Below are 72089 nucleotides of genomic sequence, written 5' to 3'. Positions count from 1 at the left end.
TCTGGCATTATTCCATTGTTTGTATTCAGACTAGCTCTATTGTTCAATGTTGAAGTAAGGACTCCTGCTGATGGGAACCTGCCTGGACAATGGGAAGAAAATACACAAGGAGTTTGAACGGGAAACTCAATTTGGGTTGAGTCTTGGACAGGATGGAAGCTAGAACCTGGGATGACCGAGGTGGACAAACCGTGAAAGACATCTCTGAGCTCAAGTGAGAGTGGCACTGGGCTGAGAGAAAGATTTGTGCAAGGAGATGTAAGAAGCTTCAGCTAAAGCTTGAGGATCTGCAAAGCTGAGACTTCAGGTGTTTGGCCACCTACTGACAAGATATTGTTTGTAGATTTAGTTCAGGAGTTTTAGAAATAATTGTAACATGGTTATTATTAGTCCTACTATTGCAAATTAGTTTAATTTGATCTTTTTGTTTTAATTAGTTATAGTAGTTTACAGCTGTCATGATGTGCACAAATTTAATTTGTAATTTTCTGGATTGGCTTATATCGTGGGTATAGTAATGACGGTTTTATTTTATTAAATCATTTTTGTTCATCAAAAGGTGGTTGTGTGTGCTTTTTTTGTCACTATCCTCAACTCGAGTTCAAAGATCACTTTGAAACTTAACAGTATCGTTATGTCTACTTTGTCCCTCAGTCTCCTATTTATTAATTTTTTGCAATTGTCATCCATTGCCTCTGTAAAAAGAATGTTATTTTAAATTTGAAAAACATTGATCCATTTCATTTTCAATGTTCTTGAAAAAGTTTGCAATGACATAAGCAAAAGTACTACAAGCCTGATTAAATTTCTTCATTTGCATGTTTGTGTAATTTTTAACACCCAATTTCTAATAATTGCAATTGTTATCTACTAATTGATATGTATGCCTCCACTAATTTTCATAAACTATGGCAGTTACACATAATTTACTACATTTTATTAAATTTCCTGAGATGATATAACAAGATAAATTGATTTTTTAACTGTTATTTACAGAAAGAAAAAACAAATATTGGATATTATATATTAAATTATTGCATATTACCTGTGACAAACTCAATTTTGTATACTTATTCACATATGAATAGATTTCAATATTTCTTGTTTGTTTAATATTTGCTCAGTTTACTGATATATTCATTCTAAAGTTATCATCATGATATATTGTATTATTATACTAGCTGCAAGTACCTGCTTCGCTGGGTTTTTTTTTGTTTGTACATTTATATGTAATATAGTTTTTTTTAATATATAAAAGACATGTGTTAAAAGACTTTTCTTTTCCTACCAGATAAGTCCAGCATTGCTCGGGCAAAAAGTAACAATAGCAAAGATTAAGATTATTATGTTACAGCCAACCTTACCCGTTTTCACAGAATGCAAGGATTAGGTCCCCCTGTTTCCAGAGACTAATTAGAGAATTTTTAGATGGGTCTAAAAATATGTTCGATTTCCTGCAAAAACGCATAAAACCGCATCTGCGCCTGTAAATCTTGTACGTCGCTTTCTCTTAACACTTCCATTGTTAACACTTTCAACCCACATATCGCCCAACTGTTATCTGCGACTGCATTCGCGCAGATTTTGCAAGCAAACCCTATTTACATTCAATATTTCAACAACCATAGTAAATTGTTATATAATACCTACCGCTGAGAATGATGAGAATTGCTGAGAATCAAATGAATTGTTTTCAATTTGATTAATTTTCTGGAACATTTACAATTATTCTATAATTCAACCAACATAAAAAAACAAATTCGAATTTAAAACAGTTCGAACATTTGGTTAAAAAATCAAAATATATAAAAATATTTATAACAATGTCTGAAATGTTATCAATTTAATACCCCTAAGTACTCAATGAAAACTAAACGTAGTTAAATACGAAAAATCACATCTAAAATAGTACAGTAGAAGCCGTTCTTCAGATTAAGACTTAATGCTTTCCCTCTCTCCCCACGAGGGAATTTCGAAAAATCCTTTCTTAGTGTGCGTTTTCATGGCGTACCCTAACTGTGTACCAAATTTCACCTCTTTAGGTGGTCGCGTCAGTTAATCTGTTATCAGAAACGTCCAAAAGTCTTTCTGAAATAATATAGAATATTATGGAACATTCTTGAAAGATCTAAAAATTATTAAAGTAATCCAAAACTTTCCAGACTATTTGTTGTTTGTTTTTATCATTTAATTTTTTTTAATTATTTGATTATTTAAAAAATGTACTATATTGTAATATTAATTTAAAAACAAATGAGAGGGGGTAGGTTGTAGGGGTGAAGAATGAGGGTGAGGACAGAGAATGTGTGTGAGAAGTCTACAATATTCCAAAAAATTCTGGAACTTTCTAGAAAAAACTGGGACATTCTCATTGAAGCGTCACACGTTTTCAATGTCAACTACTTTCAACCCCCATATCTCCCACACCTTATAGCTATCGAGACGCAACCACCATAGAGCACGATGGGAGACTTGGGGCTACTACCACACACAAACACCATTCGTGTGCGATGTGTAGTTTTGGCTGCAGAGTGAGATATAGGCACACACACGTCCATTTTTATATATATATATAGATAAATATTTATTTTATAATGCTGTAATATTTAATGATTATTTTATAATTTATAATTTTCTTTACATTGTAACATCATTTTTTTTCCTTTTATTTTCTCTTTTGCTATAAATTGCATTATTTTGTATTCTTTAAGCAAATAAAAGCACAAAAATAATGTCAGCTGTAAGGAAATATAAAACAGCTTATTTTATATTGTATTATTTTCTATATTATATATAATATAAACTTAAGAATTCAAAATAATCTAAAACTTGTTACTTTAAAGAGAGAAATTACAATGCCTGTCTACAAGAAGTGCCATATAGACGAAGACCTGAAAGATGTTACGAACATCATAGTAAGGTATTGTATATAGCATAAGTGTAATAAATAATTTACTTTTATAAAATATAATATTTAATATCTACTTTTATAATTTTCAATGTATTAAAATATATTTTGATTTATACTAAGGATGATAAGACATATGTAGTGTTAAACCATCCTATATTATGTAGTGTAATTTGTTGATATCATACCAAAGAATTCACATTGGCGTTGTTGCTCTCTTCAGACCAATATGTATACTTTAAGAACACATGTTAGTCTGAAGAGAGTGACGATGCCAAAACATGTTACTTCTAGTTTAAAAGATGAATAAAGGAGTCTTAAGAGTTACGAATTCTTTTGTTATGATATAACTTTGTGGCTAGTATAACACTACATAATATAAAATGTATTTTAAATTAATAAATACAGTACAGTAAGGCCCCGCTTAACACTGCCTCGCTTAACGCTGATTCGACATAATGCGGTCTGCTCAAAGCCTAAAAAAAGCTCAAAATTTACGCCAATTTAAATTATCGCAGCATTTCATTGATTCGTGTATAATATGATTATTTACAAACACTAACCAACCAGAAAAAGGTTAAAGAAAGTACACCTTTTTTTCCACCTTTTTCTTGCACCAAACATAATCTATGTTTGGTGCAATTTTGGAAAAAATATAACATCATGGATGCCATAGGAAATATCGTCTTCGCTTGGCAAGAATTAACTGATAAATGCACGAACGAAGTATGGAAGAGTTATGGCTGAAGGTATCCAAGAATTCTCAATGAGAAGAGCCTATTGCTGTATTGTTAGGTTTACCAAACTTAACCTAATCAATACAGCAGGACTAGGAGATGTAGACGAGCAGGATATTGAGGAGTTACAGCTGGTTTCTGGTGAGAGCCTTACCAATGACAACCTTCAAGAACTGGCAGAACAAGGAATTCATGTAGAACTGGAAAATAGAGATTCTGAAGATGAAGAACCCAAAAAATTTCTCTACAGATTTCCTTAGTAAAAGTTCGGTAACAATAACCGAAATCGTCGATCAAATTGTAGTGAATGATCCAGATTTGGAAAGGAGCGCAAATGCAAGATGATGTGTTTTGGATGTGAACTTCTGCTACCGACATTTGCTTAAGGAGAGAAAAAAGCGACAAATGAAACTTCACAACTTTATTGCAAAAAAAAAAAAAAACAAGAATTTCAGAAAAGTCAGGGCCTTTGTCACAAAAAATGAACTTTACATTTCTGTGTGCATATGTTTATGTGTTATTTAACATATATTATTATACAAATTAATATGAAAATAACTTAAAATTAAGGTAAAATTTGTTTATTTTTGGTCGCATGTTCCCTTATCCCTATTTACTCTGTTAAAATGACCTCATTTAACGCTGTTTCGTTTAGTGCTTTGTCGTCTAGGAACGCATCCCCCACATTAAGCAGGGTCTTACTGTATTTGAAAATTTGCAACATGTTTGATATTTATTAACTTCTTTATATCAGTTGATCAGTAACTGGATCACAGATTTTCTTCTTTCAAAATTCACTTATTTATTTTGAATGTATCATTAAGAGCTACTGTTTTTATATGAAAAATCTCAATTTCAAATCCATAATTGTTTAGTTTTGAAGGACATCTTTATATAGCAAGAGCTTTCTTAATAGAGCTGCAATCGATTTATTGTTGTTCACTTCAGAAACTGGAAACAAAACTTCCTGAAGAAAGTCTTGTTTCTGAGTTTTGCTTTTCCTGTTTGTATTTATTTAGTTAACAATCCCTAATTAATAACATCTGATGTTGTGAAGTAGAGCAGTGGTTTTCAAACAGCTGTGCAATGGCACACTATTATATCACAAAGCCATTCTAGATGTGCTGCAAAGTGAATTAAAAAAATAAGGCAGCAAATTAAAGAAAAAAAAGGGTTCCATATGCTATGTATAGGTGATCCGGTGCTTTATTATTCACTTATTTGTGGATCTATATAAGTTTTTGCATTGATGCCAGTGATTCTTTTGATACGTTTCTGATTACATCTCTTGATATATTATTGATACAATTGTATCAATAATATATGTAGAGTAAATGTAGTTGATGAAAAGATGATAAATTTGAGCCATCACTATGAACTTTAAGAAAGTAGAAGTGAAGACATAGTGCCATGTTTAAAAAAATGTCTAATGGATAGCCAAAGCATAAATCTGGAGCATTACCTGCCAGCACAGCCAGGGCCATTGCTAGAGCATTTGGTACTAGAGGCAAACTTAAATATGTTGTCTTTTGAATAAGCATTTCGTTACTCTGTTACAAATTTTAAAATCATAAAAAAAAACATTTTATTAATATAATGCATATTATATATCATAAAATTTTTCATACTCGTATGTAACTTGTGTTCTATGAATTTATTACTTCATCCATGAAACAGTTTTGGAATTTTGGTGCCCGATTATCTTGGCACTGTGGACACAAGTCCCTGAACACAACTACCATTAGTTAGTGTTGTTAGTTATGTGAAGATGATATCGATATTTTGACTTTGCAACTGGCATCACGGCATTATTTTCGATCTTTACATGATTGTAAAAGGGTTGAGAACCACTGAAATAGAGAAATATGATAAAAGTTTGAAACAATTTTATTAAATTATATAAAATAAATTTTTTCATCAAAAACTCAATATTATAATCATTTAGAATAGTTAAGAAAACTATTTTTTTAATGGCATACAACATAGATTTTTGTGTAAAACATTAAATTATACAAAGAGAATATAAAGAATTAATGATTTAATGTTTGTCGCAAGATTAGATACAATTACAGTAGAGCATCGATTATCCGACCCCCGATCAACCGTCGCATCGGTTAACCGACCGCGTTCTAGTTGGCAAATTCAAATTCCGCTAGTGATGTGATGCTACAATATTTGGCTACGTCTTGGCTACTTTAATATTATTTTTGTTAAATCTTTGCGTGTTTTAGCTGGCAGCACTGGCTCGACCACAAAAGGGAGGCCAGTATTTAAACCAGGCTTAATTTTCTATTTTCTTTATTTTTGTATTTATTTTATGCAAAATAAAGAAATAATTTTTAACGATACAATAGCGATGATTATTATTTTAAAAAAAGCTTTTGTTAGGCTTAACATCGATGAAAATTCAATGCGAAGTAGGTTAACAGCGATATACTAATTACATGGGATATACTAATATACTATACTAATAATGTTTTTTTCATACTTTTCAGTTATCTGTTTTTTCAGTTATCCGACCAACCCCAGTCCCCAATTGAGTCAGATAATCGATGCTCTACTGAATTCCACGTTGTGTGTTAAATACGTCTACTAAAGAGTCTTAATTAATTCCAGCAAAGTTTTTGTTTGCAAATGAAGATCTTCTTTGGGTCTGTATATTCAATGATGGAATGCATGAATTGAACAATGATATTTTTTGAAAAATTAAATGAAGTAACTTTTGAATTTTAAAAAAATCATTATTTGATTCATAAAAACAGCAACAAACAAACACACCTACCGAAGTTAATTGATTCCAATCATTTAAGGCTTTTGGTAGATGCATTTGTGGGAACGCCGGGAGGTAGGATGGAGTCGTACCTCCTTTTTTTCGGCAAACAGGTCGGCAAGACCCACCCCACTGTCGCGGATGGCTAAATTTTTTTGATATCCCGACTTGTCGGGATTGGGTAATTATTTGTCAGGTCGATAAGTTTAAGGCGATATTCAAATAAACGGAACCATGGTGAAAACAAATAACGATTTATTTAAACAGACAAACTAACTACAGAGAATAGCTCTACTCTAACGCGTCTGGTTCCTAACCGCGGGAGAGAGAGAGAGTTTACAATTTTCGGGGTCATACCTCTTCTTAGAATGGATGTTTCGTTGTTATAGCTTGCTCGGGTCTTCGGATCGGACTTTCTCTGGTCATTGAGGTCGGCAGGAGGATTGGTCGATGGCGGCATGTCGGCGGGCTTTGGCGTCCTCAGGGATCAGCTCCGGATTCTCTATCGGGATCAGACGGGCCGTGCGTCTTATTCGGACCTTCGGCGACCTCATTATCAGCTTTTCTCCCCCTTATATACTACAGGTCACGTTATCTTCGATCACCAATCGCGATAGTTGGTGAATTGCCGGTGATTCGATCTCCGTGACTAAGAGTTTGGATCCGGAGAGAAAGGAAGTGCTTTCCGGCGGCGGAAGTCTGAACATCCTTTTAATTTCGAATTTTTGTAAAATTTCCCACGAGAGGGTTAATAACAAAAAGGGTTTTGGGCCGGGCTTAACCAGGTCCTCACACATTTATTGCTGTTTTGAGTTATTCCAGTCTCCCATTTAGTGTTTAATTCTATTAAGTTATGAGTTTGATACAATTTTTCAAATACAATATAAAAATTAATTTATTTCAGGCTATGTTAGAGATATAATTTACTGAATTTCCTATAAGAACAAATTAGTCTAGAACAACACTTGCCTTGTCATGGTTCATGCTACAGCTATTTAATGGAAATTTATGAAATAAAGGTGTTTGATAAGAAACTCAGTAAATTAAGATACAAAAAATAAAAAAAATTCATACTTTAGTAGTGAGCATCTGCATTTCAAAATAGAAATTATTACAAATTTATAGTTGCAATTAATAAGATAACATTATGGTAATTGAATAAAATAAAAAAAAGGAATCCATCATAGAAAATTGGAAAAAAAATTGCAAAAATATTAAATTATAATTAGTGACTGAATATCCCATAACAGAACTAAATTAATGTTGCTCATACAGTGATGTGCATTTTCATATTATAGCATTTATCGATTAAAATTAGTTTTATTAGTTAAAATTTAATATGCTTTTCTTTAATTCAAATGTCAATTAGTAATTATATCAACACACCTGAATTTTTTGCCGAGCATAAATTATTTTATTACTCTGTTTTCAACCTACTTATTATAGGCCATCTTCGGGCTTACGATTACCATTCCAAAATGGAATGCAACGTTTTGCAAATATGTTTCATTTTAAATTTAAAAGATTTACAATAATTGTGTATATTAAATAAATAACAGTAAAAATAAAAATAGCATAAATAAGTAAACATAGTAAGCAAGGCTAAGTATAACTACTACAAGTTTTAAGGGTTTTTAATCCCCATGCTTTTTTCTATCACATACTTCCATGCGGTTGTAAGCGCATTAGCATCCTTGGCATTTAGGCAACGGTTTTTCATTTTACTTTTATATATTTCCATTTCTAATGCAATGAATGGAGAGTGGGCCGTTTTAATGAATTTTTCCTCATTCCGTTTTACATTCGCTCCTGTCTGCACCATAATTGCTAATACGGTGTTGTTGTGCCCTTTATTAACGTCGTATTTGTGTTCTCGCAGACATACTGCCAAGTTTCTTCTGGTTACACCCACGTAATCCTTTGCTACTCCTAATTGTTGATTTTCAAATGGTATTTTATAAACTCCAGCCTTCTCTTGCATTTTTACGCTGTCTTTATCGTTCCTTAGTAAGCTATAGATGTTGGGTTCTCTTTTATATACCATTCTTGAGTTTCTATAAGTACTCAATTCATCCATCACTCCTCCTATATGCTTATTGTATGTGAATTTGTTAATTGCATCTACTTTAGTATCTTTTTTGCCTTTATGTTTTCTGTAACTTTTGACCAGGCCTTCAGTTGTGGTAGTTTTGTAGCTTAAATTTGTTACAATTCTTTTAATTCCACTAATCTCCTTGAGACAATCCTGAATGTTGGTGCAATATAAAAATGCTCTTCTGATGAGTGTCTTAAATACTGATAGTTTGTCAGCTTGATAGCTTATCAGCATTTAAGACACTCGTCAGAAGAGCGTTTTTATATTGCATCAAGGTTCAGGATTGTCTCAAGGAGATTAGTGGAATTAAAAGAATTGTAACAAATTTAAGCTACAAAACTACCACAATTGAAGGCCTGGTCAAAAGTTACAGAAAACATAAAGGCAAAAAAGATACTAAAGTAGATGCAATTAACAAATTCACATACAATAAGCATATAGGAGAAGTGATGGATGAATTGAGTACTTATAGAAACTCAAGAATGGTATATAAAAGAGAACCCAACATCTATAGCTTACTAAGGAATGATAAAGACAGCGTAAAAATGCAAGAGAAGGCTGGAGTTTATAAAATACCATTTGAAAATCAACAATTAGGAGTAGCAAAGGATTACGTGGGTGTAACCAGAAGAAACTTGGCAGTATGTCTGCGAGAACACAAATACGACGTTAATAAAGGGCACAACAACACCGTATTAGCAATTATGGTGCAGACAGAAGGAGTGGATGTAAAATGGGATAAGGCAAAATTCATTAAAACGATCCACTCTCCATCCATTGCATTAGAAATGGAAATATATAAAAGTAAAATGAAAAACCGTTGCCTAAATGCCAAGGATGCTAATGCGCTTACAACCGCATGGAAGTATGTGATAGAAAAAAGCATGGGGATTAAAAACCCTTAAAACTTGATAGTAGTTATACTTAGCCTTGCTTACTATGTTTACTTATTTATGCTATTTTTATTTTTACTGTTATTTATTTAATATACACAATTATTGTAAATCTTTTAAATTTAAAATGAAACATATTTGCAAAACGTTGCATTCCATTTTGGAATGGTAATCGTAAGCCCGAAGATGGCCTGTAATAAGTAGGTTGAAAACAGAGTAATAAAATAATTTATGCTGGGCAAAACTTCGGGTGTGTTGATATAATTAGTTGCAGTTGCCGAGAAAAAGGTGGATAGTCAATTAGTGAATTATCCCAAATTTCATAAAATAGTTTTGATTTTTAATATTCATTATTTTTTATTATTAATTATTTCAGGAAGATACAACAGATTGCAGTTCCACTTCGTCGATCTCTCTTCCTCATTTTTCACTCTTAGTGGAAATCGTTGGACTATTTCTGTTAAAACTGACTTCTCCATTCTTCACATTTCTTTTTAATGGGTAACGAAGGTATATTTTCCAGATTTGGTGATATGCTTAAATCACTTGTGCCATATAGAATGTTAATAAGAAAAGAAAACAGATGTTATTTAGAAAAAATTATTCTAAATGTTTTGCACAGTATCCGTTATAGATAAGAAACAATTCTCGACTAAAATACTTAATCTTTAAGATAATATATAATAGTTATTCTTTTTACAATAAATGGTAAATCTGTTGTTCATTAACATCGTAAATGTATTAATACATTTGCTTATATTACACGTCCCAAACAACAGAAGTGAAGAATTTATTTATAAGAACAAACAAGAAATTTAATACAGTGAAACTTTTATATTCTATCTCCCTTAAGGACGATATTTTGAACATTTATGCAATTTTTGTACAGTATTAATGTATATGAATATTATTCCTGTAAAGATGGAAAGGTTTAACGTTAATAATAATTGAAATTAAAAATATATTTATGCAAAAGATGCAAATACTTTAAACATTCGACGATTTATTAATAGCATTATGTTAAATAAATAATTAGAACGTTAAACATTTTAATTTAATTTATTAAAATATTTCCAAATTGTTATCGGTAAGATAATGCCGCATCAAATAATTAAGATTATATTAATTTCTTATTATACTATATTATTTATATATATTTATTGTATATAAGTACATGATTGGTAATGTTTACAATAATTTTCTTATTTTTATATTCTTTTAATGTTAAGTTTTATATTTTGTGTTTTTAATTTATATAAAAAAATTTATATAATGAAGGAATTATTTAACTATAAAACTATGAAATATATACACAACAATAAAATAACTGTAAATGATTACAAATAACGTAATTTATTTTATAAAGTGTATAACTTAAGGCAATAAAATATAAAAAATTGTTTACTTACATATATATTTTCTGATTTAATATTATTCGGATCCATAATAAATTGAAAATTGAAGGTAATGTCGATATACTTTTTCGTATTGTTTTAAAGTAGCGAGATAATTTCTTAATATAAAGGCAGGTCGAATATTTAGTCATTAAAATTTGTCAGGTGCTTCAGATGTATTTTTCTTTTCCTTTATTCCAGTTTAATACAGAAACATGTGTTAGTTTGTCATTCAAAAATTACATTTGACACGTCACGTATCCCGTTTCCCATTTACTCGACTTTCGTTCCCGAGTATGGTATTGCCAGTCGGCGTACCGTATTGTTTGCCGCACGCCTCCAAAAGGATCGGTACCAAAGGATGATGGATCGCATTCAATCGTTGCCTCTAGGCCTATGCACTCTCGGCAACTCTCTGTAAAGGAACGGCCAGATCGGCAAAAGTCTAGTGCAGGGATTACCGAGCCTTTTTGTGTCCGCATGCCGTATAGTAAGCATACTTGTCTTTAAAAACATTTATGCGAGCCAAAGTTTTAGACTTCGAATAACAATATTTGAATAAATGAAATGAATATGTTTTAAAATAAATTAGAATAAATGTAAAGAGGCCAATTCAAAAAAAAAAAAAAAGACGATCGGCCGATAAACTGAAATCACACGATGCATTACGTGCTAGTTGACGTTTCCTGACGTGCCACTTCAAGCAAGTGTTCCATAGGTTCACCACTCTTTGTCTAGTTTTTTTATCTATTCCAGATCAAATTTAGTCTAAAAGAAATACCTATCATGGTATATTTCCAGTAATTATGATTTTTTATACAGAATTCTGAAATAAAACTCTTATATTTGATTTTTTTTTCACTAGTTCATATTCTTTATTTTTATTAATATTTGATTGGGATTCAAAGAACTTTTTTTATATTATGTTACAGTGTATTTAAGAAATGGAAAACTATATTTTAACAGTCTCTAGATGAGAAATTAAACTTTTGTTATGGCAGTCTTACAATTTAAAAGATATTTATTTTTAAATCCAATGTTAAATTTATAAATCATAAGTAGTCAGTTTAAATTATTTGTAATTAACAATTATTTAATGTTTGCAGATTGTCTAATATATTACTGGGTGCACGGATTTATTACGAAGCATCTCAACTAAAAATCAGGAAGTAATTAATTGTTAATAACTATAGAAGCATTACCGAGTCTACCATTAGTTCTAGAGTTGTTTACTATTTATTTGATTTTAAAGAGAGAATCAAAAGAAATATAAATTCAGATAATTGGCATATTTTACACTGTATCAAAGAACAAGTACAGATGATTCTTTGATATTTCGTGACGCGGAGATGTTTCCACTATCTTCGACTACATATTATCCTTCTGTCTATGTCTGTCGTGTGTGATCTGTTTTTTTCGGAATCAGAACTAAAAACCAACTTTATTCTGAATTTTTTTTCTCGTTTTTCTTCTGTAGTATTGTGCATTGAGAAATTTTTTGCACGCATAATGATATTTCGATATACAATTTAAACCATAGAATATAATTATAGATTTTCCGAGACTAAATTTAAATAATATAAATAAACAAAATATTAAATTAACTATTTTATGTGATATATTTATTTCCTCTTAGGGCCATCCATAAATTATGTAACACAGATGTGGGTGGGTATGCTGGTAATTGTTACGATGCATTACAAGAGCGTAGGGGTGTTTACACGATGCTAAGGTCTCAATCCTCGGGTAACCTCATTTGTTTCCGAAGTGTCGTATAGATGTTGACGTCACCGCTCGTACATTACACGTGCAATTAATAAAATGCACACATAATATACGAGCACATAAAAGAATAATACACAGAATGTGGTAACGTTCGGTATCACATTCCATGTATTATTCTTTAGTCCAATTAATTGAGTCAATCGAGGATATGCGTAGGATTACCATACCTACCACTTTGAATGGTTGAGAACTTTTTTTATTTGCTCTATCCCAGCCATCCCATCATTTTAGTAAAATTTTCACTTTGGTTCCCATTTTTTGAAAATTAAAGATCTCAGTTCTCTTGTTGGGCTGCAATTTGAAAAAATTATAGACCTATAAATTCTCGCCGTCATTCGTCCTTAATCTCGAGAATGGAGTTAGATATAGTAAGAATATTTTTACTCACGAATTTCCCGGGCGGCAAAATTTCACAATAAATAATAATAATAATAATAAATACCTAAATAAGGGGGCGGCGAAATTTTACTCCGTCCCGGGCCGACACCCACGCTACGCCACTGTTTTCATTAGATTTTTGAAAATGAAATTGTTAATAATGCCCATCTGAATTTTTGACGAGAGAACTCGAATTTATCAGCTGCAGCTCTTCCAACCTGTTTTGGTACCGAGAAATTAGTCGGCCTAGATATGCATTATATAATTTTGGGAAAGGTTTGTGCGACAGCATTACAGAGAATTAGGGGTCGGGTTGGTAGTTAGAAAAGTATAAAAATAGCATTACAGGATTTACGGACAATCTCTCAAACTTACTTATTTTTATAATTGTATGCAAATTTTTCAATAATCATTGCATTTAACACATTGCCAAGTAATGGAATTTTGTGGTCAGGATCGTTATTATTATTGTTTAAGCACGAAAATACTTTATATTTTATTTTTTTGTCGGAGTTATGTAAATTTTATCGCGAAAATGCATTTTGATCTATAATTACAGATCCTCTTCAATTTGTGTGTGTTGTTAATGTTACATAAGAAGTTAGCAGTGATAGAAAAGTTCACAACAGTAACGAATGTAAATTTTGACATCCGATGTTTGTTTTTTTTTTACATTTATTAATTTCTTTGAAAATTTAATTACATATTTGTGATTATCTTGTGCAGTAATTATTTTAAAAAATGTATATATCGTATATCATTATTGTGTTATACTTGTGCATTGTTTCATCATTAATTATTCTTTAAAAACTTTATTTTATATATTATGTTGTAAGTTATTAACATATTTAATGGCAAATTAGTATATATTTATTATACATAATATATTCATGGAGGACTGAGATAGCAGTTGGACACTGAACTTCTTTGGCTATGTAGATGTGGCATATTCATTTTGATAGATATAGATGCCTTCCTCTGCTTAGCTCCAAGTCCATTCGGTCTCCTCTCCGACGAATACCAGCGATTTCAGATAAATGCAATTGGATGTAGTGTTATCTGTATCGTTCTTTCTTTCTCTTGTGTCGACGATCGACATCTAATCAGATTTGCACGTCTTTTGATTCTAGTGTGGTACATCAAAGAGATATCATACACTGGATAAAGATAAAGGCATTTATACGTAACTTAAGATAATATGGACTAACTGCTATTCCAAATAGTCATATTTTTCTTAATATTAATTTAAAAAAATCATTATTGTTAATTTTCTTATTTTGTTATGTTGCTTAAAATTGGACTTCCCAAAACAAAATCTTAGAGGTTTGTATTTATAAATACATAATTCTGTATGTAAAAGGGGTAATTTGTTTCATATTATTTTACTCTAATTTTATTTATAAATATCTCGACATATTCACAGGGCCGTATCTAGATACTTTTCGTCGGAGGAAAACGGAGGCCGATTTTTCCAACTATTGACCGATACCCATAGGTATCGGTCAAGAATGCTGGCTCTCCTCCTCATGCCTCCTCTTTATACTTTTGTGTAGTTTTCGTCGAGACGACTTCCCAAATTCCCCGGTAGCTTCATCCACACGTGTCAGAAATATTATTGATAATTATAAGTATTTTAAATGTTAATTAAATTACAAATTGTTGAAGATAATGGATTTGAGTAGATTCCCAAATATAATTGATTCAAGTATTCTGGCAGCTGAGCTGATAGTTAAGTCCTCACTTCTTTTGTCCCTGATTCATCTTGTAGAAATTATATAATTATATTTTGTATATTAGCATGGTAATATTGTTAAAGATTGTTCATGACTAATAATGCAACTTTCAAAAGTTTTCAGAGACTACTTCCAATTAGAGTAAATAAAATCATTTATATAATTATGAACGATATGTACCGTACACGTGAATTTAGAATTATGAAATGGCAAAATTGAAAGAAATTAAATAGACTTGTTTCTTAATTTTAAATATTCACTAATGGAAAAAAATATCAAATTCTTATTGTGGAAGGATATGTTTGTTCTACAGAAGATGAAGATCCCTCCGAAAAGATTTCGGTTTAGTTTCTTTATTTGTTTAATAAAACAATGTACTAAACAAAATCTTGTAATGTAGAATTCCTATATAATGTGTCTATTGTGAGTCTGTGGTTATGACTAAAGCAATTATCAGAGGAATTACTATTATGTCTTGATAGTTTGAAAAATACGAATTTATGCAGGAACACAGAAAGACACTTGAAACGTTGACAGTCGCAAAGCTCCAGACGGCCTCCCGGTTCTCTTCCCCGACGTAATAAACCGTCTCGTTCCCAATAGCCATTTTAGGAAGATATAATACATTGCCTTCTGCAAGTGCTTTTCAGACACAGCCAGTCCCCCTCACACACACAAACACAACGTTAGTCTCTAATTTTTTCTAATTATAAAAAAATGAGATTATATTAAATAAATGCCTATATTTCTCCAAATTTATATTGCATTTTTTATTACTTTTATATATTTCTTATATTGTTTTATGTGTATAAAAATTTCATTTCGTTAACCGTTACGTCGAAATATATACATTATTTTATATTTTTTGATATAATGGTTCGTACTTTTTAAAAATTCCACGCCGCACGACGCATCGTAAAAGCTCTAATTACGTGTCTTATTACGTGATTATAAATAATTTCCCGTCAAAAAAATGTATTTTGAAACAACTTAAGGGAGAACGAAAGAGGTGAACATATTGAGGTTTCACTGTATTTTTATTTGCATTCACTTATTAAGTTAAAAAAATATGCAATGTTATAATTTTGTTACAGAGAAGATATCTTAGATTAGCAATTATGAATGTAAAAAAATATATTCTCTAAATAAATGAATGTAAAAAAGGAATACATTTATATATCTGTTCAGATTTAATCCCTGAAATAATACTTTTTTAATAAATGATTGTTTGAGATGTTTATGAAAAAAAATGTATAATTGTTAGACAATAAAGTTTTACAATGTGTTTCAAAATAGATTTTTGTATCTTTCTTTAAATTGCAATACATATAAAAACACAAAAGAAAACATAACTATAATATCTCTAATTTTATGCATTGCTTACAATAAATAGATCACCTGTCAAGATACATAAAAAAAATTATCAGAATATCACTAAAAATATGTTAAAAAAAGTGTGAGAAGCCTGAATTAACTTTCCTTTTTTATCAGGTATGTCTATGTACAGTGTCCATTTAAACATTATCTAGGGACAAAAGAGATCTTTCCGGAATAGGTTATGGACTGCACCAGACACAAATACACTTGATATGTTGCCATGACGTGCATCTATTCGGCTACCATCTGCAACCGGCACAATAAGCAGACGATGTTGCAGAGTAATTTGAATGGTGCAACGTGATGTTAAATTTAACATCGCGACGAGCCACGACTCCTTCGGCACGTTTAACAGACTGACGAGGCACTGTTTTCCTGGAACGGAGTATATAACTGCCACAATGTGCACCAGACCGAGGGCACCCGTATATTGGAGCATATGCTCCCCCTTTTCGTCTCGGTCACCCTTTTCCTGATCCCTAATGATCCCCAAAATTTCATTAGCGACAAACAACTGAAAATTCACGACTTCTAGCCTATTCCGAAAGTATAAAAGAAACTAACGAACGGTATTTCAAATACTTGCCGACGTGAAATTCTGGACTTAATTTTTTGATTATCACGAGGGAAAAATTCACAAGACACTTTCCTTTACGTCGGTTCTATTTTGTGTTCGTATCCCACAGGATTGATAAATATACAACACCCACTAGAATCTATTTCTCATAACAAAGGGCATATCCGACGACTAGGAAGGAACTTTTGCATGTGATCGTCGAGATGCCGAGCCCCTCGACATAAGAAAGTTGTAGATAAACGATATTAGCTCATTGTCGACGAGTGTGAACGACGAGACAAACGGTGAGACGAGAATCAAAACAACAAAAGGGAAACAAAACTTCACCCGAGTCGTCACCATCATCCCGTGACAAAATCTTATGATGGACCACCAGGTGCAACAGTGACACGAAATCACCTGATGAAATTCCTACGCCCGATAGGGATATAACGGGCTCGCGTCTTCGAGGCAATCGTCCAAAAGATCATTTCTTTGGCCATCAACCTACTAATCAACTTCCTACTGCACGAAGTTGTCTCGGCCTATACTCGAACCGTTATAAGAGGTATTATACTTGTTCATTATCCAATTTGTTAATTACAGTGGGTTTTCGGTTAATGGTTATAAATCTGTCAACATTCACAGGAAAAAACGAAGAGGACTATTGTCATTTTCCCCATTTTCAATAGTGTTAGGTGACTGATGTTTCTTTATCCATATCACATGGACACACACAAGTCATAATAGACAGAGAAGGAGAACTAAAGAATAACCAATCGTACTTATTCTTCTTTACCTAACCAATCATGATTTTATTCCAGAGCAAGAATTCAAAATATGCACAACATGTGTACAATAATTCAAAATAACAAAACCACAAGTATATATTGGCATAGATATAAATTATATGAGCCCAATCTGGGACTAGTAAACACTTCACTACACTGTTAAAAAACCCTCTTAGTGCTGTGGGGCTTGGGCCATCAAAAATCTGGGAGTTTTAAGTAGGATCCTGCCACCAGGTGTGTATTATTGGACACACCTCCGATTTAGACACTAGGGAAGTCAGATATGTAAGGTACGTGAGTAAGAGTCACCCCAAAGTCCAGAAATGAGCCTCTCGGGAAGATGAGTGCAAAATTAATTAAACCGACTCAAGAATAGAGTTTTTTCATAATAAATTTTCCTTTTTAAACATAACATTAAAATTAAGTTTTAAATTAATATTGAATACATAGGCTAACTTCTGAGGACAGACTATTTGTATAATTATATATATTATATAATATATATAATTATACAAATATTATTAGTAAAACGCGGGTATCCGAAACCTTGCAACTCGCAACATACCGGGAAAAGAGTTGTCTTCTCTTCAAAAACCTTCTGTCTTCTTTTTGGTTCCATTTGCACTACCCTTTTCCTTCCTTATCTCTTTCTTTTTTGCTGACTATATTTCGTCCAGATTTAACAATCTCCTCTGGTGCAGCTCTACAGTTGCGTTGGTCCTCTTTTCTCAAAGTTGACACACTTTCTAGATGTCACGTTCACTCTTCTCTCTCTCTTTTCTCCCTGCTCCTTACCTCTTCCTCTCCCTTTCTAATATGATTTTCGTCATTTCCTTTTGTTTTATTCTTTTTTCTGACCAATCGTGATTTTATTTTGGAGGAACAACTTCCTCCAGAATAAAATTGTAATTGGTCAGAAAAAACTTATTATTTCTTCAAAACATTATATACAGTTAATTTGCTAAGGCCTTCAGTTAAAAAAATACTCCACCACCAATTTTTTTGAGTGGTTTGCTTTATTTTCTTACATTTGTACAGCACGCTCTCTTAACGAGCCCGTTTCGAAGCCATTTTTCCGAACCGACTCGCGCACGTTCAAAAACTTTACGTGCCGCAACCGAGCACGCGTAATGATGTAATTTTCGGTGCAAAGATTTTAAAATTGTCTTTTTGAGTTCTAAAGTTATAATGCTTTAAACTCAGTCCAGATTTTTTCTCACACCCTATATATATGAGACCATTTTCCAAAGAGAGTGGAGGTGAACTACTGCAGGTAAATGTATACCTTGAATTACATAATTATAATCAATGGAGCTGTCAAAAAATAGTCTGCCTTGTGTTTAATAATTAAAACTACAAATAAAATCTCCGTAGTTTTAATTATCTCCAATATAAAAGTAATAACAATTTCGCAACTATTTTCTCCAAACCTGTGCCACATTTAAATTGGGCTACTTTACTGCTACCATTAGTAATTAAATACTAATTTGGTACTAAAGGTAGGGCATTAGGTGACGTCTCTCGTTAAATTTAATTAATTATTAATAAACTAATTTGGAATATTCTGGAAGAGATGGCACCTAATGCCTACCTCTAGTACCAAATTAATCACTAATTGATTATTAATAGTAGAAATAAAGTAACCCAATTTAAATCTGGCAATCATTTGATTTCATTATAAAATATTGGATTTTGAGATGTTTATATTTATATATATATATATAATGTATTTTTCCCTTCCAAAAATAAAATAAACTAAATCAAAAAACTAAGAAATGTATTGTAAAAACTATAAAACTTGACACAAAAAATTAATCTGTTGTTATTAGACACTTAATGCATTTTTACTTTTCCATATAGACAATATTTTTATTGACTTCACAATTAGTACATCAAATGGGAAAAGGGATTATTACACATACAAATGATTGAAAAAGTACTTGCAAACTTTTCAAGCATAAATTTGAAATTCATTTTGATATAACAGTATAAAGATTCTATTCTAATAAAATCTGTTGGAATGAAAAATTGTTTAGACAACAGATATTTGAGCAGTATTAATAATCAGCATGTTAGTTTGATGACCTAAAAGAAGATGACTTGTTTTTTTTTTGTTTTTTATGTCCACCCATTTATACCAATGTTTTGAAAAAATTTCTTTTAAACTGAATAGAAAGTATGTAAATGCAAATGCTAAACTGTACTTAGATATAATATGAAACTGTTTTTAATTACATTGTGGAAGGACAACAATATAGGAACACCTTTCTCTCAAAACTGTTTTGTAAAGTAGTATTATGCCAACGATTATTTTATAATACTTGTTTCGTATTGTGTTTGTATTTTGTATCGCCCACCCAACAATCTCGATGCTGAAAGACTGCGTGACCGATGCCGTCCGGATGACTAGACTTTTTCGACGTGGAAATAATGACCTCCGGCGTCTCCAATCCTCCTTCGGATTCTTTAATGTACAGAAAAGCGGAAGATGCAATATTGTTTCCCTTGTTCATAACGTATCCGTTAATCGGTTGCGTGAACGACAGGTCGTCGTGTAACTGCCATTGCTGTTCGTTTTCCGAGAACCTTCTTTGCAATTTGGAATTTCTTTGATTTAACATTAGTTCGTCTTCGGATTTGCACCGTGTGAGATTATACGGATAAAGATCCGACACGTGAGCACCGATCGGAGCGTTGTAATTATTATTTTCACTTTTTCTAAAGAGTCGCCCGTCTACGTGAGGAATAAAAGCCCAGTGATCACCTTCCAAGAAAGTATCTTTCCGTTCTTTAATATCGTCTACTTCGTTATCGTGATCTTCTTTACATTCTTGACAAGGCAAAGATGGAATCACAATTTCTTGGAAGCCATTTTCGTCGTGCATTTCTTTACATATTTGATCCGTGTTTTCGACGTCTTGATTCGACTGAAAAGAAGAGATTACTCAGACTGCCACATTCTTTTGCTCCCCAGCTGTCTTCTAAATTATTATGCATTGGAATATTCGTCCTAAAAGATGATTCAGATTCTTCGTCATCAAATTCGTTTAAAGATTGTTCAGAAACAGATCTAGACTTCCAACTAAGTCTCCCAGTACCAGTCAATTTTTCACCTTCTATAATTGGTGAGAGCAAAGGAGAAGGTGATGGGCATTTATGTCTTCTTAGAATACCTGCGTTAAAATAAGAAATAATAATTTACCAAAAAAAAAAAAATATGTTTATATTTCATAACCAAATTATTTAATAAAGAAAATAAATTTATTACCTGAAGAAGTTTCATTTTTACTTGAAGGTGCTTGTTCATTTTCTGAATTTTTCTCTTGCTAAATTATACATCAGAATTTTATTATTTGATTTAACAATATTTAAAAAGCACATTATACTGTAAACAGAAAATATTTAGAAACAAATTTTATCCTCTCTGCTCCAAAATAGTTATTACATTTCTTAATTTACATCAAAGAAAGGTTCGACTTTTATTCATTTGTGGTAAAATAAATCGATCGATATGCAAGCCTCGAGATTTACATTTAATGCTACTCGAGAAGTGATTTTCCCCATTAAGTTTTTCTTCATTTCAATTTTAACGTGTGGTTTCACCTTCTTTCTCCAATACGGAATGACGGTGGGTGCTTTTTTTGAAAACATCGCCTTTGACACAAATTATAATAAAATTAAAAATAAGTTATATGCATTAGATAGTTTAGTTCTATTTATTAGAAAATGAAGTTTCTATGCCAACAAGGAATAAATGATAAATGTAACAACTATTTTGGGACAGAATATTAACAACAATATGAATTTTTAATTTAAAATTAAATAATATATATAAATATATATGTGGCAACCTCAGGGCAAGAGTGATCCAAGTCCGGTTTTTGGTGTTATAGCTTTAGCATGTGGAGTTTACTTAAAAGCAACTATAATACAGATCCAAGTTGAATTTGTTGTTATACTGCTTGACGTCGACGAGATCGCTATTGCATAATCTAATTGAATGGGTTATGAAGAGCATTAGTGAATATCAAAGTAACATCAAGCATACCTGTTTTCTCTTTTTCATTTGAAATAATAGTGTTTTTAACAAAGTATGTGGAATAAAATGGAATCAAGGAGATGAAAATTTTCAGATCAGCAAATTAGTAACAAAAGTATGGATTACACTCTGCACAAAAAGCAACAATGTGAGAACATGCCTTCTGACAAAAGAGGTAAGCAGCCTGCATCAAATAAAATACCAGATGATACAGTGAACTTCATAAAAAATCATATTAAAATTTCCCAAATATGATATCACTTTTTCTTTGCCCATAATGTCTAAGTCTGGATGTAGGTATTTCCTGTCAATATCTAAAATATATGAACTATACTACGCAAGAAAGTAGAGAGGAGAATTGTCCACATGCAAAAAAATAAATGGATTTACACCAGGATATTTAAACTTGATTTCAATCCCTTTTTCTGTGCTTGGCTCTAAATTATATATATATATATATATATATATATGGCACATGACACATGAAAACTCTATGATAACTACAATGTCGTGATTAAAGCGAAAAAACAGATCCAAAGAAAAGGCAGGAAATGGAAAACAAGAGAAATCATCGCCAAGAAAACACAAACAATGTCGAAAATGAACTAAAAAAAAAAACTATGCATGTCTGACTCCACTAACACAGAAGCCTCACTAACTTTTGATTTGCAACGTATGCTTGTAAGTTAGGCCCCGTACATGTCTACCGAGGAAGCATTTTATCTTTACTAATGTGGACCTATATTTCGGAATGAATTGTTACCTACCATCACTGGATGGTAAGAGCGTGTAATAACGAATGGCACGAAACCAAAGGAGGAAGAGAGAGTGCTAAAATTAGCAGCTTGCTACATTACCAATATAAAAATACTGATTACTTTCAGCAGAAGTCAAAATCACAACTGGAATGTTGTCTTTTGTTTCATGTATATTGTTAATGCAATTCCCCAACTGCAAGAAATTAATTTCAATTTTTTGGTAAGTGAACACACTTTTTTCCCAAATGACACGGACATTGGAAATGAAGAAAAAGCCCAGAGGATGACTATGCATATACACCTCAACTGAATGGCAGAAGTTGGTATCGTGTAAAAAAACGACAATCGTTTTGAAGTTTTCAAAGCTGCAAATAATGTTTTGGACTTCAATAGATTAAAACACATTTTAATAAAAAAAGACAAAAAATACCAGTAGTGAACCTGTTAAGATTTCAAAAATGAGCGCCTTAAAGTTTCATAAGGGTTCCACCATTATGTCATATAAGGAATAGTTTTCCAAAGAAACCTTCGAGGAGGTTGATCTAGCCAAATCAGCTTGAAGCTTACAAGCCAAAAGAATCAGTGAGAACGAAACCAATAAGTTACCAAAAAAAATGGTTGATTTTAGGAAAATTCTTGCTTATATTCTGCTAGTTCACTACTATTACAAATCTCTACTATATGATCCAAAAGACTACAGCTCCTCAGTTCAGGTAAAATCTGCTTCTATTTTGCTGTGTGTGTAAATAGTATTAATGACTAAGTAAAGACTTGAGTTTTACAGAATTTTATCATTAAAGACATTAACTTTTTAGTTTATTATTTATAATTCAAATAATTAAAATAAGAATTTTGTTATCAGTTACTTTAGTTATACCAGCAAAAAACGATTGATTTTTCTAGATTTTCCAGCCATTTGTCAACAAGACATTTCAAAGCAAAAGAGCTACAAATTTCCCAAAATATGGCGGATGAGAGTTAAATTGGTATTGTAAGACATTGTCTGTTTCAGTGGAAAATATGGTTTTTGAAGCTCACAACTCGACGAAAAGATAATCAAAGTTACTTCCAAAAAATCCCAGTATGTCAGTGACAGATGTTGCAAAAAAAAAAATGTGAAACTAATCAAACAATGGTTCAAAGGGCTAAGCAAGGTAAAAGTATGAGATCATATAAAAAACAAAAAATACCTAAAGTGACAAAAATTGTAATCTTTGTTTTTCAGAGCTCTAGTTTTAATTATCTTCTTTAATTGGCAAGAAGAATACTTGTTTGGTTTTATACGACGAAATATATGGCTGACTTCTCAACATTTCCAGGGCTATTATACAGCATTTGAAGAAGAAGTTCTACCAGAATCTCAAGCATCAATTGGCGTCAAAAAGTTTGGATCAAAATATCTGACGAGGCAAGCAATTTGCCAGTGTGAATTCAAAAGTTTGTCATTTGTGACAAAAGAAAATATTAGTGAATATTTAAATAAACATAATTTTCCTTTTTAGAAATCATGGTGGCTATACTTTGTTCTGACCAAATTTGGTAACAATACATTATGCAAAATCCACAGTAGGTTAGCTGGAACAGCACAGAGTCGATTTTATACCAAGAGACTTGAATGCACCAAATGTGTCACAATGCCAACCAATAGATTTTTTAGTTAGATTTTGTAAAAAATAATCAGAACAAACAGCAAAAGACATTAATGATTTTTCTCTGAAGTGGAAAAGAGCAATCACAGTGATTGAAGGAAATACTGTCGAAAATTTTATGAAGAACATTCAAAAGAAACTTGGAATGGAATGGAACGAAACTTAAATGTTACAGTACATTTAAGACTTAAATAATCATATTTTAAAACACAAACTTTTAAATAAAAGTAAAATCTTTCTGATTACATTAGAAATAAAGAAGTTATTACCTTTTGAATTTTACATATTTCTATTGTAACAGTCCTTATGTGTACCAAAAATGCAATAAAACATTATCTTATATAGATCAGACTGAATTATTGAAACAAATATGGAGTGCAATAATGATCCATGTTAATTTGAGATTTTCCTACTTTTTTAATAAAGAAAACCTGAAAAAAATCTTCCCAATTTAATGTATAAACTTAAGCTTGTTACAGTATCCTATCATCCCGGGCCAAAAGAAGAAAATATGGGAAATAGGGTGTAAAAGTTTTTGTTAATTACAGGTACTCCTCACTTTACGACAGAGTTCCGTTCCGACGACTACGTCGTTAAGCGAATTGGTCGATAAGCGAGGAGCTTGCACCGGGAATATACGATCGTTGTAAAATTATACAAATTATGCAACAAACTTCAAATTTATTCATAAAAAGACTATTATAGTACACTATTAGCCTATTGTAGTACTATAAGACAATTATAGTACACTTAGTGCGCATGTCACCATTCGCCACTGATCGACACTCGAGCTGTAAAAGGGGATTCCCCGAATTGCAGGTCGAAACTCGATTGGTCGTTAAGCAGATAGAATTTATTGACATGGATCATTCTCTCTCTCAGGTTGTCATATACACACTGAAACAGGATTATGTGTAATATTATTTACTCTAATATAATACTATAATAATTTATAAAAACTTTTAACATAATCAATAACACAGTTCTGTTCAAACAACATTAATTAATAAAAAAAATAATCAATTTTAAGATAGTAAGATAATTAACTGAAATTTTTGCAAGTTCTTTTATTATTGTATATTAAAAATTTGTTATAAAACCTAGAACATTTCAAAACTGACAGTTGTAAATGATTGATGATTATTACTCAATTAAATATTGTAAATAGGATATATTTTAAGACCAAAATTTACAAATTTAAATGTAAATTTAAAAACACGCTGTTATATGGATCATTTATCAGTTGCGACTCAAACTTTTATATAGTTGGAGAACCCTTTTTAAATAATACACAACCTTTGACCCGGTCTCCGATACTGTGATGATTTTCAATTTACTTAATCACGAATTGTTTTCAAGACAGAAGCACATTTATGCCATAAAAATTTCAACATATTTAAAAACCATCAAGAAATTTAAGTAACATTTCTGATTTTTGAAAGTCATATTAATTCTGTTGATTAGAATTCTAAATCAAATGAAGATATCTTGAAACATTTCTATGGTCTTATTTAATAACTATTCTTTTAACCTTTTAACAACAGGAATTTTTCCCACTAAAATTTCAATTATATAGTATTAATATTGGTCCATTATCAGTAATTTATATTGAAAATATTTAACATTTTTTGATACTTTACTTTTGAAATTGTGAATTTAAATTAAACACTAATAGTAATAGCTATCATCACATAACACGACACTACAAAGTATAGCAAATTTGGCAATATAGATATATTATAATTAAGGAATCAATATTAAGTAATTAATCATATATACTGAATTTTCTTACCTTTTCTTCTACAGAAATGGTAATCTGTGGTTTACTTTTTGTGCGTTTATATATGGGTTCTAAATACTGTTGCCTTCTATGGGGACTGCCAATGTAAACATCACCCACACAATGTTCCAAGAAATAATCACCTGTATTCTCCAATACGTAGCCATTATCTAAATTTGCGGTTATGTTTGGTTTTGGGAGATATTCAGGCAAACTGAAAAAAATAATAATAATTTTATATAAATATTTCTTTCTTTAATTTATATATATGAATGGAAGGTAAACTCCAAAAAAACTAACTACAGTTCGATAAGAATTATTCTGAAACAATATATTTTAGGAGCAGATGATTATAGTAGCTGTTACAATACAAATGCAATAAAAAAAGCAGTTTAATACAGGTTAAATGCATTTTTTAGTTCCTATATTCAACTCGTTCTCAGACAGCATATAAAAACTTTACATTACAGAAAGATGTGAAATCAATGAATATCTAAGGAACAGACATGAATAGATATTGTTAAATCATTCTTGCAGTATCTCATTACATGCATGACTGAAAAAAACAATTTCTTGAATGCATTATTTCCATCAATAAGACACAACAATAACTGCTAATTACAGACAAATTAAATCTTGCCTACTGTAATTGGATATAAATTAAAATAAAAACAAAAACAGCACTTTTACTGCTTTTACTATAGGTTTCCTCAGGTATAAGTAATTTAAACAGAAACAAAGAACAAGCAATTATTTACTGTGATATCACCACAATGCCGGCTACAATTTTTTGTCATATTTTTAATTAATTTAATTTAAAATATATGCTCTCCACTTTAAATTAGTACTGCAGTGTCTTGCCCCTGTACATCATACTTTTCCTTTAACAATAGAGTCATGCCAGTCATCTATCTAACACCTTTCAGGAAAAAATTTTTGAATTGAAATAACATGACTTCCAGTTTGCATTGGAAGTTCTTATACAGTTCAGAACCTCTTATCCCTAAGGTTTCCATATCTGGTCTCATATTTCATCTAACTAACTCCATTCTCGAGATTAAGGAAAGACAGATGGACGGCGGGAATTTATAGGTCTACAATTTTTTCAAATTGTAGCCCAAAAACAGAATGACATTTGAATGACTTTCATTTCTTTTTCATTAAAGGCTTCTTCCGGTGTAATATTGGCATTATTTGATTTTTTTTCTTGTATGTTGTTATTTCATATTCTAGTGTTGATCTTTTATGGATTTATTTTATTTTCTGTATCTAAAATCTAAGACAACAGATGCTTCTTTATCATAAATCTTGTCATCATACCAAATCAATATTTGAAGATGCCTTACAGCTATCAAGAGATACTTAAATGACTCATGTCACAAGACCATACAATGCATGAAATGATCAAACTAAAGAGCATCATTCCCATCAGTGGCTATTCTTTTTATTGGGAAATGTTGCTTTCGTGATAATATGTATTTTTAATGCACTCTTACTTTTTCTATTGTAAAATACTTTTTATTATTCTATTATACAAAATTTTTAAACACAAAAAATAAAAAAAAAATGAAAAAGGACAGATTATGAAGATACACTTCAAGAACACAGCAAAGTCCCATAGCAGCATCAACCTTTTATTTCATTAAAAAAAAAAGGTATACAGAATTAACTCTAACTTCAGCACCAGAGTAAAATCTACACTTCCTTAAACCTGTTACAGCGCATAGCGTGTATAAGATATACATCCTACGAAATGAAAAAGACCCTCCAGATCACACCAGACTCCCTGATATTTATTCCATCCCAATTAGAGACAACAGGTGGGACAAGGACTTATTATACATCGGTTCTACCAAGCATTCCTTAAACACCCGTATAAGAGTACATCGAGCGGATATCCGGCATGGGCAGCTCGCTACTGCCCTTGCTACGTATGCGTCCGATCTGAATGTCGAGGCACAATTTGATAAAGCTGCAGTCGTCGTCAACACACCCCACCAGGACCATCTTAAGTGGCTAGAAACCATAGCCATCTATAAAGCCGGCCAGGTAGCCACGTGCATCAACCAAAAGGAGGAGCCGAGTTTGTCGCTGGCCTGGCAGTACCCATTAGATGCCGGCCCGTAGCTACCTCCACCAGCACACGACCACACATGTCAGGCAACACTGACTTCGTCGAAATGACATTCGATCCCATTGAATTCCATACGCTCTGTTCAGAAGCATTCCTAAGCTAGGTGACCTGAGGAAGAACTGCAAGATAGTTCGAAAACGTTTGTCACCTGCTGTTATGTGCCAGTAATAGGTTTAAGGAAGTGTATATAAAAAAGGTATATTTATATAATTACATAGAGACCAGTGTTTTACACTAATCAGCAGTTCCAACCTTTCCCATTTACAGAAAAATAGAAAATTCAAGTACCTCTAAACAGTGTAATATAAGTTTATTTTATGGTGGACTTGGAAGGTATTCAAATAATTATTAAATCACTATTGCTCTATATTGAAAAAATATAATTAAAAATCAATGATAATAAAGCACATTTTAATAATACACATGCGAGGTGAATTGATAAAGAAGAAATAAAACAACTGAACCTATTAGTTTCAGAAATCTATAAAAAATATCAAAATCCATAAAAAGTGAGTAGAAAATTTTCAATGATGTAAACATAAACTGAAAAAATTGCATTTGACCTTCACAGATTTATATATTCCTGTTAATTTTTGTCAACTTAACACAATTAGAAGAGAGAAGAAAGTCTAGTATGAAAAAAGATATAATTTGGCAAAAAGATTGGCTGTCTCATCCCTTTCATATGAATAAGAATAGTTTGATACTCATATTGCAGTCCAAAAATTCAAATAATAATTTGGGAAGATATTCACTTTACAATTTCTGAAAAATGAAGAAACTATCTCATTGCTATATGGTTACTTTTCAGCTCTCTCATTTATATTTATAAAATCTAAAGCTTTTTTTTTTTTTTTTGAGAGAGAGAGAGAGAGAGAGAGAGAGAGTTGAACGTATTTGTCTAACTACTACAAACAAATGGAGATTAAAAATGAAACACTTTCACAAAGATCTATTTTTGAGAAGATAGATAAAAATATCAAAAATGTTTTTTCAACAAGTAGTAAACAAATCTTTAAGGATGATATACAGGTCCACAGAATTTGAAAACAACAACTAACCAATTGACATCTGTCAAATTCAAAAATAAACTACATAAGAAAACAAAATGTCGTGTTATTATAGGTACTCCTCACTTTACGACCGAGTTCTGTTCCAACAACTACGTCGTTAAGCGAATTGGTCGATAAGCGATTAGCTTGCGCCGGGAATATAGGATCATTGTAAAATTATCCAAATTATGCAACAAACTTCAAATTTATTCATAAAAAGACTATTATAGTACACTTAGTGCGCATGTCACCATTTGCCGCCGACAGACACTCAAGCCGAGAAAGGGGATTCCCCGAATTGCAGGTCGAAACTCGATTGGTCGTAAGTGCGAGTGGTCGTTAAGCATATAAGTCGTAAAGTGAGGAGTACCTGTATTGAGATAAGAATAATATATATACACGTAAAATTATGCTCTCAATAAATTACAAAACATTGAATTAAATCATTCATATGAAATTGATGTCTTGTTTAATAATCAATGTTATATTTATAACTCTTTATAAATAGTTGTATTCTATTGAATTTATATTATTTAGAATGTGTTCACATTGATTTGACCATCATTAAAAAAAACATTTTTGATAATTACCTTTTATCTTTAGTATCTATATTTTGCTGCAGTTCCCATTCTTCTTTTTCAGATTTTTTTATAACACCATCCTGACGAACAGGAGATATTTGATTTGCCTGAAATTTGATTTTAAAATATTTTGAAATTATTACTTTTATTAAGTAAAATATAAAAATTTCCTTTAAATAAGTAATATTTTCATTCAAAATATTTCCATGTATTAATTTCTCATTCATTCATTATATCAAATGTAAATATACAGAGTGACCATAATTAAAGTTTCCCTATTCAGAACACTCTGTAGCTGTAACCAATTAGCGAATTTCAGAAACCAATTAGGAAAATGTTTTATAAACTCATTAGAGCAACAAGTTGTCGTTTTTTAATTAGTAAATATACAGTAGAATCTCATTATAATGAATTTGAACTTCAAAAATATTTGACTGATAGCAAACTTTCAGTATTAATAATAAATTGTTTCATAAGTGGACTTCATAATTAGGCAAATCAAAAAATGTTGTATGTTACTTATTTCATGCAAACAAAGTAGTCAATTTAATTTGCACTTCCAAATCATATTCAGCCTATACTTTTGTTTCTTACACCAGAGGAGACTGACTAGAAGGAACCTGATAACGACACCTTACTCTGAATGTTCCTTGGTGCCTTGCACCTTAAAGTGAAGAATAAGCTAAACAACATAATTAAAATGGTATAAATGACCATCTTTATACGTGTACTTATAACTCATAGCTCTTGTTGAGGTATAGCTGCAACTTGTTAGCTACTTCTGAATTCATTCTACCCAACTGGAGAAAGACAATTGTGAATAATAGGGAAAGAAATTACAGTTAAGTGAAAATTACATGAATTCTATTACTGCAGAACTGACAGAAAAGAAATGTTAACTGATAATTTGTTATAAATATATTTGTCCAGCTGAAAGATTTTATTATGGGTTCCTAAGGAGGGAGGATAAGAAAAAACAATCTAAACATTTGTTATAAAAATATTCCACCGAATTTTGTTAACTCTGAATTTTTTTTAAATGCATTGCACTTATTAACCTATACTAAAAAATATATATTAAAAAGTTTTTTAAAAAAAAGACAAATAAATAAAGTTTATTTTGAATATTTCTTGAGTTATAAATTTATATTTAAATCTGAAAAGAAATGTAATATCATTTTTAAAATATTTTTCTTATTTTAATACAAGTCCAGAATAAAATAATCAATATTCATTATATACAAAATAATCTTAAAGTTTTAGAACTATTTCATTTTTTAATACTCTCAGGATAAAGAAAAACAAATTTTATTAAATATATAATCTTTAAAAGAAAATTATAATCATATTACATTTTGTTTCTGTGACAACAAAATTAGTTTTACAGTAATTTTCTATATGATTATTATGGTCTTGAGACCATGTGGTTTAGTTCGTCGTTGACCTTTTGTACGTCCAAATGGGCTTGTGGTTAGGAAGGTCAAGCAGTAGGATCCAAGTTCCCTAGAGCTCGACGATGTTGGCGGGCCCTGAATATAGTGCAAGCCTATAGGACAGAAAGGGCATTTTTGGCTTGGCAAGTGAAAAGAAAGGATGTGGTGAGAAGTAGGTCCCAAAGAGCAGCAAGGTGTTTTTTCCCCCTCTTTGTTATCAGGTTATGCACATCACAAATAGTGGGTGAAGGAGAGAGACAGAGAATTAAGGTATGTATTGTGATAGTTGAATGTTTTGAACTGAACTTAAGAACAGTGGAATAAACTTTTGGTTCTTTTATTGGATACAATTTTCAATTTGTACATGCATGGAGAACTCTCTAAGCTATAGAGAACTTCTCCACATTATTATTAAAAAATGAAACCTATTAGAATTTGAATCTTTGTAACTATAATTAATGAAACAAACAATCACTATGATTCTAGAATAATAGGATAATGTTTGCATTTTCCCATTTAGCTATTGTATACTGTTTTTGTGAGATAGATTTAGTTAACATTCTTGGGACCAAAGAATTTATCCATTTACAGAAGTTTTTTAATACACTTAACAATTATTTAAAAAGCAGTCAGCTATTGTAAAATATACATGCTTTTTTTGAAAATAATGTGTGATAAAATCAGAAATCATAAATAGTCAAAGAATCCGTTGCATAAAAATAATTTCAATTAATTAGCATATTTAACATTTTCAGTGCCAAATTGTTATTTTGTAATAATTTAATAATTAGAAATTAATGATCAATTAATTTAAAGAAATCTAAAAAATCTGACCTGAAATAGCACTCAAAACTGCAACTACAGTACTACAAGCTACGCAAACATTACCGATTATGCTATCTAGGCTTCCCAAGTAGGATATTTGTCAATTTTCCCAACACTAGATTTATTTGATTCATTCTGCTTCTGTTAATCTTTTGTCTTCAAAACTCTGAATTTCTTAATGCTTCTCATCCGCTATGCAAGGGAAAATGCTAATGATATCTTTCAAGAGTGTCAGAGTACTATCTAAAAAACAAAACTGTAAAAAATGTCATTTGCTCCATTTTAAAATAAAATTCGTACGAAGCAATGGCACTGATGATGATCGTGTTCTTTTCTATTATTGTTCGTGGGAAACACGCAATCATTATACTGTCTGTTTAAGAGTGGTAATATAAGAAACTTTTGTCTATTATCCGCAGAAGGTATTGTCCCCTTAATCAAAAGAAAAAAAAAATCACTACTCCTGTTACAATGCTGGAATCATATATTGTCTGCTAAGTATAGCTGTCCACTAAACCCAGATTTTATTGTATAGGCTATAGATATTTATAAATTCTGTTTTAAAACTTACCTTTCTTGCAAATATTTGTGTGCATGAATAATAAAATTTTCCTTCATCTTTCAAATGGTGTTTAAGTCCACATTGAGTAAGTTTACTTGAAGCAGATTCTGTTGCTGTTTCACGTTTCTGTATAATATAATCATAAGTAGAAAGACCTTTGCACACTAAGGGTAAAAAAAAGGAATAAAAAATAAATAATAGCAGTTAATTTTATTTTCTTTGATAGTTTTAAAAGCTATGGCATTATACTACTGTATTTAAGATATAAGTTGAAATTCTTTTTATATCAAGATAATAATTAACAGTTTTGTCTGTAATAAATTCATAACAAATGATGCTATTGTTTTTAATATCTGTATAAATTATTTAAAATAACTGTTCTATAATAACAAACTATTCTTTATGACCAGTTTGATTACCTTATCTTTATAAATGTTTGAGAGAGAAAACTTTAAAGGAAACTTAGAAACAAGCAGTTATTTATTGTGATGTCATCTCAATGCTCTCAATTTTAGTAGTCCCTCGCCCCTGTATATCATACTTTTCCCAATAACAATGGAATAATGCCAGTCATCTATCTAACTGCAACCAGGAGAAAATTTTTGAATTGAAATAATGTGACTTCTGGTCCAAATTGGAAGTTTGTATATAGTTAATTGGGGCCTCCCACTTCTAAGCTTTCCATATCTGGTATTAATATTCATCTATCTAACTCTATTCTCAAGATTAAGAAAGGACAGACAGATGCCAGTAGGAATTTATAGGTCTACAAGTTTTGAAAATTACAGCCCGAAAAATGCAAATAAGATATTATTATAAATATATAAATCATGTAATAAATTTTTTACTAAATATAGTAAGATGTATATACTTTCTCTATAACTTTTATCCCTTTTTTTTAATTTTGAAATTTCAATCGACATATATTTAGACTGAAAGAAATAGGAATACATATTTTTCAAATAATGAAATTATTAATAATGTAAAAAGATCTTCTGTATATATTCTTATGGAAAATATTAACATAGCTTAAAAGACATTTTTTAATAAGTTATATGAATGATTTCTTTAGCAAATAATGAAATTATCCATTCATATTGAATTCTAGGACAATTCCAAGAGAAATTATTTATTGTATTGTAAATACAAGTAAAATAAACAATAATACTTACTGAGATATATATGAAATATCAATAAGTGTCCCAATAATCCAATTGCAAGGAAAGTCAAAGCTATTATTGTAAACACCACAATCAGGAAAAAAGTACTGCTGACTGGTACAAATACTATAAAAGTTGGTTCTAAAAATAAAAAGTAAATAAATGGTAAGTAACAGTAAATTTATTATTATTAAAAATTTCAGTTTTTACAAGGATAGCACAATTAATGATCACAATTCTCTAGAAAATGGTATTAAAAAAATTCAGTATTTGTTATAAACTTAAAGTAATGAATAGGAAAAAAAGTAAAAACGATTCAAGAAATGGTAAAAATAATAAAAATTTTTCAATTAAATCTTCGGCATTGGAACTTAGAAAAGAATTTTCTACCCGATATATAAAAATTGCATTTACTTATTGTGACATCATCACAATGCTGGGCTGCAATTTTTAGTCATGCAGTACAATTGTAAAGTCCTGCTGCTGTGGGCCACTCCCAGATGGCTCAAAGTGAGTGATGACATCACAACATACTTTAACTCTTTTGACAGATGGGTTGCTTGTGATGCCATTACTTCTTTCCTGAAAACTCTTCCCGTTTCCTTGCCCGCTGCAGAGGGACTTTACAATTGCGCTGTAATGTCCCAATGTATTTTAATTTAAATTATCATAAGGGTCAATTCTATACCAAACTTACTGCTCTACATAATAAGGTAAAACTTTTGAATCAAAATCGTGTGGCTTCCGATCCATACCAGAAGTTCATATGATGTTAAGCTTTCTATATCTGGTCTCAATTTTCATCTAACACCATTCTCAAGATTAATGAAGGACGAATATTTGACAGTGGAAATTTATAGGTCTGCTATGTGAAAATTGCAACCCAATTACTTTTAACATTGACAACTAAATTACACTGCAAATTAACTATTTGCATGCATATAATATACAAATACTTTATATGTACACAAACTTTAACAGCATGTGAAAATAATTGATTATACAATAAACTATGAATAATAAAATCATGTTTTATATCATTTTTCATTTACTATCGTTGATAAAACAAATCTGAAAAATCAAAATTAAACATTTACTTTTACAAATACTAAAAGAATATACATACAATTTTTTTATTAAAAAAAGTTGTGTGTAATATAATTTTATTCTTATATATATAAAGAATGTTCCAAAAGTTCATAGACTAAAAAAATATCATATAAAATCAACAAATTGACACTTTACAGTGAGGTTTGCATCAAAAGGCTTGTTTTGACACAAGAAAAATTTTTAGTTCAAATTTTCACCGATAGCACTATACCATTTGCATCACAAACATACGCAAACTTAAATCCTTTAAAAAGGCAGCCGTATGCAGCTATATCATCAGTACTTTGTGCAAATCAAGTTACTGCATGTATTAAATTCGATCTTGATATTGGTGGATAAGGCACTTCTTGGTGAAACTGCCACAGATCTTATTATGCTTTCATGCATTTATGAATTATGTTATGACTCAGTTGCACAACGTCATTGGTTGTGATGGCGGGCACGCTAAACGACTACTGTTGTAGCATGTTCGTAAATGCAAATGAATAAATGCTATACCATCTTGACTTCTTTTTTTTCATGCCGTTCCGAATGTGTGATGATAATAATGTCTTCTGTTGGTGAAAATTTGAATTAAAATTTTTTCTCGTGCAAGGAAAAAAAATAATTCTTTTTTATGACAAGCCTTTTGGTGCAAAATCCCAATATAACATGCCGATTTGTTAATTTTATAAGATATTTTTTGAAATCTACAAACTTTTCAGACACCCTGTATAAATAAAACATAAAATATTAAACTATCCAAGTAAGGAATATCTGCATTTTTTAAATTCATTCACATATTCTGGTCTTAGGGTTTAAAGTGTGATGTAAATTAGCAAGAGCTTATTACTTTTTGATGAATCTATTTCAATATAAAAAGTCAAAGCTAACGACTTTTTGGATATTTTAATTTACTCTTTCTATCCTACGAAGGTCTTTTTGCGGGCCCATTGCGAGCTTGACCAGGTGGCGAGGGATAAGGCTTGACATATGCGAGACAGATTAAATATACCCCAAGAAAATTTTTGAAGTAAAAGTGATAAGATTAAACCCAAGATTCTATTATGAATCAAAGTAAATGGAATTCTATATGCAAAATTAGTTAACTTTGTTAGATAAAAACTATTTATTCATTTTACATTAAAATATGTTAAATTATTTTCTCTAAAACTTAAAAATATAATTTTCAAATAAAAGCCCAAAATGAATTTTGTACATTAAAATATAATTTATAAAGAATTTAAAAAATTGTTTAATTAATAATTGCATGAAATACAATGCTTTATAATGTGATTAACAAAAATATATATCTAAAAATTTGAGACAGACAATGATTATAAATTAATTAAGGGTATTCAATACTTTTGAAAAATAAATTATTTTCAAAATTAAGAGAGTTAAATTTTGAAACTCTGAAATATTCATTATACCGACAAATAGAACCAATACATTAAATATCATATTTTACATTTAGAGTTAATTCATGATTGTGAAAAGGTTAAAATATTTTGTAAAATTAGTGTTTGATTTGTTTATCACAATGAATTATGAAATAAGTACAAAGAAAAACAAGATTTGTCAGTAGGAAAAATATTAATTAAACTACAAGAGTATATCATTTAACCAATAATCAATTCAACAAAATACAAAATTTACATTCAAAAATATAATAATTAGAAATCTCGGTATTGTGCGACAGCTTGTGTATATAATAAAGCATCAAAACGTAAGAATGCAAAATATAATTTTTTTAAATGTTAAAATGGTCAAAACACAAGCAAACGTTTTATTCGAAACATTTAATTTTTGCATTTATTTAATAAAACAGTTTAGTCTAATACGTTTTTCCATAAAGATTATTGTTAAACGATACCACTAAGTCGTAATTAAAAATTTCTGAAATTTATTTCCTATTATAGTAAGTCATTATACCTAAATAAATTACTGCTACTTAAACAAACACTGTTTTTGGAGTTTTAAAAAACCCTCAATGTTGAATAACATTATATTATTTATATTTTTAATATTTAAAATTTAAAATTACTGTTAATAACAAATATAAAATATTACAAAATTTAACTTTTCGGCTTGGATTTAGTAATTAAGTTACATATATTTTCGGAATAACTTATATTGAGACCAATGACGAAATTCGGTAATTATTATGTTTTAATCTATTTATGAAAAATTTACACAAATATATCATGAATTCATTCAGTATTTAGTGCACTGTAAAATTAAATATCACTGTCTGCGGTACAAAGTCAGAAACCTTTTCACTTTGTGTGTTAGCTCTTGTGAATTGACACTGGATTCAATGCTCGCTTCTTTTCATACACAATCTCCTCGGTATCATTAAAGCATCGGAAATGCAACATTTCTAGAAAAAGTGCTATACAAATTTTTTCTAGGATTTTTATCCAAGTAGTTATGATGTTACTGCAATAGACTAATGAAACTGAGCTACATTAACCTCTAAAATACTTACTATCACAAATATTGATATAATAAAATCATTAAAAGGACACATTAAATGGAATTAGTGAGAAGGAAATAAAATGCATGGCACTAGAGGTCACTAATTATTTTGTATTATATCAAATCTACGGTGTCATCTAGGGTTTCTCAAACGGGATCCTGGCTTTTCTTAACCCGGGAAATTCTTCTCGTCCCAGGAAATCCCGTAAATTTCTTAAAAGTTCACTTTTTATGTTAAGGTTGGGGAAATTTTGCAAATAGAAAGTATAATTGACATAAACTGTCAGAATACATTTTTATTTATTAACTTTAAACCTACTTATTAGTTTTTTAAATGTTTGCTTGTTATGGCATGTCGTGAATGGTCAATAATCAATACGTAGCTTATTTGTGGCGGACTCTGAAAATTCTTTACTTGTCAGAATCTGTAATATCTGGAATAATTGTGCTTAGGATGTGTTAATTTTTAACCACACCCAGTAGCTTCAATAACTGCATTATGCCAGGTTGTGCAAATTGGGCAAGAATACAAATGAGTACAAAGTCTGCAAGTATGAAGTTTTTCTTCATAAACCCGATTATTAAAGACAAACAAGGTGCCGAATTATTGGGCTATAAGCTTAATGTTTCTATTAAAGCAGCAGAGGTAGACAAATCAAGAATACTAGAGAGCAAAAGAAGTACTACAATCTCGAAAACGAACTAGAAATCTTCCAGGCTACAGGTAAAAAAATACATAATATCTGTCTTATCTTAAATGCATTAAACACAATTCCACTCACATTAATTGAATTGGAAGGGGCATTCTCAGTATCAGGACTTTTCATTACTAAAGTAAGAACCAGATTGAGTGATCAAAGTATCGACCATCTTTGCTGTTTAAAATCTTATTATAAAAATTTACAATATTTTGTGTTGTGTTTTATTTAAATAACAAAAATTACTTTCTAACTTAAAAGTTTGATCTAAGTTCATTTTTTTTTTAAATTTTCAACTCAATTCAAAGCCTTTTTTTTGTTTTAGTATGTAGTTTCCAGCAAACTTTAATAAATTTTTTCTATTTGTGAAAATTTCCATGTAATTCAAAGTTAACTTTTAATATATATCTTACACAGCATTATTAATATGATTTTGGAGGTTGCAGAACGTATTAAATTACTTTAAAAAATGAAAAATAATTGTGTCATTTGATTTCAAGATATTTTGTACATCTTAAAAATAATTAATTCCATCTCGAGCTTTCCCAGGAAACAGTTCTTTTATCCCAGAATCCCGGGACAAGCAAAAGACTGGGAAATGAGAAACCTAATGCCATCAAATATAAGACACGTTTTATTTTCAGAGATACTAAAACACGAAAAAAGTGCATCTTACCAGGGCCGGATTTACCAATCCAGGGGCCCTGGGCACAAATTCGGTGGGGGTCCCCCCCTTTAAGAGGAGGCAAATTTGATGATTTAGAAAATTTACACAAAATACTGTACTTTCAATTAGATTTCAACTAGGAAGTTGTAAATTTCATTTAAAAATAAGGTTATTGTAAACATACATATATTTTATTGTGTAAACTAATTATTTTAATTTAACTGAAAAATACCTATGTGAAATTTTTTCCCGAAATTTTCCAATTTTTCATAGGTTTTTTCCCGGGTTTGGTTTTCTCTGCCTGTTGCCCTCATGATTAGGCCACACTAGGCTGTCGCGGTAATAGAAAAAAATTAAGTTTTGTGGGGGCCCCTATTTTGTGGGGGCCCTGGGCACAGGCCCCAAATGCCCTTATGTAAATCCGGCCCTTGTGTCTTACTTTTGAATAGAATATGGTATATTTAGATTCATTTCCAGATCTATCAGTAATTTGCTTGAACCATATATGAATTATTTAATTAATGTAACATATCTTTAAAACATATGAAAAAATAATAGTTTGAAATCTAAAATTAATTTAGAATAAAATAACACTATGACCTATTTAATATTCTCTATAATTATCAAAAAAATTGTAGTATAATACTTTCTACATATTTCTTGTTTCTACAAAACCTGTTATTATATATCATTTACAGTATTATTAATTAAAATCTTTGTAAAAGTTAGTTTAGATTAATTAAATTTTATGGTTAAAATATGATATTCATGCATAAATTTCTACCTGTTTTAGTTATGTTAGTGGAAGGGACAAAAGTAGCAAAAGCATAAGATGAATATTGGACATCAGAACCGACTCCAGTACTGCTGCTGATTAATGAAGAAATGGTAGTAGCAGTCCACAAAAAGAGAGAATTGTCATTTGCTATATAAGAAAAGATGTATCTGAATTTTACGTGAATATTTTCTAATAATAATAGATTTTAACTTTCGACATTATTTATTTATTAAAAAATTTCAAAAACCATACACTAAATATGGCAGCAGCCATAGAAATTGCATAATCTATAGTATTAAAAAGTACTCGACGGATGTGCAAAGTTACTATTATACGGAATGCTGCTTTGCCCGTCTGTTGAATGCAACATTTCTATTAATTAATTATGCATTTCAAATTAAAAGTGTCCTTTTAAGATTAGTCTTCTGAATGATCTGTCTTGTATTAAAAATTGGTTTGACGAGAACCATGATCCCATGTGTTTTTTCTCGTGTAGCATTATTTCAATCATTATAATGAAGTTGTTAATACTGATTTAGCCGATATATTACACACTCAAAGTATTTTATAATTTGTGTGTGTGTGTTACCAAACTCAGTAACTTCAGGAGTGTATTAGAAGTTCATTTGCATGTTGTTCTCTGCAATTTCTGTGCCCTTGAAATTAGCGGTGTTCAATATTACTGAACTAACCATCAATGTGATATCTTATGATACCAAAGTTGGAAAAATACTGTTTAATATCATTATTAATGTTTGAGATTACTGATATCGGGAATTACTGAAATTTAATATTTGCGATTAACAATTACCAACTATTTTAAAAGAAACAAAATTACGAGGTATACAAACTTTGCTTAATCTGCAGTTTAAAAAATTAAATTTTCAACAGACATATTGATTACCTTAATAAAACAGTAAAACATTTAGGTGATTTAAAACAAAACAGAAAATATCTGAGAGACCAAAAGAAAATTTGAATTATTGTGGGCTGTCCACAAACATGTGGGAAAGTCCACAAAAAGTAACAAACCAGAGAAATTTCATGCACCTTTCCCTCCAGCAGTGTTTAGCTTTCTTTGCCAAGCCTGTATCAGAAAGATCCGTTGGTCTATTGGGAGAATAACAGAGATAGCTTTACGGAGCTCTTACACTAAGGTCCCCAAAAACGATCAAAGTCAATATCAACCTCAGGGAGAGATAAGGCATTTTCAGGGGTTGATTAGGGAAAGTCAATTGAAAACAATTCATTAAAAATTATTAGTCCAATGGATCACGTATATGACAATTTAGAACGTTGTAAATTTGCACACTGTAAGTAGACTTTTCTATGAAAACAATGTGTGGATTAATACTGACTCATCAGATAATAATAGTTAATTAAAATATCATTATTAACTGTATCAGCAAATCAAGAAGGAGGCAGTAAAAGTTTGAGAAATCAGGAATCTTTGAAAGGTCAACAGTTAAAAAAGTCTGAGACACTATATACATTATATTTGAAATTCTTATATATAATGGCAATGTCAGTTCCAATGAGAAGTTAATATTTTTAGAAAATGTGAGTGATTAATCAATTAATAATCAATACTTTGACAATGAATGGTGTTAATAATCAAAGCGCAATTATATAACATTTATATAGATCGAAGATGTTTTTGATATTGAACATGACTAGTCGAAATCAGAACTGGCCAGCTTAGGCATCTGATCGGGAAATTGGAATTTTGTAGGAATTTTTTTTTATCTAAGCAGCATTGTTTTCACATCACAGAGAAAGGGTACATTATGTTTTAATCATCATCTTGATGTGACATGGTACTGAGTGATCTTGGAAGACACAGGATTTCATGTCACAAAATTATTCCTTGATTGTTGAATCAGTTTGGTAGAGAAGATATTTTGTAGCATTCTGCATTCACAGTCACATTTGTAAATGGACAGAACAAACTATCAATGTGTCTATGAATTCAGTGTTATAAAAAAATCTTGACAAGCTAATTTCAACATGCAAGGAACAATTTTGTGACACACAATCCTGTGTTTTCCAGGATGTCATTGCACCATATCACCACACCAGATAATAACTACAGATAAAGCATAGTTGTTAGCATCATTGTCATTTAGGTAAAAATATTAAGAAGCCAAGATTATATACTTCAGTTGGCTAGGTCTTGATCTCAATCCTATTTAGAACTGTTGGCATATTATGAGAACAAAAACTGCAGAAATACAAATAAAAATAAACAGCAACTACAGGAGTGAATTAGAAAAGTTTGGTATCATGAGCCTGGTGTAGAATACTTGAAAAAACTCATCCACTATGCTAGCTGCAAAGCTGCTATTAAGGTTTGAGGTGACCCTGTTAAATATTAGAATCCTATTCAACAAGAAATAATTGTTCATGTTGTGCTTTACATATCTACTTATGCTGTGAACCTTTTTTTTTATTCCATAACTACAAATGACAAATTCTTGCAGTAGCGCTCATTGACAGTATTGGTAAGACTATAATGTAAAACAACACAGTTAAATTCAATGTAGCGTTATATGCAATAAATTACATTTTTTGTTTACTCTTATTTGATTTTTCTCTTTTCTACACAGGCTATCATTACAAATTGCAATCATAGCTTAAATATGCTTCTTTGCACATCTGTTGTGCGCTTTCTGTGTCCTTATAGATGATGCAATTTCTATGGTTACTACTGTAAATAAATACTGACTATTGAAAGAGCTGTAATTTTATAAATAAATACAAAGTTAGTTAGCAATTACAAAATTTATCTTACGGTAATTTATTAATGTAGCAAACAAAGTTCATATTTTAAACAGCAAATTAATTCTTGCAAACTGTTAAATTACTTAAAATAGACAATATAAATTCCAATGTTCTATTAATAAATTATTATTTACTTTTTACTATTATACAAAATAATATTCTGTATTTCAGCAAGTCCTCACCTAATGTTGCAATTTCTAATAACTTATAGAATACTGTACAAACAGTAAAATTAATTTTACAAAGAAAATTTAACAATGATTACAATCTTAAGTGAGGATTTTCTACACTAATTTGAAAAATTAGTCACTTAATAAATAATAGTTACTTTTATAAACTACTTTTTACATGTAAATCAGACAACTATTTATATTTAGCGAAATTTAAATATAATCCTCCTCGATTCTAAAAAAATTATAAATTAAAATTTTATTTACAATCTTTGTAACTAATATTTTATTACAATAAAAAATGTTTACTAATTTTTAAAAAAGCTGATCATTTATCTAAAACAGTAGTCCTCAAAATATGGTCTGTAGACTACTGGTAGTCCATCGGCATTCACCAGATGATCCACAAACTGATCTGGTCATTTTTCTAAAATGCAATCTTGTGTTGTTTAGCCAGAGGACAATGTTTTTATGAATCATTTATCTTAAATGTTACATTCGCGTCAAAAAGATCTGTCCGTTCGGTAACTTAAGGCGATTTTTATAGAATAAGAAGTGAACGAGGGCAAAAGAGGTTTGCCGCACCTTCGACTTAAATTAAATGGTTTGTGAACCATATAATTTTAAGAACCACTGATATAAAAGGATGTGAATGATCAGATTGATTCATTTTGTTGCAGTAACAAATTCAAATCTAAATCTATAATTTTAAGAATTTGCATAGAAAATAATTAGCAATTTTCCAGAATTTTATTTCATTTAAAACTAAACCGTAAATTTCAAAATACTTACAATTTTTTACATAAAACCAACTTTCTTTGTTATAGAAGGCTATTATTAGTATAATAGCTGATACAAAGATATACAATGATCCCACAAGAGCTGAAGTTACACACGCAATAAACAATCTAAGAATAAAAGAAAAAACTTTCGTTATTATAGTATCTATCGTCAATTTTAACATTAATTAATTCTATTATTGAATCTTCGTATATAATATCTTCTATGCTTAAAATTATAACTTATATAGAAAACTTTTAATTAAATTAACTAGAATGTCAAAAATTTTATATATCTAATTATTTAAGAATTTGAAGATTTAAAATGTAATTTTAAAAAATGTTTTAGAAATAATGTTAACAAATTTGCATGACAATTGACAAAACTTGGGACCGCTCTAATAAAATTAAAAAAATAAATACACTGATAAAGATGAGGTAACCAAAAAACATTTAATCAAAAATGTTTGACCATATTTCGGTCATCTCTACCGAAAAGAATACAATAAACAAAATATAATTCATATTTACATGAATTATAAAGTCCCAACGATTTATTTGAAAATATAACTCCTTTTTACGTGTTAAATTTTTGTTTTTGTTTCGAATTTTATAAAAAAAAATATTTAATATTTTAATATATATTATTTTATAATAATTTTTTATACATATACGGTATTAAAATAATATTTTTCTTTTGTTCGGATATATTAAATGGAAATTTAAATTTATATTGAATTCGAACAAGCCTTGAAATGAAAAATAGCAACGTCACCGAAGTCTAAACAAATTTCTACATGCATTTGGCTATATTAGAAAATGTTTTATTCAATATAAAAAAACAATATGTCATCCAAATAAAGATATTTTCTAAAATCGAAAATACAATTTGCTGTAAATGGTGAAGGAAACTATTATATATTTTAAAATAATTGAATAAAAATTTTTAAAATAAAGTAAAAATATTTTAATTTCAAGTGTTTTTTGGTTTTTTTTTTAAGTTTCAAAATCAGTATTTTAAAATTTATGATAAAATTATGATAAATACAATAGAAAAATTTTCTAAAATGAGAATAAAAATATATATATACCCTGTTTCCCCGAAAATAAGACGGTGTCTTATATTAATTTTTGCTCCCAAAGATGCGCTAGGTGTTATTTTCAGGGGATGTCTTATTTTTTCGTATGGTATGGCAGTTTACGGCCACCAGGGGAGCTCACCACAGCACACTCGTACAACACGGCAGGGACAGCGTACGGTACGGCGGCAGGCGACGGGCCTCTTGATGCCTTGCCTGCATATTTACAAGTGACAGCCGCGAAAGGGAACATCGGGATTGGTGGTAGGTGACGGTTTTCATGTCCTGCATGCAGCTGCTCTGCAACGGACGGTGAAGGTAGGGGATAACGGCGGCAGGCTAAAAAGAATCACAGCTGCATGCTCTGGTGTTCTGTTTGGCGGGCATGATTCCAAACGAGGCTAGGTCTTACTTTCTGGGGAGGCCTTATATTTAGCAATTCAGCAAAACCTCTACTATGTCTTATTTTCGGGGAAACATGGTGTGTATATATATATATATATCTTATATACAGCATTCATACAGTAATAGCATTTTATTTATAAATGATACTTTTCAATACATTTTAATATTTAAATTATAAAAGACATTTTTAGTATTAATGAATAATACATACTTATAATTTCTTCCACCTACACAATTATTCAGCCACTTACAATGATGATCAAAATCCGAAACACACTTATTACAAACACTACAATGCTTAGAACGAGGAGCCCTGTAATTATAAAGTGAAACAATAAATAAATAGGTATAGTTTATAAAGGAGTGGGTATATTGTTAATTAACACAAATAAGATTATACCAGAAACGTCGATAATTGCTGTTTAAATTAAAACTTTTTAACAGCATAATTAATTTCAATTACAAATAAAACAACATTTATGTCTGTTTAAATAACTTTTTCTTTAATTCTTAACTATAGCTTTCATCATAAAAACATTCTATTCATATACAGTAGAGCGTCATTTATCCGAAAGCCAATTAACCGAAACGTCAGTTATCCGAAAGCTTTCCAGTCGGACTGTGTCGTGCCAAATCGAACGTTTTTGATGCTAGATTAACTTCTAAAGTATAATTTTTTGTTTTTATATTTTTCAATATATTTATTTTGTTTGTACAAAATAAAGAAATAATTTTTAACGATACGATAGCCTCGATTATTATTATAAAAATTTTCGTTAGGCTTAAAATCGACGATAATTCAACACAAAGAGACACGCGACGGAGAAAAATTTCAACATCGGATAGGTTAATGTATTTTTTCGTACATAATCGGTTATCCGAACAACCCCAGTCCCCAATTGATTCGAATAAACGATGCTCTACTGTATATCTAAGAATGGGCAGATGTGATATATTACTGTTATTTTTTTTTCTATTTTTACTTCATTTACATAAACAAAATATGTATAATTATAAGCCAAATGATTGCCGTAATTAATTAGAAACCAAGTAATTTGATACTAGAGGTAGATGTTAGGCACCATCTCTTATCTAAATTAATAATTATAATAATTTGATAATTTATTAAATAATTTAGAACATTCTGGAAGAAAACAGTGGGACTTGAACCCTCAACCTCCACTTACTGTGCAGTGTGCTTGTTAGTTACACCATCCAGACCTCGAGCAATTAATTATAGCATTTTTAATAGCCTGATTAATTACAGCAATCATTTGGCTTAGTATCAATACATCAGGTTTTGGGAAGTTGATATTTATGTATAATTATAATTTGGTAATTAAATATATGTTTTAAAAATATTAAATTATTATATTATTCGGAATTTTTATAGAATACATAATTAAAAATAACCAAGCTTAATGGAAATCTGGTCAGATCCAGTCATGTAATTAATTAGTCAATCTTTTTAATAGTTCTATTACGGCAAAGTACATGTTATAGTAATTAGTAATCCATTTTACTTAACTTTTGTGTGTATCTATCTGCTGGTCCTGGCAATATGCCATTTATTAGCATGTATTTTTTATTCATTTACATGTAATGAAATATTGGCCTTTTTGACACTTTTTCTTTAATTGTATATATTAATGATTGTGTTCTCAGTATATAATTTAATAAGTAGATAACTCGTCGCCAAAAGTATAACAAAAAAGTGGCATCTAGCTCATTTTATGATAACCTGTGGAAACTTTCACGTGAGAAAACGCTAAAGCATTTCTTCAGTGTTTTATTTTTCAGATTTTTGACAATAGTTATTATTGATAAACTTGTCTCAAGTGCGCATAAGTCACGATTGTGAGATTATGAATTGTGGTTTGTTACAAACCAAAAAGCTCGCATACTTCAAAGATTAAGATAATCACAGAATGTAAAAAATCCCAATCTTACAAAAAACACTTGGCAGACATCTAAAAGTTAATTATATGACATTATTTAACAGCTTAGGAAACACAAACAAAGCAGAAACATGTTTTGCAAATGCTGGAGAAAGTTCTCTGCAATAAAAATGTGTTCAAAGGGCAAATAAGAAAATGTAGAATGTACCCTATTTTAAATGGTACTCAAAGTGAAGAAGCAAAAAATATTGCAGGAAAAAGCCTTACAATTTAAAACAAAAATTAATGTTTTCAAAGAATTTAAGGTATCATCAAAGATGGTTACAAGGCTTTAAAGAATATCACATCATCACAGGACCAATAATTTTGGGCAAATCAAACTCAGATTTTACAATGAATTTTGGAAGAGAGAACAACTACCAAATTTACACAGAGATACAAAGCAGCTGATATTTATAATCTTACAAAATCACATCTTTATAGTACAAAACACTGGCCTTTTTCAACACAGTAAAGAAAGTAAACAGCACAAGAATTATTCTAACATATAAACTGAATGTTTTCCTTCCCTTACAAGCAAACTGCATCCGGTTAGTGCACGTTGGTGCAGCGTACCATTGCTCTTCTTGATAGATAACATTGAGATTAACTTACTTCGGGTAAATTTTTTTTCATTAACAATATTTTTTATGCAGGCAACATTTTTTCCTGTTAAGGTTTTATTTCAGGCTATGAACTTCATTATAGCATCATGGAAAATGATTCAACAAAAGCACCATTTAAAAGTGCTTTTGGAACAGGATATAAATTTAATTGAGTAGCATTTTCCTTTAACAATAGAGCCACCAAAGATCTGGCTGCAGAAATTTGGTTCTTTCCAGAATTATATTTATTTTGTCTATTTACAATTACTTTATAAGTTTTTATAAATACTGTAATTTTGTTTTTGTCACCTACAGTACTATGCAAAGACATAACCCACCAAAGTACCAAAGTACAGCCAACCAACAGCAGCAAAAAGGACAACTATGACCATGAGCTAATATAAAAAACAGACTTCTTGATATAAGTTAAAGAATATTGCTTTATGTTAATATGATAAGAGTGACAATACTGAATAGACTATGCATTTTTCAGGTTATTGGAAGAAGATAAGCACACTTACTATTAGAGGGCACCATTTATTAGAATAAATACGGTATGTTTAACACAAATTATTATTATTTAAATAATTTAACTGTGTATAAGATAAGGGGTAAAACAAAAACTCAAAATATAAAAAAATTGATCCAATAAAAGGCACCCTAATGTATGTAACATAAGAAATATTTACACACACTTAACATATACGGTTACATTCCAAAATGCATTACATTAAATATACAAGTTTATTTCATTATAAAAAGATATTTAAAACTTTTCTTAACTTAGAAAAAAATTTAATCTATGAATAATGTAAAATTTTAAATTTAAATTAAATACTTACACTTTTACCAGGCATAGATGACAAGTTTGATTTTCAATGACATGTGCATGTTTATCACGATCAAAGGTTGGAAGAGGTCCTTTGTAATTTTTCTTCCTAACTGCAACGTCAGCAGGATCCACAGTAATACTTATGATATGAACAATTATATGTACTAATAAAATAATGCCATTGATCTGATTAACATGGTTAAAGCTCTATTATGTTTTTCTATTCATCTTGTACAAATTTAATTAATACACAATTTTATTACTTATATCATCCAATAGGACTTAAATACAATAAAAAACTTAATCATATAAAAACAGCATAAACATAATATATTCATATGTATATATAGAGAGAATTCAATAAAAAAAATGAAGGTTTAAATTTAAGAAAACAACAAACAGTATGAAAATACTATATATATATATTTACAAAGAAATAAAGGTATTTTATTTAAATGATAATGATATTTATTACATAAATAACTCAAAGTATATATTTGACTAATAAGTAGAAGTCTAATCTGAATCTTCGTGAGCTAGTGATTGAGTAATCTATGATCTGTTAAAACAAAGCGTAAGAATAAAAACTTTACCAAACAAGCAACGCTATACTTTGTGGTTATATAAAAACAATTCATAGCCGTATTTCGGAATCTTTGAACGGCAACTACTGTAGAAAAATCAAAACAGCCGAGCTGAAGATTGAAACTCGGCAAAATTCCGTACAAATTTTACAGTAGAAAAGTATAAGGCATTCCGAAAACATTATGAGAGATACATGGCACATTGGATTGACTCATTCCAAAAGCAAATACTACTTTACAATTTTAATCATATTCTTAATTCATTCAATATAAAATGTATTTTTTCTCCATCTCAAATTTGTAGTGTCTTGCCCCCGCACATCATACTTTTCCTGATAACAGTCATGCCGGTCATCTACGTAACTCCATTTGAATTGAATTCACATGACTTCTGCTCTAGACCGGAAGTTCTTACATAGTTAATCGGGGCCTTCTGCCCCTGAATTTTTCATATCTGGTCTCGACTTTCATTTATCGAACCCTGTTCTCAACATTAAGAAAGGAAGGACAGACAACGGGCAGAAAACAGTGGGAATTTATAGGTTTATAATTTTTTCAAATTGCAGAACAATTAACTTACAAATTGATATTTAACAATTCTAACTAAGTCTTAAGAAGAGCATAATTACATAGGTACAAAACATCATTTTCCACATACTGTTATCAAATATCAATTTCTTGCTTTGTGCAGAATAAAAAATTTTGTTATAAATAATTTTTATTATGTATTTTATTGCTCATTCATTTAATTATATTCATTCTGATTGTTATGTTTTCCTGGAAAATTTTATTAATTTAAAATTGTAGGCGCTTTCTGAAATTTAAAATTTAGCAACTATTGGAACCGATATGCGACTTTTTAAACTTGTATATAAATGCAATTTTATGAATATAAAATGGCTTTCAAAACTCAAAACACTTTGAAAATGTACAAAATATTTATTTTAATATCTTAAAAAATCATCATCATCATCATCATCATCACTATTATTATTATTATTATTATTAGATTCAAATTTAAATCATAATGTTAATTACTATTATATAATGCTATAATTCAAATTATACTACCCAAAAAGGATACAATTGTGGTAGTTTGCTGCCACATTCCTGGTGGAAAATTTGGCACCATAGCCCCAAAGTATAAAAATGAAAATAAAACAAGAAAAAACCAAGCCACAAACTGTAATGGATGAAGTGGTCTTGACCATCCATTTTTCTTACTCAGTTTATTAGTATTTTCAATTTTATGGCATGGTCCAACCATCTGAAAATAACAAACTTTTATTTACGATTTTTATATATAAAAACCTAAATAAGCATTTCTAAAAATATATGCATTAAAGCTAAAAATTCACGCTATAAAAACTATTTTTTTTAATAATTTTTCTGATCACTGTAATTTCCTGAAGAGAAATCTTCACTGGCATACACTTTGCACCTTCAGAACAGTCATTAAAAAAACATTTACCAGTATGACACTTAGAAGTTATGTTATAATTACATCTAAAATGAAGTGCTAAAATGAGTGAAACAGAATACTTGAGACAAAACTGCCTAAAATTAAAAAAATGGTTGCCAAAAACAACAAAACTTTTTTATTGTTTCATTTCAATTCTGTTTTATTTATCAAATTAAATATATTCTTCACACCAATAATTATACACGAAATAAACAAAACTGTTTCTCGGCTTCAAAATTCTTTAACAATAGTAAAATTAGCACTTTGTTTTACAACAACCACTCTGAAAGTTTCGGAATACAACAGTCCTGTTTATTATTACTTTCTGTCTGTCCTCGTATCGTCTCAAAGTACTCTCCCTGATGCCCGATGCACGCAGTAGAACCAGCTCTGGAAGCACTGACACCTGTCTTCTTATGAGATGTCTTCCAAGGTATTTCTGTATGCAGCAACTGTCTCTTCAAGATTCCCAAAACAACATCCCTTGAAGACCTCCTTGGCTTTGAAAACAGAAAAGTCACAAAGTGCTAAATCTGAACTATAAAGTGGATGGATAATCAACTGCTCTCCAGAGTTGCTCAATTAGTCCACCGTTCTCATTGCTGTAGGTGTCGTTGCATTGTCACAATGCAGCAAGACTCCATGAAAACCTATTCTAGGATGCCATTTGCAAATTTCTTGAAAGACTTGAGGAAGACAAATGGTGACCTACCACTCAGCATTAACTGTCTTTCCTATTCTCAAGGACTACGGTGGCAACATGGCCCTGTCTTCCAAAGAATGTCGCTACCATTTTCCGACCAACACTTCTTGGACATTTGACTTTGACCCTTTTTTTTCTGCATTCAGTGGTTTATGCTTTGTCAGAGAAGACCCAAACTGCAGACTGTCTCTTGCTTTTGGGGTCATACTGGTAGATCCTGGTGTTGTCACCAGCGACAATGTCCCACAAATGTTTTGAGCTTCCCTGTTGAAATTTAAAGCCATAAAACATCATTGCTCAGAAATTCTCCTGCTTCAGCTCCATTTTCAACATCCAGATTTGATGGCACTTCCAATATCGGGTACTTCCCACAGGTGGGAAATTTCAAGGATGTGGATATACTGCTGAACTCGTGTTTAAAAAATGTTCGGCAGTAAAGTATCACAGACCATTTTTTTCTGCATTCAGTGCTTTTTGCATATCTGAAAACTTTCAGAGTGGCCTTTGTATCAAATAATAATAATAATTCAACTTGGGAAGTTGAGGTATAAATTTGCTTTAAAAACAAGAACTAAAAAATACTGAAGTTTTGTATAAAAAAAAAGTGCTCCTAAAAACATTTAAAAGTAAAACCATTATTTTATTGCATATAAAATGATATAGAACACGCAAAACTCAAGAAAATGATATAAAATTCAAATCAGCTAATCACTTTCAGAATCTGATCCATCAGTTTCATAGTCTACATAGAAACATTGTACTTGTAAACACAGTCATTCTACATTCTCCACAGTCAGTCGCAAACAGAACAAGGAGAGTAAATCTTTGAACTGAAAAAGCAATCTCCCAACATCAACAGATGTGAGAGAAACATATTTGTTTTTCAATAAAAACTCCAGGTTTTATGACTAAAGAGACTCTAGAATTATATCTGTATTTTGCATAGGGAATATTCCAGTTTCTCCAAAGTAAATCCATGCAATGGTTTTTGGTGAATTTAAAAATCTCCCATTGCTTCATAGTAGACAACCATTTTCCTGAAGCTTAGAAACTGAAATACACAGGAACTTGTAGAGTCCTTTAACACAGCTTCTTGTTTCAATTGACTCTTAAATTTCATTCCAGATACTGCAGTTTATTAATGAATTGAAAAATTTAGGCATAAAAACAAGCTACTCTATTCCATGTGACCCATCTGGCTAATACAAGGTGTTTTGGGAGTGGTAAGACAGTCAGCTTTTTATGTAAATGTACATTTGCATGTAAAGACCAACAACTGCCGAATTATCGGGCTAGCAAATGGCTATAGTAATATTAATAATTTAAGTTAATTTGGTACTAGAGTTAGGCGTTAGGCACCATCTCTTGCTAAATTTACATTTGCATGACATTTAATCAAGATCTTTTTCATTTCCAAAATGAAATCATTGACTGGCTCCCATGTTAACAGACCAATGAGAAAATTCAGCATGTACAGTACCTTTTTAGCACATTTTTTTTTTAGATGAAAAAATGTAAGAATGGGTTGTTTCCTACTATTTCCTGTATCATCTTTTTTTATATTGCTTCACATACAAGCTGCATGTAGCTTTTCCTTAGCAAGCTTTGGTCAAGGATTGAGTGCTAGGTATGCTTTTCTAGAAAGTTTTTGAATGCTGGATGATTTATCTTGTTGAGAGAATATTAAAGCTGTGAAAATTCATTCTTCTTGCTTATATTGTCCTTTGCAGAACTTAATGATACCAAAATAAAACTCTGTTCCTTCTATGTTTTTTCCCCTTCTCTGTTGGAAATATTTTTTGCATATTTAATATGCTGCTTAACATATGAACGAAGATGCTTATCTGAATTTATCACACAATTTATATCTCAGAGTAATATTTGTCGGCTGTAATTTCTCTTTCTTTAAAATTATTTACTAACTCCAGTTTTGATTTTGATACCATTGACATTTTTTCAACTGTAAAGCCGTCAGGTCACCAACAGTCACCAAATTCCTTCTTTACCTTCATGAACAATGGAGTTGTCCTCATTATTTTACATTAGTGATGTTCAAGATCATAAAATCTGTAATCAATATAAATGATTTGTTATTGTGCCATAATTGATGACAAGCAACTAATATTGTCAAAACATCAATTATTAATTGATAAAATTCTATATCAATAACAACTACAATAAATTAAGTACTTAAACAGTTTTATTTCAGGTTTACTGTATTATACTGTTTTGTAAGATCTGAAAATCCAAATTTTATTAATTCAAGATTTAACATGTTCACGGTGTTATAAGGCGCACATGACTTGTACTGATATGTCTAGTTAACGTGACAGACATAATTGCTTGTTCTTCTGTGGGGTGGTGCATGTTTTCATAACATAATTCTACAATCATCATACTTGATATATCGATATTATTTTATTAGGTGCAATAAAATAAATTAATAGTACGAGGCACGGGTGACTCGTGCCACCCTTATTAAAATAGACTACGAGTCACCCGTGACTCACAACACCCAGCAGCTGCCTAAACGTTTATCTACTGATGCCGTAAACGTGTTAAAAAAAAAAAAACTAGGAAAAAACCCTGACTAATATTCAGGCCAATATGGTAGCTAAAAATATAAATATTGTAAAGTATATGATAAAATGACACAAAACTTTGTCGGAAAGTAGATCTGGCAAACAGAGATTGCCTATTTATGCTGTTTTTAAAATCACTGTTCGTCAACTGATTTTTTCTAACCAATCAAAGTAAAAAATTTAAAATTTTGAACAGGATTTTCAGATTCAAATTCAAAATTGTTTACAGTTGAAACCTGTCAGCCACTCAAAAGCACAATTTCAATTTCCAAATGTTAAATGGGCAGAAATCCAAGGAGATCAGTTAGGATTTATTTAACTGTCGATATTGGAATCAAACTTTAAATTTAAATGAGCAATTTAAATAATAAATAAATTTATTATTTAATAAATAAATCACAATAAATTTAAATGAGCTTTAAATTTATTGTGGCATCGTCACACAAAACCAGGCTGCAATTTTTAGTCATATTTAAAATATAGTCTCTCCATCTCAGATTAGTGACATGCCCCTGTACATCATACTTTTCCTTTAACAATAGAGTTGTGCCAGCCAGCTATCTAACATCTTTCAGGGGAGAAACTTTGAATTGAAATGTAATGACTTCCAGTTTACATCAGAAATTCATATATAGTTAATCGGGGCCTCCTGCCCCTAATGTTTCCACATCTGTTCTCTTCTTTCATCTATCTAACTCCGTTCTGAAGATTAAGGGAAGACAGATACACGGATAAATAAATGGATAGACGACAGTCAGAATTTATAGGTCTAAAATTTTTTTCAGATTGCAGCCCAATTTCAATTTCAAAGTTTGTTAACATTAGACCATTAAATTAATTAACTTTTTAAGAAGGTATTTAAATATCAAATTATCAAAAATTTAATAATTTTTATTAATGTGACGGACGAATGGACGAAGGTGTTCAACCAAAAAATTTTCGATTTTTTCCTCCACCATTTTATCAAAAGATCTGTTGAAACCCATAAAGATTATTTCCCACGAACTTGCTTCCTCGTTGAGGATGATCCATCTAGTTAGGCGTATGTCACCCGGAACTTTCAGAAGTAATTCACGTATTGGACACCCGATCCTTAACAACGAGATTCTGACCTCGTGGAAAAAACCCAAGTGGAAAAATAATACGAGGGAACGATGACAAATCCAGTCAGTCGTCGTTTGGTTAGCCACCGCGAGTCCAACCCTGAAAACTTCCCGCAATCTTCCGATCTATTCCAAAGCGACCCCACCTAGAAGCATTAATAACTGATTTATAAATAAAAGTAAAAAAATAACAAAATACCCTATTTAAGTGTAAAAAATGAGAAAAGTATCAGAAAATGTTCAGTGATAAAAGAAAAAAGAGAGAGAGAGAAAAGGGAACTAATATCCCCTCCAACGAGGATAAACTTAATAAAACAAAAATTGTCACGTAATACTTTTAAACAGTCCCCTATGTGAATAATGAAAAGGTGAAGCACCTCAACTTTCCAACTTTAATAATAATAAGTGCTAAAATGAACTTAAAAATATTTTAAATGTCAATAACATTCAGGTTTAGGATTCAATCATTTTAACGCTTATTCTCTGTAAAGAACAGACAAAAAAAAAATTGGCAATTAGCTTATAGATAGTTCTTTGAGGGTTATTACATAAAGAAAAAGAATTATTAGAAAGTAATTAGCTTTCAGGACACACGTTCAAGAGAATATAATAAATCCATTAAAATATAAACTGACATATACAATATAATGTGTAGAGAACTAAAGATGAGGTGTGCATACGCATCTTTGGTTGTTTTGGAAAAATTGTGACAGCAGAGGACGTGTCTGTGGTAAATAAAGGATTTTTGACAGTTCTTAAAGATGGTCTTTGTCAATTTAGACCAAAAAAACATGTTTAATTAATTCATAAATGCAAGTTAAGAACAGCAAACAGCCTGCATAATCTACATCTTTCAAACTGACCTTTAAGCACAGACAACCCATTCACAGGAAATTACAGTATTATGTTTAAAATTAAATAGTTAATTTCCTTTTATTCATATATTTAAAAAAACAATTATTAATTTGATTTTTTCTTTATTATTTTATTTAATTTGTTTAAAAATTATATGACAAATACATTAAAAATCACATCTTAATTCAGGGGGAAAAAATCAAATTCTTTTCAGATCTGTCAATTTAAATAAACCAGCAATGAGTTGCAGTGGCATAGTGAACATAACTGGCGCCCAGAGCATGAAACTTTATTGGCACTCCTCCACCTCCAGAAACACACATAGTTTGTCTTCGGGACCTTTTGGGCACCCCTCTGCGAGTGGCACATGGTGCACGATACACCTCCTTGCTCCCCTTGCTATGCGACTGATGAGTTGCATGAGTCTGCTCAACTTTCCTGGCAGCATTAAAATTTTGATGGCACCATATGCTGTCATATTTTATTTTTAAAAACTTTTATAGTTTTAACTATTATAAAATGGCAAAAACCATAATTTTGAGGGTAGGAATGAGTTTTATAAAAATTATAAATGCTAATAATGAGTAAAATCATTATTAAGTCCAACCTCACTGGAGATACACACGACCCCCATTATCTCCCTACCCCCTTGACTTTCAACCACTAAAATTTAATAGCATCAATCCCCCTATTATATAAACAAACTTCTCTGCAAAATTTCAGAAATTTTCGACATAAAGCACACAAGTTATTAAGCTTCAAACAGAGCTAAAAAAATCGTCCACACACATGTTCATACGTGCAGAAATTGCTTCTGAATTTTTTTTGCATTTCTCGACATTTCAAGGTATCCTAAGTCCAAAAATGTGAAAAATCTTTTGCCGGATCACCATAATTTCCTTTTGTTATAACGGACGGGAAAGTAAAAATTACGTTTCATAGCAGAATATCAATTTCTAAACATATTTTTTCTTAAGTAATTGACATATCAATTAGAATTGCTGGAATAAGATATACATAGTTACAGTAAAAGATTTCAAGAATATGACTTAAAGCATTTAAAATTTAAATTAATTGATGCTATGAAAAAAAAACAAAATAAATGCATGATTATTATGAATAAAACTCTAATGATTAAGCAAATGCAACATATTTTTTCTATACAGAAATTTACTGTAATAATTACATTATTAACTGATATAATCTAAAATATAGAACCACTTATAAATCGTTACGTTTAGCAGTATTCAAAGAGCACACAAATTTTAAGTCAATATTTTAGATGAATATATTACATTTAAATGAAGAGATGCCACTTTGAAAAAAGGTCCAAAGTCTTCTTTCCTCCTTTGGTGCCAGAATTCTCATTTCTTCACCATTCTAAACACTAACTTTTTATTACAAATAAGAAAACTACCATAAAAATTTCGATTTTCAAAATTAAATCTATTTTATCGAAAAATTAGCATTTCCTCCTCCTTTGTTTTTGCTCATTTACATTAAGAATAAAATCTCGAGAAACAGAAAAACGTCTGATAAATTTACTGAAAATAATTATAAAAATATAGTTGTTTATCACTAACGGTGACAGACAACGTCACAGAGACAGTCAATGATATTAAAAGAATACAAAAAAAATTAACTGATAAACTTATTAAATCTGCAAATTAAAATGAATAATCTGAAATGTGTTTGTAAAAGAATGGAATGCAGAAACAAAAATAAAGTTCATCTCACTGAATTTCTAAGTGATTAAAAAAAAACACTTGGCAAATGATTCTACCACTTAGAAGCATTTTTCACTTTTATCTTTCTTTTTACCAAAAATTACACACAGTATTTTGAAATAATAAGACTTTCTGAGAGTTCACCAAGCAATTTTTCTATCATTTCATTTTAATAAAAATTAAACTGAAAGTAATAAAAATGATAAACTTATAAGTATCTTATGACATTTTTTTTATGAACGTAAGATTGTTCTCCAGACATTCACCCCAGAAAATATTTACATTTTATTTTTAACGAAAATGACCAAAAGAAAAAACTCTTAGGACGTATTTTTCCAAGATAGCATAGAATACTTGTTTCTTCATCACTCTTAGTGGAATATAATGGAAATTAATAGCTGAAATAAATCAGAATATTCATATAAATAACAAATTAATCATCAAACAGAATAATTTATCATTTCTTTATTTTACATAAAAATTTATATACCGTATAAGACGACCCCCGACTTTTACGGTTAAAATATAGAGTTTGGGATATATTCGCCCTATAAGACAACACCCGACTTTTGAGAAGATTTTCCTGGGTTAAAAAGTCGTCTTATACGCCGGAAAATACGGTATATATAAAGCCCGATATCATATCGTAATGATAGTAAAAACTACCTTCAGTGCAACAAAATCGAAGGATCTTTTAGCAAATACAAAATTTGCTTAAAAAACAAAGAAAGAACTGCTTACAAATCAATTCAGAATGCATTGAATGCATAGAAAATATAGACTAAAACTCTAATCTGAGATCATTTGGGATGTGGCAAGTGAGAGCAACAGAAAATACAAATTATTTCTGTGGTCTGGCATTTTTAGTAGCATTTTATAACAAATATTTATGCATCAAGTAAATGGCAGAAAGAAATATATAGTTTTTGAAATTCAAAGTGAATTATTATAAGTAATAACATAGTTATAATAAACAGTTAGTTGATTACTAAATTATTATTGTTATAAAAAAAAAACACTTAAAAAATGAGATTAAAATTACACAAATTATTATTATAAAATCTAGATTGATTCAAAACTTTGAAATTAATTACAAATGCAACATCTAAGACGCTAAATATAATAGGCAGTAATTTTAAACTATCCTTGATCTTTATAAAATGTTATATAAAAAGTTATATGATGAATAGTTTCTAGTATGTTAAATAATAGTCCTATGTTTAAATGAGAAATTATAAATAAATATCAAATATAATTCATGGACCATTAATTACAAATACAGTTTAACTGGGGAGAAGGGAGTCAAAAAAATTATATCATGTACAATGATAGAGAGGAAGAGAATGAAAGTATTACCTATGTGGACTTTTTTAATGGTATTAATGGCATGTGAATTTGTTCTTATAACCTGCTTACTAGTAAATGAATTATCAGTTAAAAAAGTTCTGCAAGTATTTTCTAAATCATTTCTCCAACAGAGAGTTCACTCTGTTATATATAACGGCTGGAAAAGTAAAAAGGGTTTGCCAAAAGTATATCATTGTACACAACAGAGGAGGAGGAGGTCAAAAACTCTATAGCCTATGTAATTAATGAACAATCCCCCAAATTGATCAATTTATATGTATCAAATTTATCATTTTTCTTCTAATAAGCTTATATTTGGTACCAGGAAATAGTTCTGGCATTATGTTAATAATTTCAAAAGAATACGATTTCACATTATAAATTAACTGCGTAAGATTAAAAAACTGTGTATTTAACTTGCAATATAAGTTTGCATAATTGATATTAAAAGGAAATTAACAAAATAATAATAACTTCTAATAATAATGATGATGATAATTATACCCGTAATTCTTTAACTGAATAAATATTAACATAAAATTAAATCTTGACCTTCAATTAAAGTCTTCACGCATATTAATAATTTCTAAATTAAAGTATAGAATTCCGCATAAGATATTATGAAATAACAAAGAAATAACCGAATACAAAAACAATATGTAGGAAATATTCAAACATAATGCTGAGTAAGAAAAATCTAAACTTGCTTACTCTCTCTAGTGGAAGAAAAATGATAATTTTATTGCGTATTTTATTCAATAGTATATTAATATTTTGTCATTAATTTGTGCAGATGTGGAAATTGACTTCTCTAAATGTTTCTTGAACTGGAGAAATCAGTTGAACTGGAAAAAGCTCATGATAATTATTTTTAAATTATTAAATACATTCCTTTATATTTTAAAATGTTTTGATTTTCTTTGACCCATTCTTAGAACTTTTTAACACACCTTGTATGTAATATTTGAAAATTTTCTATACATATTTTAAAATCTTTATTATAATTATAAATAATATATTAAAACCTTTATTCTATAATTTAAAAAATATATATACAATTAGTTATAACATATATTTAGAATAGCACATTAGTACTAATTACATATACTGAGGCAAACAAAAGAAAACAGCAATAGGCCCTTATTTTAGGTTATGATGGTTTAATATATGTCAATTTGAATAGACATTGTTTTTTTTTTTTTTCATTTTGGCACTTTCTGAACTATGGGCACTAAGAAGGTTTTTCTCCCATGCCCACCATGGGTTTAGGCCAAGCCCACAATGGGAATGATCGGGTAGTGAGTTTGTTTGTTTTGTTAAGTTATGGCAATGCAACACTTGGGAGATCTGACTAGGAGGATGCCTTCCAAGAGGTCTTTTTAAGGGTAACTGGCCCCTATTCAGGTGTTACAGATGTGGAGAAAACCTAGAAAACTCCAGCCGCCCTGGAGAGAGACAAACCCATGTCAAAACTCCCAGTGTTCAGAGACAAAACCACTTGGCCACTGGTGGGCAACCAGGTAGTGAGTGACAGACACAACATTGCTGGGACAAACCTCCATAAAAAATTTCTGGGGCTGCTTGCTCAGATTCAATTGTGAGTCCTGAGGAGACTGATAACCTTCTCAGCAATTTAGCCATCAATATTTATTGAATTTAAAATTTTTAATAATGTTATTTGTTTACTCCAAACTTCCTGGAAGATTTATACACTATTGAGCATATATTTATGATAAACCTTTAGGTATATTTTTATACAACTTATTCTCTACACAATATATTGTTGTTTGTGTGGTAGTGATTTTATACTGTAAATCTGTTTTAAAATTTAGCTTATAAATTTTAATATTGTAAGTTTTTATTCTTTGATATATTATAGTAGTTCATATCGTGTGTATCTAAACAGCATAGATATTATGATATTGATAAAATTATATATAAATTTTAAAATATTTAGCACAATTATTTAAAAGTTGGGACATGACACAACTGAGACTGATGTAACTGAATTATCAGAGAGCATTATCAGTGTCTTAGAATTGAGGAATTGGATGCTCTTGCTGCACACTTTGTTCAAAATTGTTAGTAATGAGAAAGTCTATTTTATGATTTATAAAAAATCCATAATCTGCAGAAAATTTTGATTGGGAATGATAGATATCGGCAGTAGTTAGGTGACAGTGATCCTGAGTGGGTATGGAGCTTTACTATTAAAAGAAGAAAAAATTGTGGGCGTTTTTCCTTTGTTTGATGAATGTTGTGTTAGGTATTTTTTTGTTTTGTTTACGTAAACGAACTAAAATATTTTTGTGTAGTGGTTTATATAGTGTATAGCTAGATTACAGTTGAGTTGCTGGTTTTCCTGTGTAATAGGGGCCCCAGCAGCACAAGCAGCCAAATGCCAAATTTTGCTTTGTTCTGATTGCCGTGAAAAATTTTTTGGGTTTTTTCCCCGTGATTTTGGGGCCCCCATGGGCCTATCGCTTTCCAGGGACCCGGTGTGGACTGCACCTACTGCACCCCACTAACTACGCCACTGATCTTAACAAATATTAACAAATATTTTGTGTTAAGTTAGAAGGTAATTTTTGAAATTTAAATAAAACATATTATAAAAATTTACAATATGTTTTATTTAAATAACAAAAATTACCTTCTAACTTAAAAGTTTGATCTAAGTTCATTTTTTTCTTTAAACTTAAATAAATGTTTTTCCTATTTGTAAAAATTTTTACACAACTCAAAAGTAATTTTTTATACATATTTTACACAGCATTATTATTATTATTATTTTGGGAGTTGCAGGTTGTATTAAGTTACTTAAAAATGAAAAATAATTATATCATTCGATTTTAAGATTTATTTTATATCTTGTCTTGTATGTTTGGTTCATCTGGAGATTTCAGCCACCTAGGCTATTTTCTCCAAAGTGCTGCTGCCTGACAGTTAAATAAAGCAGCCAGTTTGTCTTATATACGCTTCCAAGGCTGCGATGAATTGGTTTGCCGGTATATCAGCCATAGGCCAGTAGATCAGGATTAAAGTACTAGTGAGGTCGGGATTGATGGATAGGTTCTTGCCGAGTGTACGTCTGGGTCCTTCGTAGCTTGGGCAGTGGAACCAATAGCGATACGGTGTTTCTTCTGCACTGCAATTAGGACACACCGGCGAGTCGCAAAAGCGGCGGGAGTATAGGAAGGCTTTCAGTGGGGCATATCCATGTGAATGCGGGCCAGTAGTATTTCCATATGATGGAAGGAAACATGTTGGTACGGCCACTTAGCGAAGGGGTGGAGGTGGTCACGGCCTTTCCTTTGCAGAGTTGGTGTCCACGCGAGGTTCCAAATTGTCGAACTTCAAATGTTCCGGGTGATATCGTCCAGCTGTAATGGGCACCATATTGTCCCGATTGGGGTGCCGGAGTGTGCTCCTTAAAAATAATTAATTATATCCCGGGATTTCCCAGGAAACAGTTCACTTTTTTCCCGGAATTCCAGGACAAGCAAAAGACTGGGAAATGAGAAACCCTAATGCATATGTAATCTCCATGAAGAACTCCAATATAAACAAGGGACTACTGTATGTCATTTTAATTATATGATTACTGCTGTACATTGCTAATAATTTTATTCAATAATTACTAGATATATAATAAAATATAATACTTAGTTTAAAAAGTTAATTAATTTCTACAAAATCATTTTTGAATAAAAAAAATATTTACCATTTCTTTCTTGAAATTTTTTTCATTTAGCATATTCATACATTTTCAAGATGGAGATTTAAATAGTTGTCTTTGATAATTCCATATATAATAAATACTTTACATGATTAATTAATGTAAAACGATGACAGTCTTGTAATAAATATTCTTTTAAATTCTGAAAATTATAATTTCTATATTATTATTAAAATTAACTTTCTTTCGGAATTATTAACTAATAAATAATGCTTTATAATATTAGTTAAATAAATATTAAAATTAATTTATAAATTAATCAAAGTAAAAGTTTCATAAACGAATTTTAAAATACCATTTTTTACACGTATATAAAAATTACTTTTTGTTTTTGTACTATTGTCTTTGTAATAATTTAGCCGGATCCTGATCTGGATTAACAAGAATCCAGATAAACCAAGATTAGTAGAGAGTACTTAAAAAGTCTAAAATTTCATACTGAAATACATATATAAACATCTAAAAGCCTGATGTATTAATAATAAAACAAATGACAGCCTTAATTAATTGAGCTATTTTATACTACAAATAATACAATAGCTGTCGTTTGGTTAATTTTTTCATACTGAAAATACTTTTTAATGCTTGAAAATAAACTTACATGCTTTACTGACTTAGAAACAACAGGAACATAAAAATTATTCAGTACATACAAACAGTATGCAATCTTTGTCACTGAGAATGTAAGATTGCTAAGATAGGTAATATTAAGGTTGTAAATAATGTTTCAATGATTTCACAAGCATCGTAATATAAAAAATAATAAATTCTTCCAAAAAATTTAAGAAGAAAGGACTATTCAAATCAATCTAGATATTATGGAAATCCGGATGAATAGGGTTTAATTATATACACAAACGCACACTATACTTAATAATAATATTGTGAATATTCATTTAAGAAAATCTAGCATGAAAATAAACTTTTCTAAAAAGATAATTTATTTATTAATAAAATAAAATTTGAATAATGTTATATACGTGAATTTATTCCGAAAATTTAGTTTTTCTATTTGAATAAGTCACATCTTATGAAATTGTGCAAAAAATATTCTACTAAAACAGTGTAATAATCCATTAAAGAGAATTCGAAATTATTTTGGAGTCTAACTCATGATTTATCAAAAAAAAAAAAATGAAAATAATTGGAAAAGAAAATAACTTATTATTTCTTTCATGTTACCTGCAATGACTACTTATTCTTCATTATATCATGTATTCTACGTTAAACGTGGTATTATCGTCATTACAAATATCATTATTTTTTGTAATTAGTAGAGCTATTTAATTTTCTATTAACAAAACGTCTACAAGCTAAATTATATTAGGACTATAATTAAGCTGATATCTGTCTTACAGAAGTCTGGTAATAATAAAAAATTAGGCTTTGGTTATTTGAATATATTTTTATTAGATTCATTCTTATCTTGCTTTTCAACAGTATCACTATTTGATCCTTCTTGTTCTTTTATCTGAAACAATGAGTCAATAAGCATTTCATTGCATTAATCATTGTATTCACATATGTCCTTTTCTTTATTCTTCATTGAAAAGAACATTCTTGCAAAAATAGTAAAACATTTTTTATAATCCAAAATCCAATATTTACCTAAAAAGTAATGATATAAAAAATGACACTTGTGAAAGATTGCAATGGCTACAAGAAAATATTCAGTGACCGAGACTGCCGATGTTACGATTATATCAGTGGCACATCCAGGCAGATCCAGATGTTACTAAGGCGTGCATTCCCTGAAAATTACCTTAGTTACCTATCTTTTTACATCATTCTTTTTTTGTTAGTTTTTTAAAATTCTTAAACATAAGATAGTAAATAAGTAACTCGAACTGATAGATTGATTATAAATTATACAAGATTACGATATAATTTATACTTGGTATGATTCCAAAAGGGGGAACAGAAAAAATATAAAATCATTACATTTCTTATTTTCACTAGAAATTATCAAAATTACAGTTATTTTTAATTTGCATCCAATTATCTTTAGACTGCGCTTCTCACTTTTCAAAATATTTTTCCAAGAAATAAATTTTTCTGCTTTTTTCCATATGTTCAAGATTACTTTCTGCCACTAAAGTCACGTGATACGTGTTGTTATATTTATTTTTATTTTAGAGTAACAAAGCTGATTTCTTTGATATCAAGTCTGTGGCGAAGCGTGGGTGTCAGCTGCCCGGGGCAGAGGAAAATTTCGCCTCCCTTAAATAAAATACGGGGAATCCCTACAAGTCAGTACAGACTGTGTTGTCAGTCGCTACAACGAGCAAGATGTCATTATTATACATTCATTTAAAGAAAGGGGATTCCCCAGTTTCGTCCCAGAATAAGTGACAAAAAATTCCGTGCTCATTTCAATCGGTCCGAATCGTAGGTGCGACAAAAATATGAAATGAAATAATAATATCTTGTAAAAATTTGAACTATTTATTGTGAAAAAATGCTACCCCCTAAAAGTGCCGCCCGGGGCGGGCCGCCCCCACTATGCTATGCCACTGTATCAAGTGGTACTACAGCACAAGAAGCACCGACCTGGCTACATCCCAGAATTATATTACATGTAAATATAGTCAAACTATATAACAACAGATATATTGAAGCAAAAGTATCTTAATTTATTTTTTTTACAGTTCAATATGTTTGACTACCAAAAATTTAAAATTATTGCCAATTTATTAACTGTAGTTTTGATTAATGCAATCTCATTCTCTGAGAATAACTTTTAATTCAAAAATGATAAAAATCAGTTTTTTTTAGAATCTATATTAAATTAATTTCAATAACGTATAAGAAATTTTTCTCAAAGATAAAAAAAAAAGTCAGTTGTCTAATTATGGATTCAAAAGGCTAATAGTTAGGAACATTCCGCAGTTTTAGTAAAAACAATTTTATTAGTTTAATATTTCTTTACTTCATGATTATTACTCTGGTACAAGTGCCACTCTCATCTGTCAACTCCCTAGTAGATTCCATGAATTCTGTACAACAAAACACATTTATGAAAATGCCGTGCCGACAGCCAATGATTTATTTATTAGTGGAATTTCTAGATAATTTAATTAAAAGTTCTCTAAATTTAATAAATATTACAGCTAATGAAAAGAATGGAAAAAAAGCGATTAAAACTATTTATTACTTTTTTGAGAGAACATAAATAATGCTAAAAGTTAAAATTTAGTTGTCTAACCGGATTTCATTTCTTATACTAAAAGCGCACAAAATATTCAAAACGACGTTTTTGATTTTAATGCAATTAAATTATCAATAGGCAAAAAGACGCACAAGGCAGCCGTAGGTTACTATTGTACTTTCAAAGATTTGTTTTATCATCAGATGAAATTGGCTTTTGGTATGCAAACAACAGAAATAAAAGTGTTATAATGGCCATTAGAAAATGTTTTTGTCTATTATTGGTAAAGAGTGGGCTAAGGAGTAATGCAAAAACCAGAGAGAAAGATAATCATAGAAATTTAAAACTTATTTACTTTTTCAATTAAGTTTCTTAAATGAAATTAGTAAAGCTTCAATTTAACTTAAGATTCAAATTTTATATTTAAATATTGAAATAAATATTCTGTCAAGTGTACTCAATTGTTATTATCGAAGAATGAATTAATACTATTACATGTGGTTACTTTTTCATAAAAACTAATAATAAAAATGTTATACTCGTTTTTAATAATGAGGTAATACGGGTTAATAACATGATTATTCCAATGCTAACGTATATAAATTTATATTAATATCCTTATTGGTTTCTAATGGAATAACCAAATAGATATAAACCAATATAAATTTTTATTTTATTTTTTATTGGTATATGTAAAAAACCTGGCAAGGTTTTTACATATATTAGCACATGTAAAAAATTTGCCAGTTGAGATAATCTGATATGATAATTGTTGACAATCAGAATATTCATAAGATGACAACATTGAAAGTAAAATGTTTTTTATAACATGTTTCTGCATAATCAATGAAAAATATATTTATTATATTACTTTTATTTACAATTTCTGGCAATGTTTCAATTTAGTTCAAGGTTTCAAGCAGAGATTATAAAATTTTGAAACATAAAACCTGGACTTCTTTGATTTGATCCTTTATTGTCAGATTGTTCTGGACAGATACAATCTGACAATAAAGGATCAAATCGTGGCAGATATGATTTGTGACAATCTACAATGATACATTAAATAAAATATATTAACATAACTTATACATATACACACATATTATTATTATTATTAAACTAGATATGTTTCTCTAAATGTAACGTAAAAACAATGCAATAAATTTGCAGAGATAATACAAAATATAGTCCAACAACAAGGAAAACGTTTATAACTTTATTATTACAATGAATTTTCCAATAAAAATAACATAAATATAGCATGTTTAAATCCAAGTAAAAGATTTTAATCCCTTAACCGATCAATGAATAAACGCCGACCATTTTATAGGTACTAAAATGCATAGAGTAACTCAAGAAAAGGAAGTTTTATTATAAAAAAAAAAAAAATTCTTTTAAACAATTCCATAATAACAACATCTATTAATTGATAATTTAATAAACTTCTTTTTAAAGTTCATACATTAAAAATATGCGATGCGTTATTTAATTAATAATTTATATTTGATTTACTAACCTTGTATGAATGTCGAATAAACATCAATAACTTACTACAAGTTAGCTATATTTATAATTCCAATTCTAAAACAAAATAATAATTTAATATAATTCTAAATCATTATAAAATTTTTAAGAAAGTTATGAAAAATAATCAAAATATTTCGTTTCAAATATATTGCGCATATAAATTTTTCTAGAATTACTTAACTTATAAATTTTTTACATTCTTTAAGCTTCAACGCATCAGATTTACTATTTTAGATTGCTATTATTTTATTAAAAATTCTGACCACCATTTAAATAATTTAATTATTATAATTATTTGATTTGATTTCATTGGTAAAATTAAATACTTTATTAAACATATTTTAGATAATTGCGAATTTATTAACTCGTTTTCATATTTAATAAGACTCGAAAATTATTTTTAAAATATTTAAATCGCATTAATGATATGTATCATAATTTAATTTTATAAACAAAATAAAATATAATTTGTGTATCTGTTCCTGTATCATTACTATTATAATACAATATTTTGAATGGCATATTTAATACAAAACCATTGCTTTTTAGATAAATATACTGTACTTACGTTACCAGATGTTTTTGAGTACTTTTCCGAGTGATTGCAAAAAGCACTCAACAACGTATACTGTAAAGTTATAAACCTTCACTCGTCCTTTTTAACAAATCTGCTATCTGTTTGTATTATATTTGTTTACTTTTTTACCTGTTTTGTTATATTACAAAAGGCAGATAAGATAAAATACATATTAAGCATAGATATTTGTTTACATATAAATATGCACAGATTTAAAATATTAATCTCAACGATGCATGTACGTACAATAGATACATACATACACAAACACACGCAACAGTTGAAAGTTCTTAATAAAATAAATTACAGTAGTTGTTCCTGAAACGTATTTTTTTGCAATTTTTACGTGTAGATCAAAGCTATAGAATTTAGTTCACTATATTAATGTAAAATTCATTAAAATATATGCATACGTAATACTTATTAAGCAAACTCACTTAGTAATGTAAATGGTAGCAAGCACAAAAAATAGCTTTGTCATGGTATTGCTAATAAGCTGTTTTAAATTATTTCGTCGGTAATATGAAATAATTAATCCATGTTTTCGTAGTTATATATATTAAATAACACGTTTCAAAAATTTAAACTTCGAAATTTATAATTTTAATTAATAATAAAACGTGAATTATAATATCTGAAATTTTAATTACAGAAAATTCTTTTCTAAATTAAAATTAAAATGAACTAATAAATATTGCATAAAATAAAAAAAATCTTTGCATTTTTTTCAATTGATTATATTTAAGACTAGATCATCACTGGATTATCATCTAGCATTCTGTAAATTTCTTTTTATTACGTTTCGTATATTCTATTTACATTTATAAAACTTTATAGAGATTTATGTATCTTTCAGATCAAATCGGGATTTATAGTATGATCGATAAGTTCACAGCATGTAAGCCATAAATATAAAAAATATTCAAAAAGTTTTGTATAAAAACCATTCCACAGAATAAAATAAATAAGCACAAAAACTTAATAATTCCGTCTACACATTCTAAGATTTAAATAATTTAATTATACAGAAAAACACATTAATGAATTAATACATATCTATATTAATTATATAATTACATTTTACTTGAATTTATACGTTATTTAAATCTCCATTTATCATCTAAATATGTTTAATATAATTTTAAAAAATCCTGTTATGAAATTTATTAAAATAATTGTTCATATTTCGTTATGCTTGTCTCAAGTGGTACAGAATAAATAATAATAATAATAATACAGTAAGGCAATAAAATTATATAAAATAATGGTATAATAAGTATACAAAAGAGAAAAAGAAGTTTATTTCCCACATGTGAGAAGGATTCACTTGTTTTACTTCACACATGTGAGGAGGATCCACTTGTTTTACTTCACACATGTGAGAAGGTTTCACTTGTTTTACTTCACACATGTGAGGAGGATCCACTTGTTTTACTTCACACATGTGAGAAGGTTTCACTTGTTTTACTTCACACATGTGAGGAGGATCCACTTGTTTTACTTCACACATGTGAGAAGGTTTCACTTGTTTTACTTCACACATGTGAGGAGGATCCACTTGTTTTACTTCACACATGGGAAATAAAACAAGTGAATCTTCCAATATAAAAAAGAGGCCTGGCAGTACGTAAATGCATTTCTTTTAAACATGACTCGAAAATATTCTAAATACATAATAATGAAACTATTTAAAGCTTGATTGCCGGTATCGAACTCAGATACACGCGTATAATTCGAAGAAATTTTTAAACATCGATTTTCCATACGTCTTTCATTAAATACGTGTTTTAATCCGAAAAGTTCATTTCTTTAAACAATTTAATTCGGAATAAATTATTTCCGCCCGTATTTATAACGCATTACAATATAATTGCTAAGCATTTAATTAATTTGTATGTCAATTTGTGCATTTAAGTATTTTCTAAGAAACAAATCTTTCCTATTGATTATTTTCTTGGTGGCAATTTGTTTAATTTAATATATAACAATATTTAAGATAAAATGAAAGAAATTCAAGTTCTCTTCTTACATCTGTTCGATGCATCGTCTTCCTCGCCCCGATTCGATCTTCTTTCCATCTTCCCTTTGCTTGTTTTTATCGGAGGATTTCAATAGACATCTATAAAAACAAATATTTATCTCTTTTTTTATAATTAGTTAAACGTGTTTTAATATTACGCTGTTAAAAATATAAATTAAAAAAATAATATGTTTTAATTTATACTAATTATTATTTATATTGAAATTTTCGGATGTAATTTAGATAATTGTATTGTGTATATTAGTGGTCTCATTATTTTAGAGTATTAAGAAAAAATTAAAAAGAAAAATGATTTAAAATGTGTATAGAAAAAAAGAAAACCATTTTAAAAATAAAAAAAAAGAAAATGATGTCTATTACGAACGAAAATTGAACTCGAACCCTTTGCGTGAGATCATAAGCTTTTATTACGCTTATCGTGTTTCTTGCATTGACATTTAATTACAATACAAAAATTTTAAATACTACGTATTAAAATAATAATGAAAGATTTGTAATTTGTAAGCTTTCGTTGATATGATTTATGAATAAAAAATGGTTAGCGGCCGGATGGCCGAGTGGTCAAGGTGGCAGCCTACTACTCTAAGGGGATTTTTCGGGGGATGATCCTACCGGATATGTCGGTCCCCGTCCCTCACCACCCGGCCGTCCCATTGTGGGCATGGCTCTTTGAGCAAACCCATAATGGGCTTGCTTAAAGAGGCCCTCTTAGCGCCCACAGGGCGGAAAGAGTTTAAAAAATAAATAAAAATGATTACGACTTTTTTAAACTCTTTCCGCTCTGTGGGCCGCTTTTAAGCACGCCCATTATGGGTTCGGCCAGGCCCATAATGGGACGGCCGGGTGGTGAGGGACGGGAACCGACATATCCGGTAGGATCACCCCCGAAAAATTCCTGGGGATTTTTCAACCCGTCCGGATTCTAATCCCGGGTCCCCCAGAGTGGTAGACTGCCACCTTGACCGCTGGCCATCCGGACGTCTGATTAAGATTTCTGTATATTGAATCACTTCATTAGCACAACCAATTGAATAATATTAATATTGTCTTTATTTGGTGGCTACATTTTAATACAAATGATGTTTAAAACTACTTTTTTTTAATTTTTTTTAATTTAATGTTTATTTTTTCTACATTAGTAAAGTTTAAACATTAATTGTTAGATAGGCGATACCAGTTTAAGTAAATAAAATTCTTATATTTTATTTGCCAATTCCGAAGTTTATCCGTTCTGAGTGATTAGTTATTAGTATGGTCGATCATCACGGCCTTATAGCGAATCGATATCCAAGATAAATTCAATCGGATTCGAACCCGTAGATTAATGCTTTACCGCACGATCATCAGTGTGAAAAATCGGATTGAATTTATGACTTGAAACACAAATGGCATATACAATTAGCTTTAGTTTTATTCGTTGAGAACAGTCTTGATCGTAACGGGGCAGCAATATGGATGGAGGATGTCACGCGAAGCTTCAACCAAATAATTCAAGAATAGTCTTCAAAGCTTCCAAACTTAGATCATATTTTAAACGATCATTTCCGATGATGAGGTGTAATTTTTTTTTTTTTTTTTTTTTTTTTTTTGAAGCCACAGGCAAACTTCTTGAAGCAAACTATTTGCCATTAATGACCGTCTAAAAGATGGCGACCAGTCAGAACGAGTTTCCTCCACCCGACTTCCGTATTGGAAGCGGGAGAGAGGAAACTCGTTCTGACTGGTCGCCATCTTTTTGATAACCAGCTGGGCAAATCGATTAAGTGTCAGCCTACCGTTCTGGGGAATCCGCAATCGAATTCTGGATGATGAAAAAACCCAGAAATTTTTTGAGGATTGTCTGTCCCAGATATATCAGGCCTCGATCCGTCGTCTCATTATGGGCCTAGTTGAATCCATAAGAGCCTGAAAAGAGTGCCCATAGGGCTGAAAGAGTAAAAACAAAAACATTTTGACTCAAATTTCTTATAGCAGCTGTCGAGATTATATGGCACGTCAATTGAACCAATAATTATGTAAATTTAATTACTTTATATTGCTTTATTATATATTAGATGATTCTTGTTTATGATTATAGTTTTCTGTAAAACAGAAATTAATCTTAAATATCATGTATTAAATATACGTTTCGATTTGATATTCTCAAACCTCTTCAGATCGGAAACTGAAAATGGATCAATAATGAACCATAAAAATATTCTAGATGAAAATAAACATTTTATAAAGCCAGAGCGTAATTGTTATTATATAGAAAATTATTTACATTAAAAGACAAACATACTGTATTCGGACAATCTGCCAAGGAGGATCCTTTCCAAGAGGAAGGCAATTAGAATGATGGAATAAGGTAACGCAACACACAGGCGATCTGCCAATGGGTACCTTCCGGGAGGACATTCTATGGAAAACTGGCCCCTAATTACGTGTTGTTAGGCACGTAAAGAAAACCCGGAAAATTTTACGCGTAAACGGGAATCCACGATCTATATTCTTTTTTTTAAACTCTTCCTGCCCTGTGGGCACTATGAGGGCCTCTTTTAGCAAGCCCATTATGGATGCGGCCAGGCTCACAATGGGACGGCGCCCGACGTATTCGGACCACCCTCGAAAAATCCCTGGGGATTTAGCGACCCGTCCGGATTCGGACCCTGGTCCGCCAGAGCGATAAGCTACCATCTTGGCCGCTTGAAATATGATACGCTTCACGATTTTGCGTGTCATCCTTGGGCAGGGCCATGCTAATCTCTATATCGTTCCAATTTTAGAATATGTACAGAGATACCGTTCAGTAGTCGCCTAATAGTTTATTTCGAGTGGTAATTATTATTCTTGAAGAGTTTACCGGCCTTTGCAGGGACCATTAAAGAAACAACGACATAAAAGAAAGGTTAAAAGTCAAAAATATAATGGAAACATACATGATCCTAATGTAACTGGCTACAACATATTAAATGGAATGGCAGAAAGTAGATTACCCAAAACTGCTCTTCGGTATAAATC

The 72089-nt window shown here is 30.2% G+C and overlaps 2 protein-coding genes and 1 pseudogene across 2 annotated transcripts in view; 1 reads left to right on the top strand and 2 right to left on the bottom strand.

Moving 5' to 3' along the window:
* Nucleotides 1–10317, top strand: part of LOC136971716 (voltage-dependent calcium channel subunit alpha-2/delta-1-like) — a 131815-nt gene extending 121498 nt beyond the window's left edge. The window contains exons 38-39 of the mRNA XM_067266197.1: nucleotides 2844–2920; nucleotides 9780–10317. Coding sequence (XP_067122298.1) covers nucleotides 2844–2920; nucleotides 9780–9908 — 206 coding nt within the window. The 3' untranslated portion in view covers nucleotides 9909–10317. The remainder of the gene's footprint in view (nucleotides 1–2843; nucleotides 2921–9779) is intronic.
* An 8941-nt stretch (nucleotides 10318–19258) lies between these two features.
* LOC136971725 (uncharacterized) lies at nucleotides 19259–69168 on the bottom strand. The gene is given in 14 exon segments (XM_067266210.1): nucleotides 19259–20339; nucleotides 20341–20594; nucleotides 20687–20743; nucleotides 25656–25857; nucleotides 29420–29517; nucleotides 32240–32394; nucleotides 33403–33531; nucleotides 39110–39250; nucleotides 42847–42962; nucleotides 44529–44630; nucleotides 47702–47877; nucleotides 49360–49542; nucleotides 61779–61935; nucleotides 69078–69168. Coding segments are annotated over 13 exon segments (2256 nt in total). The 5' UTR covers nucleotides 61812–61935; nucleotides 69078–69168; the 3' UTR covers nucleotides 19259–19729.
* Nucleotides 69169–71775: 2607 nt separating this feature from the next.
* On the bottom strand, nucleotides 71776–71876 carry LOC136971737 (U6 spliceosomal RNA; annotated as a pseudogene).
* Nucleotides 71877–72089: the final 213 nt, after the last annotated feature.

This window comes from Centruroides vittatus, unplaced genomic scaffold (assembly GCF_030686945.1).
Source record: "Centruroides vittatus isolate TY-2023 unplaced genomic scaffold, ASM3068694v2 contig_1052, whole genome shotgun sequence".
Classification (NCBI taxonomy): domain Eukaryota; kingdom Metazoa; phylum Arthropoda; class Arachnida; order Scorpiones; family Buthidae; genus Centruroides; species Centruroides vittatus.
The sequence above is the reverse complement of the archived record's forward strand: the minus strand, read 5'-3'. Positions and strand labels throughout refer to the sequence as shown.